General features: G+C 43.9%; 1 protein-coding gene across 1 annotated transcript; it reads left to right on the top strand.

Moving 5' to 3' along the window:
• Nucleotides 1-29,584: 29,584 nt before the first annotated feature.
• Nucleotides 29,585-63,538, top strand: LOC311426365 (activated RNA polymerase II transcriptional coactivator p15-like). Its single transcript, XM_084502824.1, has 5 exons — nucleotides 29,585-29,878; nucleotides 31,792-31,864; nucleotides 33,319-33,438; nucleotides 56,222-56,330; nucleotides 63,206-63,538. The coding sequence occupies exons 2-5, from the start codon at nucleotides 31,793-31,795 to the stop codon at nucleotides 63,283-63,285; spliced, it is 381 nt and encodes a 126-aa protein (XP_084358950.1). The 5' UTR covers nucleotides 29,585-29,878; nucleotide 31,792; the 3' UTR covers nucleotides 63,286-63,538.
• Nucleotides 63,539-72,089: the final 8,551 nt, after the last annotated feature.

Here is a 72,089-nt window from a genome sequence, read left to right as displayed (position 1 = left end):
GAATCAGGACTCCCTCAGCTGCTACCTCACCTTCTGCTGCTTCTTTTGCCTCTCTGTCCGCCAGATCATTTCCTTCCTCCTTTTCTGAGCTCACCTTCTGGTGTGCCTTAATGTGAATGATTGCTACCTTTTCAGGCAGCTGAACTGCTTCCAATAATCTCACTTTTTAGTCCAGGTTCTATTACGTCTTTGGTAGTGGTAACTGCATACCCAGCATGTCATTTTCTGCTGATGACGTAGCTGCTCCCATATTTCCACATCCTCAAAAGGAGTGTCCTTCAGATCTGGACAGCTGGAGTAGGTTGCTTCAATGGTCTCCAGGCAGTCATGGTATACTGGCTCCCCTTGGTTTCTGCTGATTTCAGGAACCTTTGTGGGGAAAGCCAGTGACCGCCTTTCACTTCCAGCACTGTGGACACTTGTGTGAGACACTAGTACAGTTATTTTCTGTCCCAAGGTGAACTTGCATGCTTCCTGGATATTTAGCACCACTGCTGCAATGGCTCTGAGGCATCCCTGCCATCCCTTGGCAGCAGCATCCAGCTGCTTAGAAAAATAAGCAACTGCCCTTTGATATGGGCCCAGGTCCTGTGCTAGTTCCCAGGGAAATCCCCTGTTTCTCATGGGAGAAGGGGAAACATGGTTTATTCACATCTGGAAGTCCCAGAGCTGGGGCTGACATGAGAGCCTTCTTTAGTTGGTCAAAGGCTCCTGTGGCCTCCTTTCTCCATTGGAGGTCCCTGTTCCCATTCACAATGAGTGCATACAGCAGTTTTTCAATCAATCCGTGTCCTGGTTTCAGTTAGAACAGAATTAATTTTCTTCCTAGTAGCTGTTAGAATGCTATGTTTTGGCTTAGAATGAGAAGAGTGCTGATAACACCCCAATGTTTTAATTGTTGCAGAGCAGTGCTTATACCAAGCCAAGGACATCTCAGCTTCTTGCTCTGTCCTGCCAACAGGCAGGCTGGGGGTGCAGTAAGAGCTGGGAGGGGACAGACCCAGGACAGGTGACCCAAACTAGCCAAAGGGGTATTCCATACCATCTGACGTCATGCTAAACAATATATAGGGGTGGCTAGCTGGGGGAGGGGCGCCGGACTGCTCGGGGTTAGGCTGGGCATCCGTCAGCGGGTGGTGAGCAATTGCATTGTGCATCACTTGTTTGTACACATTATTAGTAGTAGTACTATTATCACCATTGTATTATTATTATTATTATTATTATTATTATTATTATTATTATTATTATTATTATTATTTTCCTGTCTTATTAAACTGTCTTTATCTCAACTCACGGGCTTCACTTTCCATTTCTCTCCCCCGTCCCAGAGAGGGAGGGGGGAGGGTGAGCGAACGGCTGCGTGGTGTTTAGCTGCCGGCCGGGTTAAACCACAACAATCCATAATTATAGATCCACAATCTGCACCACCTGTCATTCCCCAAAAGGTTCCCAGTTTCTTTATTGTCTTGGGTTTCAGGGTTTGACATATCGCTTCTTTATGATCTTGCCCCAAGGTCCATTGTCCGGCACTAACCTCATAACCCACGTAGATCACCTTCTGCTTTACTACCTGAGCCTTCTTCTTCGACACCCTGTACCCCTGTAGTCCCAGAAAGTTTAGGAGGCTTATCGTCCAGGCCACACATGCTTCTTCTGTCTGGGTGGCTATTAGGTCATCTAAGTACTGCAACAGCCTTCCTTCTCCTGATGAGGCTTCCCAGGTCTCCAAGTCCTTTGCAAGGTGTTCTCCGAACAAGGTGGGTGAGTTCTTAAAACCCTGAGGCAACCTTGTCCATGTGAGCTGTGTTTTGCGCCCACTCTTAGGGCATTTCCAATCAAATGCAAAGATTTTCTGACTGGCTTCATGGAGAGGGAGGCAAAAGAAGGCATCTTTCAGGTCTAAAATGGTAAACCAAGTTAGCTCTGGTGTTAAGCATGTTAATCAATTATCGGGTAATTCCTTCTCTATCTTCCTTTTTCAAGGGGTACTGTTTAAGTGTATGTTTTGCCTTCCCTGATACATTAGAAGATCATACTCCGGAAAACACTTGACTTAGGATTTCCTCACTAGTTTCCTTTTTGGTCTCAATAGCTGTCAATATCAAACTCAACACTTCCACATATCTTTGATCATTTACCTCCAGAATAATCTCCCCATTTTAAATGAAATGGTTGCTTGAAATCTTTCCAATAAATCTCTCCCTAGGAGTGACTCCAGGGAGTTGGGCATGTGTAGGAACTTGTGAATGCCCCACTGCTTCCCATATTTATATTTCAATGGTTTGCAGAAATATGCTCTTTCAGATTGGCCAGTTGCCCCCTTCACTACAAGGTAATTATTCCCCACTGATAATAATGCTTTATTTAAAACTGAATATGCTGCTTGTGCATCTACCATAAGTTCCACCTCTTTTCCCTCCTTCCCCAGCTTCATTTTTATAACCAGTGGATCTGCTGGGGTAGATTCCCCCAGTCCTCTTTAGTTGTCTTTTGCATGCACGACTATACTGGGTCTGGCTGGAATGTTAACTTTCCTGGCAGCAGCCCATACAGTGCTGTACTCTGTACTTGTAGCTGGAACAGCAGTGTTATCACACCAGTGTTGTGTCTACTGCTGAGCAGCAGTGGCACAGCATTGGGCCTTTCTCTAACCCTCCTAGGGGGTGGGCAAAAAGTGAGGAGAGAAACATCACTAGGGCAGCTGACCTAAACCAACCAAAGGGATATTCCATACCATGTGATGTCACACTCAGCAATAAAAGGTGGAAACAGGAAGAAGAGGGGAGGGGTGGGCTCTAGTTGGGAAACGTCGGTCCTCCTCTCGAACACCGGCTGTGTGTGTTGAGGCCCTGCTTCAAGGACGTGGTCAATCATCGCTCATTTGTGGGAAGTAGAGAGTAATTTCTTTCCTCTGCACTTCCATATAGCTTTCATTTATTTTGTTTGTTTGTTTTCCTCCCTTTTTCCCCTTTCCCTTTTATTTCCCCTTAGTTAAATTGTTTAGTTCATGGTACTCTTTATTTAATTATTATAATTATTTCCCTTTAATTAAATTATCCTTATCTCAACCCGTGAGTTGTTCTTTGCTTTACTTCTCCCCCTCCTCATCTAAAGGAGGGGGAGTGAGAGAGCGGTTGTGGGGTTTAGCTGCCCAGCACGGTAAAACCACCACAGCGACCACCACCTCCCTTCTCCAGTTCCCTTTTCCATTTCTTTTCCATTCTGGGCATTCGTTTTTCCAATGCCCAAATTTCTTACATAGGGCACATTGCTCCTTGCCTAGTCAGGGCTGCTCCTGTCTGGGCCACCTTTTTCCTTCTTCCCTAATAACTGCTATCAGCCTCTTCTGCATGTTTAATTGAGGAAGATAAGAGTCCTCTCTCCTTCCAAATTGCCCCGTTTGCATGCACCACACCAAAGGCATATTTCAAAACTGTCCAAATGTTTGCCAGCTCAAAAGCTCTTATCAAGGAGATGATTTCCACCTTTTGGGCTGATGTTTGTTACCGCATATCCTGTGAGGCAAAATCCCTGGCAGATGAAGCTGCTGCCATCTATATACCAATCCTCTGCATCTTCTAGGGGTGTTTCCTTTAAGTCTGGTCAGCTGGAGTATACCGTGTCCATTGTCTTGATGCAATCATGAATGGGTGATATGGAAACTCTGTTACTAAGGAAAGAGGCTGGGTTCACAGTATTAGTGCCGAAAAAATGTAGTGAACTAACAGTCCATTATACACATTCCTTTTCTTCTTCAGTAGCTATCATTTGCGTATTGCAACAGTGTCCCCTGTTAGAAATGGCTCATTCTTCAAAATAGGATTGAATAAAAAAATAGGATTTATTAAAAGAATAGAGGTAAGCAAACAGCGCTGGGTGCACTGGGAGTCTCCGCTCCACCAGGACGCACACCAGTTACATCAAGGAGCTGATTTTTATGCTCCTAGACTAATACATATTCATTACTACTTCTAAAAAAAATAGGTTATTATAATTAGCTTCCGGGGTCCAGTCCCTCCTACTGGAGCATGCGCATCAGTCTCCGGTGGTCCCTCTGGGGGTCTCTAGGGGTCTTTCATGCTGAAGGCTCGTAGTCTTCCTCTCCAAGTTTTTTTCTTGTCCTTCCCCTTTGTACTCCTTGGCACCGTATCAAGTTTATACATCATCCCCTGCGTATCAAGTTTATACATCATCCCCTGCAGGTCTTGTCTCCCAGCCGTCCTTCAGCTTCTTTTTTCTTCTTCTTAATCTCTTGGCCACCTGGCCAGATATCAGAGGCTTGCATAGTATCCCATAACAGTCACTAGTTGTTATCAGTTGTTCTGAAACCCCCAGACATCAAAGACTTCATACAAACACAAATAGCTTTCTTATTGACACTTCACCAGTAATTAAAACATTCTTCACCAGCCATTCACAGGGACAGTCACACCTATAGAAGTGTTAAGTTAATCTCAAAGAAGACAGAAAAAAGGCTGTAACTGTTAGAAATAGAAGTTCGGAATAACAAAAGCAAACAGGTTCATAAATTTGAGGAGTATTTTCTGAAGACTTGATAAATTGACTAGAATGAGGGGGAGACTGGGACACACTGCATCTGTGGTTCAAGAATTAAATTGTCAGTGCAGGACCCAGAGGCAGACAGGACTGTTCTTTGCTGACACGAATTGTTAAAACATTCCTAACATTCCCTTTTCCCGAAGGGGTCTTTCAAGCTTCAAGATCACAGTTCCCGAATATGGTGGGGCTATTCTTGAACCCCTGTGGTAACACTGTCCATGTAAGCTGAGTTTTCCGTCCTCAATTAGGATTTTCCCACTCAAAGGCAAAGAGTTTCTGGTTTTCAGTTGCCACGGGCAGGCAGAAAAAGGCATCCTTTAAATCTAGTACCATGAACCAAACTTGACTGTTTTTCTCAGTTTGTAATTCCAATCATTTTTCCCAATTTAAATTTCAAGCATTGAAAAAAAAATAATAAAAAAAAACGCCTTTTCTTGTAGGACAGTTGCTCCTCTTACATTTACAGACTAATTAACACAGAGAAAGAAGCTCCCGTAACCAACAAAAAAATTCAAGCTTCACTTCTTCATTCCCTAGCTTTATTTGAACCAGTGGACCTGCTAGGCTAGATGCCCCAGGTCCCCATCATTCCTGACTGTTGTAAGTTTATCCTGACCCTAATACAATTTCTTTCCAGTATCAGGGGCTGATTGCCCTAGAAAGAGGCTAACCAATTGCCTCTGTTTGTTTTCTTAAGCCAGGTTCATTTTTTAAAAAAATATTATTATTATTATTATTATTATTATTATTATTATTATTGTTATTGTTATTGTTATTTTCTCTTTGAAAGTTCCCTGAGATTGCCAATGGGACCGCTGAGCTCACACATGAACTCAGGTTGTTTTAAGAGTTAGCTGCTTTTCTGTTTCCATGACAACTCTCTCGGACCCATCATGGTCCCTCTGCCCCAGAGGACTCACACCAGTGATTTTGAGATCTCAGCCTCTGTTGGAGGCAGAACTATTAACATTCCTACATCCTCTTTCCCTGCTCATTCAACTTCAAACACCTTTGTCAAATACTACATGCCACACCTTTAACACCTTCAGCAACCCTTTTAATACTTCCTTTATCTTTCTCCAGCCTGTACTTTTCTAATGCCAGCACCAAAGGCTCAGTCAGGGGCCAACTTAATTCCATACTGTTATAAGTGAAGTTTCATCTCAATCTGAATTTAGTAATATTTATAAAAGGAATATTTATAAAAGGTATAATAGGCAAGTAAACAGCGCTGGATGTGCGGGGAGTCTACGCTCCACCAACATGCGCACACAAACATCAAACATATAGAACATTGCTTTTACACGCTAAACCCGAGTATGCCTATACATACGTACAATCAGGAAAGGTAACAAACAATCCTTTAAGTTCCATGACATAACAGTCTTCATTTTCCATTCCTTTTCTTGATTACAAACAAGTCTCCATTTTCCATTCCTTTTGAACAATATTTCTCACTTTAAGTTGTCAAGCAACTTGGTCTTCGGGCCTTATGTATCCCATTCTTCCCAGACTGAAGAAAAACATATCCATCTCCTTTTCAAGGCCAATGAGGCCTGGGTCAAAAGGCACATCCAGGTCACCAGGGGGCGGAACAGCAAAAGCCTTCGATGGCTGTAGCAGCAGAGGGGCCCATGGCGTAGCAAAATTATCCGTAGACGAGCCCACAGCTCCCTCACTGTCTGGCAAACCACACGTTTCTGACCGTAGACCCACAGGGCTCTTTAAGGCCTCAGAGATTGCTCGCCAGGTGCCAAGCAATCCCGCCGCAACCTTGTCATTTTTCGTTGCAGAATCCCACACCTTGACCTCAGTTTGGTTCCATGTTTCAGGATCATAAACTGTCTGATTGTTAATAAAGGGAATATGCTGTAAGGTTTCCAGGACAGTCTTTGTTTCTAAGGACATATGATTCCCCATAATGCGCAACTGCTTACCAGCCAGGGGCAGTTGTGTGCGCAGGTCCACTTCTCTCAGCTTGAGCTTCTTCCCAGCTCTGGTGCGCCCATTTCCAGTGACTTTCTGTACGAGCTTCTTTGAACAGTTTGCTGAGTTTGGCTGAACCTATCTTCATGAGGTGATCAATGTGCCTGTTCCCATCCTGGTCTCCATTCTGTCAGCTTGTTCCTTTTCATTCCTTCTTTCTACTTCTTTATTGATGACATAACTTCATCGTGTTGCCTTATTTTGTCTTGAGGGCAGGCTCCCCTCTTATACCCTTCTCCCCACAGCAGTTCTTTTCAAAACAGCTTTTCATAGGTCAAACAACTTTGCCTGGCAACCAGGAAACACCCAGTAACTTCCATGCCTTAATGGCTGGAGAACAAGGAACCCGAGACTGCATGGATTCTCCTGAATCACCCTTCTTTGTTCCCTCTAAACTCTTTTACATTCCTGATGGCCTCATCGTTAAGAGTGATGTTACCATCAACCACTGGGCCTTTCTGACCCCCATGGCCACACTCCCAAATCTCCTCCTTCTTTATTAATATCAACCATTTTCTCGACACGAATTACTAGTCCATATATAACAATACCTTTTCCCTCCCAGATGATATACAGCATTTCATTCCATTTTCCTTCTCTCCTCAAAAACAACAGTAATTGCAAGATAGTGTTATAGTTGATTGATCCATAAGGTGGCCATTTAGTTTATATAGTTGCCACCACTGATTGCAATACTTAGTGAAAGTCCTCTTGCTTTCTGTGCCACCAGTTCTAACAATATCCTTCCAAAGTGCCAATATGCACCCAAGGAGGCTTTCTTTAAAACGTCTTTGTTTTGGATATTACCCATTTCCTTGATTTCCCATTCCCTTTTATTTATTTATTACTATTCCTTACTAGTTACTGTCCCTTGTTTCAATTTCTATACAAACCTTTTTACTGCAGGTTTTTACTATCTTTTCCTAATCTTCTTCCCAAATGTCCCAGTTCTCTGGGATTAAACTCTTCTTCCCACATACAAACTTTACTATTTCAGATTATTAACGAGCCCTGTTCCAATCACAAATCCTCCGGACTTCGGGAAAACATCTGAAGCACTCAGACTTCCTCTTCTAGACAAACATTACCACCTTTTCCACAAAACTTACATTTCAACAGGACCGAATTTCAAGCCCAATGCCAATTTTTCTCATGCACTTTGTTAGGAAGCCCATACAAAACAAGGAATCACCCCTGTGCATCCGTCAATATGGGGGTTTAAAAAGGTATTGACGCCTAAATAAATTCGCTCTCCCTCTTCTTACCAAATTCCCAGGGCTCAAGCCCAAACCACCAAAGAAATGACTCTCTCCGTTCTACCGCTTTGATAATCAGTCAGACCCCTCCCCCCAGTACTTGAGAAACTGACCAAACACCACCGAGAATATACCAAAACTTCCAAACTGTTACTTTAGATAATGATCCCACCTTTTTTCTTGTCATACTCAAACCATTTAAGAGCAAAAACAGGATCACAAGGTAAATATGCTGAAACTTGAGCTAACTTGAGCCAACTCAGAATTCCTGCAGCTTGGAAAACAACTGATTCAGCCAACTTGGCATTCTTTAGCAAAAGGTGAAAAGTACATCATGAGGAAGACCTAAGGTCTTCTTCCCAAAGACCACTGCCCACGTCCTGAAGACCCTGGCCCACAATTCTTGGAAGGCTTTGCACAAGCGCAAGGACTGATAAGCTAATTAGCATACGAAGTGAGTGTAGGCGGGCTTAGGTAATGAATATGTATAGGCATTAATATAATATTAATTGTTTTGCTGTATAAATATGAGATAGTTTGTTACTTCGAACGTGCACGTTAGGTGGAAGGATCCCCCGTGCATCCAGCGCTGACAATAAAGGATACTTCGTCACTTAGAAATTTCGGCTTCGATCTTTGAATCATCGCAGCCAAGCATAGTGTCTCCTGACTGGCTCGCCAAAATGACTCGCAGAAATCTGACTCCACAATCAGTATGATTGTAAAGTAGGTATGTTTATTCAGCACTGGGCAGCATGGGGGGTAGTCCTGCCAAAGTCATGCGCACCTGACGCGGCAACTTGCTGTGGTTATATGCAGTAAAGAGTTACATATGCATGAAGTTTCCCAATACGCCTATACATATGCATAACCTGTCCCCGCTTAGTATTAAAATTAGCTACAAGAAGTCATTTCCATAAATTCCTCTTGTCTGCGCTTGCTCAGTGCCTTGTGGTGGTGGGCGCTGAGGGTCGCGGGGATGAAGTAAGATGTCTTCATCAGGGTTGAACTTTTCACCTCATCTCTTTGCACATGCTCTCTGAGGCCTTGGTCACAATCTGGGCCATAAGGTTGTTTTGATCTGGTTCTTGGGGTCTGAGGGGCTCCTGGTATCTCGAGGCCTTGTATGTTTAACATTCCTTATCTTGTCTGTAATAAACATTGAATAAAAAATTTATATTTGTTAATCAAACCGGTACTGTAATAAACATTGTATAGGAACTTGATAATCGTTAAGCTAACTGGTAGGGCAACTTTCTAAGCAGTTGCTTCTTTTGTAACCTTGCGATTGTAACCAGGATATCCTGCTGAGATCATGTCTGTAGCAACTTCCTGTTAAGCTAACAAAGACAGCAACTGAAATGCCTAACTAAGGACATGTGTAGTGATTGCTTAACAAGGTCGTGACCCGCAACGCAGAGGAAGACTACGACCTTCATCCCCGCGACCACCAGAGAGCCCGTGACAACCCCCTAGTAACAGGCCGCACAGTCGCAGAGGATACCAGGATGTGCTACGTAAAAACGGAACTACTAGACTATAAAACGGGAACTCTAGTGGGGGTGAGGTGTGTGTCTTGGTGGAGCGGATACTCCTGGCGCACCCAGCGCTGTTTGCTTGCCTCTATTCGTTTAATAAATTGTAAACTTTAATTGCAAACCTATTTGGGACTCAGTCATTTATTACATTCTCCCTTTGTAAGCAGTCCTCCTTATCTCTGACCCCTTGGTTAAAATCTGAACCATGAGGGGCTCTTGTTATCTGGAGGCTTAAGTGCAGCACAGGCACAGTAAATTGCAAATATAGCATCTATTCATTCTTAATCAATCTCCCTCTAATTTCTAATGCCAATGATTCATCTGGGTATCTCATGCTGAAAGCATTTGTGTAAGTGTATGTGTTTGAGGCAAAGTATTGTTGTGAATTACTCCACGAGGAACACGGCCGGAGACAATACAAACAAGTTTAGTTATTGTTTGTCCTGGTTTCAGTTAGAACAGAGTTAATTTTCTTCCTAGTAGCTGGTGGAATGCTGTGTTTTGGCTTAGGATGAGAAGAGTGCTGATAACACCCCGATGTTTTAATTGTTGCAGAGCAGTGCTTACACCAAGCCAAGGACATCTCAGCTTCTTGCTCTGTCCTGCCAACAGGCAGGCTGGGGGTGCAGTAAGAGCTGGGAGGGGACAGACCCAGGACAGGTGACCCAAACTAGCCAAAGGGGTATTCCATACCATCTGACGTCATGCTAAACAATATATAGGGGTGGCTAGCCGGGGGGAGGGGGCCGGACTGCTCGGGGTTAGGCTGGGCATCGGTCAGCGGGTGGTGAGCAATTGCATTGTGCATCACTTGTTTGTACACATTATTAGTAGTAGTACTATTATCATCATTGTATTATTATTATTATTATTATTATTATTGTTATTGTTATTTTCCTGTCTTATTAAACTGTCTTTATCTCAACTCACGGGCTTCACTTTCCATTTCTCTCCCCCGTCCCAGAGAGGGAGGGGGGAGGGTGAGCGAACGGCTGTGTGGTGTTTAGCTGCCAGCCGGGTTAAACCACAACATTGTTTTAAGTGATATATTCTGATGGTATGAGCGAGAATTGCAAGGGGCCTCTCTGTGCGATTGTGTGATTGTGCTGTGAGTGATACGCAGCATCGCTGCGAAGCAAGTGCGGAGTTCCGATCTGCGATTCCGTATTCTCTGCGAGGGGAGCGGCTGGAGACGAATGAAGCGCATGACAGACCGAAAAGAAGTGCGGTTTTATCCAGGTGTTGATTGGTGGTGCCTGATATATGGGCCCAGCGGTGCTTCTTGTAATCCTATTTTTGTTCTTAAATGTTTTTTTGTGTGACAAGGGGAAGGCAGGAGCATTATCTAAGTAACAGTTTAGTAGTTTTGGTATATTCTCGGTGGTGTTTGGTCAGTTTCCCAAGTATCAGGGGAGGTGGGCTGACTGATTATCAAAGCAGTAGAACGGAGAGTCACTTCTTTGGTGGCTCTGAGAACAACCTCTGGGTGACTGAACCTGCACCTGTGCAGTTCTGTTCCTCCTGGTGACTGTTTCATCTTTAGGTAAACCTTCCCTCCGAGCAGTGGCTGCTTCTCAAAATTCTGAATACAGCAACACTTAAATCCTTAAATACTTTCATCTCATTTGTGTGTTTTGCACTGTGATGTGCAGTTTTCATAAACTAACCAAGGCTCATAAAACACACACTTCTGGATTAATTCAGAACTGATCACTTCAGAGGTATTTGTTTTCCACAATCTCCACCTATTCAAAACATCCCTACTTGGAATCTCCTACTGTTCTCACAAAATGACAGGTTTCCCTTACCACAAAGTACGGTTTTCTTAGTTTCTAAAACTTTAACATAGATATTTTTGTTCATAAAACAAATGAGAAAAGTAATTTCTCATCTGAAGTTTACATTATTACAGCTATGTAACACAACAACAGCAGTGTATGTAACAGTACAACAGCAGTGGTATCACACCAGTGTTGTGTCTGCTGCTGAGCAGTGCTGGCACAGCATCAGGACTCTCTCCAACCCTCCTAGGGGGTGGGCAAAAAAGTGAGAAAGAAACATCACCAGGGCAGCTGACCTAAACCAACTAAAGGGATATTCCATACCGTATGTCACACTCAGCAATAAAAGGCGGAAAAAGGAAGAAAAGAGGAGGGGTGGGCTCTCGTTACGAAAATGTCTGTCCTCCTGAACACCGGCTACGTGCGTTGAGGCCCTGCTTCAAGGACATGGTCAAGCATCACTCATTTGTGGGAAGTAGAGAGTAATTTCTTTCCTCTGCACTTCCACACCCCCTTTACTTGTTTTGTTTTGTTTTTCCTTTCCCACTCCCTTTTCCCCTTTCCCTTTTATCCCTTTAGTTAAATTATTTAATTAATAATAATCTTTCCTTAATAATTTTTTTTCCTTTAATTAAACTATCCTTATCTCAACCTGTGAGTTGTTCTTCCCTTTACTTCTTCCCCTCCTCATCTAAGGAGGGGGAGTGAGAGAGCGGTTGTGGTGTTCAGCTGCCTAGCATGGTAAAACCACCACAAAGTCTTGTTCTTTCTTATACAAATCAAGCACAGTAGGAAAAGGAACAAATTTCTGACCTTTGTTGTGCACTTTTGGTCAAAGTGCTGTTCTGTGAAGAAAGCAGATATTGGGTAAACATATTTTATTGCTATTGCTTAGAAAAACAAAAGCCCTAATCCTACAATTAAATACCAGAGTACTTCAGGAGAGGGCTCTATACATGTACAAGTCCTTCATAGAAGAACTTACAGGACATGACCTGTCACTAGATCCTCAATGGACTTAGGATACATAAGTGAGATATCTATACTCTGACTTGCAGAAAACAGACTCCACAACCTGTAAGGCGGTAAAGTAGGTATGTTTATTCAGCACTGTGCAGCATGGCGGAAGGAGTCCCACCACAATCGTGTGCACCCACCACAGTAGTTCATCTTGTATTTATACAGAAGGGGTTACCCAGATGTAGGGGCGAAAGAGTGGGCAGTGATGCTGTGCAGGAGCATCCCACTATCGATGACCGTTCCCGACCCCTTCATGGGGTCTGGGAGGGAGAGAGCACAGGCTGAGTAGTTTGTGCCTTATATACACTCCTGCCTCAGGACAGATCTCTGGATGACATTCCTAAGTAGTTGTTTAACTACTAACTAGAGGTGTTTCCACCCCTGGGGCAGCTGATTTCAAGTATATTGGACTCCCCTCCAAGTGAAAGCAAACTGTGGCCTGCACTCTGCTGCTAGAGGGATGGAGAAAAATGCATTAGTGATATCAGTTGTGGCATACCACGTGGCTGCCTTCAATTCCAGTTCGTACTGGAGTTCCAGCATGTCTGGCACTGCAGCACTCAGCGGTGGCGTGACTTTGTTCAGGCCACGATAGTCCCCTGTTAGTCTCCACTCGCCATTAGACTTTCACACTGGCCATATGGGACTATTAAAAGGGGAATGAGTCTTGCTGATCATTCCTTGGCTCTCCAGTTGACGAATTAGCTTATGGATGGGAATCAGGGAGTCTCGGTTGGTGCAATATTGCTGCCGGCGCACAGTTGTGGTAGCGATTGGCACTTGCTATTCTTCGACCCTCAGCAACCCCACAACAAAGGGGTCCTCTGAGAGACCGGGCAAGGTAGATAATTGTTTAATGCCTTCTGTCTCTAAGGCAGCTATGCCAGAAGCCCACTGGAACCCTTTTGGGTCCTTGAATGGGTCCTTCTATGCCAAGGATGAAGCATCTGGGCCAGTCACAATATGGTGCTTTTGCCATTCATTCCCAGTGAGACTCACTTCAGCCTCCAATACAGTTAACTGCTGGGATCCCCCCGTCACTCCATAAATACAGATGGGCTCTGGCCCTTTATAGCTCAATGGCATTAAAGTACATTGTGCACCGGTGTCTACTAAAGCCTTATACTTCTGTGCGTCTGACGTGCCAGGCCATCGAATCCACACAGTCCAATAAACTCGATTGTCCCTTTCCTCCCCCTGGCTGGAGGCAGGGGCCCTCTAATCCTGGTCAGAATCTTCTTCATTTCTGTGTTTGAAGGACTGCCTGCTGGAAGTTGGAGCAGCAAACTTTTCAGAGAATCCCTTTTTCCTGATTGTTTTCTTTTGCAACTCACGTACCCATGCCTCTAGGGTCGAGGTAGATTTTTCCATCCCATTTTCTCATGTCATCTCCATGGTCTCGTAGGTAAAAGCACAGGGTGCGTACCCACCATATTGATCTCCTTGTGTGGATGAACACCTACCCCTGATAGCTGAGACACTGCTTTGTACAGGTGGGGAGAAAAATAATCTCTCTTCAAATTGGTGGACCTTTTCAGAAAGTTTCTCCACAGTGTTCTCTTTTAGTTGGTGGACACTGGTTGGTTCAGGTGGGGAGGACGATAGATTCTCTTCAAGTTGGTGAACCTTTTCAGAGAGTTTCTCCACAGCTGAGACGCAGGCCTGTAAGGAAGAGGAGAGACTTTCTTCGTACTGCTGGAGTTGTTTAGCCACTTCATCCACTGTGGGTTCCTCATCCTCTTTCCAGGCCATTATTGCCAATGAGCTGGCATATGATGATGGTGCACTCCGTACAAACTTCCGCCACATGGGTCGTGTACACCTGACTTCATCTGGATCTGTGGATGTTTGTCCGTTGTCTAGGTCTTCATAAGTCACCTCTCGTACGGCTAATTCCCTCAGGTACTGGATTCCCTTCTCCATAGTGGTCCACTTGCCTGGTAGACATACAAGTTCTTCCTTGAAGGGATACCTTTCCCTCACAGCTGAGAGGAGACGCCTCCAGAGGCTGTAAGGTCGTGCTCCATCTGCAATTGCTTTGTCAATGCCAGCGTCTCGAGCAAGGGATCCCAGCCGCCTGGCTTCCCTGCCCTCTAATTCCACACAACTGGCTCCGGTTTCCCAGCACTGGAGCAGCTAGGTGACAAGCTGCTCACCTATGCAATGACCAAAATCTTTTCACACATCTCATAGCTCACGGTGGTATAGGTTTCGGGTAGTTACTGTTGATTTTTCGGCATCCTCATCTTCCTCCTCCTGAATCCCTGATGGCCCAGCATCGTCTTTTCTATACCTAGACTTAGCAGAAGACTCTCTGCATTCTAAATGACCTGAATCTCTATACCATTTTTTCACCTTCTCTACAGGGGCAACTTGCACTGCTACAGCTTGTTTCTCTGACCTAGCCACAGGGCCTGCCACAGGGGTTGGAATACATGCTGGGCTAGCCACAGGGGTTGGAACAACCGCCGGGTCTGTCACAGGAGCTGGGATGACCGCTGGGGCCATCACAGGAGCTGGAACGACCGCAGGAGCTGGAATGGCCACAGGAGCTGGAGAGGCCGCAGGGTCCATTGTAGGGGTTGGAATGGCCACAGGGTCTGTCACTAGGTTTATAGTAGCATCGATTGCAGCTCAAAAGGCATAGGCCAGTCCCCAGCACACTACAGTGATTTGTGTCTCTTTGGAACTGCCAGAGTCATGACACCCTTTTTTCAAGCATTCCACCATTTTTTTTAGGATTTTGCAGATGTTCAGGGGTGAATTTCCAAAAGACTGGAGGTGCCAACTGCTCTAGAAATCTGCCCATATCCTCCCACACTCCCTGTCACTCACAACTATCCCGCCTCAGTACAGATCTCTGGATGAGATTCCTAAGTAGTTGTTTCACTTTAAACAAAACCTGAAGCACATTCAGGAGACATAACAACAAGAACATGCTGGTCTGAGTATCCCAAGGATATTCAACATTTTGGAGAACTATCATAACTAGCTCAGATGATAAGAGGGTGGTGAAGGAGAAAGGGAGAGTGAACAAGTAGGAAAAAAATATCTTCCTCTGTCCCCTCCACAGATTGGCTCCCTGACAAAAAAAAGTCAATAGGTGTAATTGCTATAGTTTCCGAGATATGGTTTCCAAAGTATAGAGTTGACGACAGTGCTGAGTACAAATACCAGGTTAGTCTCATGACCAGCAATTTCATCATATCATAAGCCATTGTTACACCCCTCCCAGTTCCTGCTGCATCCCTAGCCTGCCCACTGGCAGGACAGAGTGAGAAGCTGAAAACTCCTTGGCTTAGTGTAAGCACTGCTCTGCAACAATTAAAACATCGGCGTGTTATCAGCACTCTTCTCATCCTAAGCCAAAACATAGCACCCTACCAGATATTAGGAGGAAAATTAACTCTATTCTAGCTGAAACCAGGACAAGTTTCAAAAGCTGATGAAAAATAAAGCTTTATTTCATAACAGATTTCTATCTTAGGTTTCATAGCTTTTTTTATCTAAGTATTTTCTATGAGTCTAATCTAAATATTCCATCCCATATGTTGTGATTTCAGCACTGCATATGTCTGTGCAGAAGCTCCTGTTTGGCAGCTCGATTCAGCTGCAATTTCAGCAGAAGTTTCAGGTTACTTTTCCAATTGAATTTTGCACATTGAATCTAGTGCACATATCACTTGAAAAATATTATAATATAACACGTTATGAGAAGCCACACTTATTAAGCATGACAGAAAAAAAGTTCAAGATTTGCCATATTCTTGGAGAAAAAAAAAAAAGTGGAAGAAGTCTTTCTCTCAGCAGTTTCCTAGTAAGAACCTGATGCTTCTTGATGACTTTGTGAACCATTACATAACATCTGTTTATGTTACCGCTAGCTCACAGAATCAGATTTATAGTCTATGCTTAAAAAATCTCAGTGGTTTGTCATACAGAGATGCGATCTTGTTTTATGTATATCAGATTTACTGCAAAATGAAACAGTAATACATTTAGATTAGATCCTTTAGGGCACTCTGAACTATACCTATTTCTATATCCTTGACTGGAAGGACAATAAATGGACCGATAAACTGCAAACCATAAGGCAGAGTGAGAAAGGCAGAAAAGCTTTAGTGAAACATTCAAAAGATTTTTTTCCAAATAGGAAAAAAAAATTCTCAATCTATGTTCCTATTAAAATTACAGAACAACAGACAAGAATTTCCAGAATGAAAACATACAATGGAACACAAAACTTCAAACTGAGATTAAATAGCACTCTATTTGTCCAAAGCTTAGTGCATCTAAAAATATCATAGAGAAAAATGGCAAGCTAGCATTAAGAAAAACAAATCTTTGAACTTAATTTCACGTATATGAAAGGAGATCACCAAAATACAGTGAGAAGTCCATGATTTAACATGCAGTGACATCAGTCCTACTTTAAGATGTACATACCTGCCACTACCACAGGACTCCAAGACTGTAGTTTAAACAACAACAACAAAAAAATCAACTCTAAATCTTTGAATCTTCCTTCTAAAGGACTAAAACTGAACAAGCATGGACTTTTTTTTTTTTCTTTTTTAATAGCAGATGTAGGTAAGATTTCTTAGAGGGAACCTGCAAGTTTATTCAAAAACTAGACTCTCAACTGTCTTGTTTGACCACCAGAGCAGATTAAAGCTTCTTTTTTTTTTAAAAAAAAAAAAAACAAAAAAAAAAACTTTGGAGGAAATGGTTGGAAATGTTGTTTAACTCATTAAGATCCAGCATAAAAATCTCTTTCTTTCAGTCATTTGGATTTATTTCAAGGCTGAGGGACTTGATTAGAAATGCATAAAGAACTGTTGATCTGAACGTGATACTCCGACAACCTTTGCATTATTTGTGTACCAGGTGTTGACCTATAAGAAAGCAAAGCAGATAGAAATTGCAAAGACATGAACTGCCATTACTATTATAATAGTAATGTGGGGTGTGAAAATCCCACTCAATCTCTAGGGCCTGCTTTAACCCTTGTAGTACTTGTGAAATGAAATGACGTCCTTGATCTGAATCAATGTTTTCAACTATCCCATATCTAGGGACTATTTGCTCCATTGATACCTTAGCCACCGTGTTCGCAGTGGCAGATACTGAGGGGAAAGTGTACGTCCATCCAGTCAGGTGGTCAATTAGGACCAACAAGTACTTAAGTCTCCCTACTTTAGGTAACTCAGTAAAGTCTACCTGTACACTTTGGAAAGCTCGAATCCCTGGTTCCCGCCCCCCTCTAGGTGGGTTACGGATGACCTTTTTATTTACCTTTTGACATATGGTACATCCTCTGCATATTTGCTTCACTGAAGTGTATATTCCTACACAGTCATACTTTCTTAGCACAACATCACACATTGCTTGCACCTCCCAATGACTCTCTTGATGTAAAACAGTTAATATTTGCCTCACTGGTGCTTTATTCAGCATTTCTCTCCCATCAGGGAGTATCCATTTTCCTTCAGACTTCGTGGCTCTTGATTCCTTAAGAAAAAAAAATCTTTCTTGTAAAACTTTTTAGTTCTTTTTAGTTTTCCACAATTCCCTGAATCCTCTCTGGATTTATTCTTCGTTTTCCTTCAGACATTAGATGCCTTAAATACCTGACTTCTCTTTCTACATATGGTAATTTATTTTTCAATACTCCCAAGCCCTAAGGTAAAATTGTCCATCTGTATTGTTGCTTCCGCCCCCATTTCAGGGTCTTTCCAGTCAGAGGTGAATATTATCTTTGCTCTCAGGGCCTGAGAGCACTCCATTCATAACACTGTTATTCCAGCCTAACAATTTACTATTTGAATGTCCAATTTAATCATCAAATCCCTTCACAAGTTAGTCCCTACCTTGGGTAGATACAGTAATTGCCCAGTGATCGTTTTATCCCCTAGTCTCAGCTTGGTATCCCCCAAAGGTGGTACTGTTATCCCAGCCTCTTCTACCCCCATCACTTTTTAGGGTTTCATTAGTGAATTTAAGCCCTGATTCTTTACAAGCCAGGAATGACCTAGCTGCCCCAGTGTATTGGGTTTGATGGCAAGGTTCGGGGGGGGGGAACTGCAGTGGCAGCCCCTGTGAGAAAAACCCAGAAGCCTCCCCGTGGCAGATAAGGGACAATTTCATTCGGCCCCAAAGGGGCCCACTGCTGCCCAGAGCCATGCCATGAGCAACACAGCCTGTGCCTCTTTGAGAGCCCATCCAAGAAAACAAACAAACAAACAAAAACCTGCTGCTCAAAAGCAGCTGGGAGAGCAAGGTGCAAGAAACCTCCCCGCAGACACCAAAGTCAGTGCAGAAGGAGGGGGAGGAGGTGCTCCAGGTGCCGGAGCCAAAGCCTCCCTGCAGTCTGTGGAGAGGCTCCCTGCCCCTGGTGGAGTAGGCTGTCGTCGTCCCCCCCATCCCCCCCCCTTCCCGATACTTGGGAAAACTGACCAAACACCACAGCAAATATACCAAAACTTCTAGACTGTTACTTAGATAATGCCTACATCCCCTTTCCCTGCTCATTCAACTTCAAACAGCTCTGTCAAACACTACATACCACACCTTTAACACCTTCAATAACGCTTTTTAACACTTCTTTTTATCGTTCTCCAGCCTGTACTTTCACCAAAGGCTCAGTCATTGGCCAACCTAATTCCATACCTTTCCCCCTCCTGGATGCTGAAACAACATATCAGTATACCATATTTCATCCCATTTTCCTTCTTTCCTCCTTCTTCCACTCCAGATATTCCTATTTGAAGTGGCCAGCCTGGCCACACTTAAAACATCTTATCAAAGCCCGTCCCTGCTAGGATTCAGGCTGCAACACATCCGCTAAAAATTTTATCCAACCAGCTTGTCGTCATATCTTTCTCTTCCTGTTCTGCATCTCATTCTACTTGAGTCAACTGTTCTATATCATGTTCTACATCAATAGTCACATTTGGAATGTGGATGCAGCAATGATCAATACGATCTTTTAAAAATCCTCACGCTCCATGTTCCTTTAATAAGAGTGTATCTAATGCCAATCGGTTCTGTAGAGTCATTTTAGTTATAGCTTGTAGTTGGATATTAAAATCTCTAAAACCCTCTTTTGTGGCTCTCGCGAGCCTACTTACTTGTCCTGTAAGTTTGCAGATCATCTCCCTATTTCGGTAAGTAGCTACCGGTGCTAACAGGAACTCTAGTGCCCAACTAAATTTTACTCCACTCGAGGGTTCATGCCATATAGCTTCATATGCCCCTTCTTCTAAACTTCTTTTTGTTCTACTAATTTGTGGGCTTTCCAATTTTCCTTTAAAAGGAAACTTTAAAGCCTTTCCCTTCCATCCATCTTTCACTCCTGTATTGTCCCTGATTGTATTTATGTATTGTCGTGGTTCCGCTCGAGTGGGCAGCCGAGCTCCACCACAGCCGCTCTCTCACTCCCCCTCCTCAAAGAGGAATGGGGAGAAAATATGTGAAAAGGACTCAAGGATTGAGATAAGGACGAGAAAATCACGCAATAATTATTGTAATGGGCAAAACAGACTCGGCATAAGGAGATAGTAAGATTTATTGCCTACAACTAACAAGCGAGAGAAGTGAGAAAACAAAGGGAAAAAAAAAAACAAAAGCACCTTCCCCCCCCATCCACCCTCTTCCACCTCCTCCCCCCGAGCGGCGCAGGGGAACGGGGAATGGGGGTTATGGTCAGTCTACAGCACTTCTTCTCTGCCGCTCCTTCTCGGTCCCTCTCGTCCCCTGTGCTGTGGGGTCCCACCCACGGGATGCAGTCCTTCCTGAACTGATCCGGCGTGGGCTTCCCACAGGCAGCAGCTCATCCAGAACTGCTCCAGATATGGGTCCGTACCACGGGGTCCATCCCTCAGGAGAAAACTGCTCCAACCTGGCTCCCCTACGGGCAGCAGCTCCTGCCAGGTCACCTGCTCCTGCGTGGGCTCCTCTCCACGGGCTACAGGTCCGGCCCGGAATCTGCTCCGGCAGGGGTATTCCACAGGCGGCAGCCTCCGTCGGTGCAGGGCCACCTGCTCCACCGTGGTCTCTTCCACGGGCTGCAGCGTGGAACCCTGCTCCACCGTGGTACTCCATGGGCTGCAGGGGGACATCCTGCTTCACCATGGTCCTCACCACAGGCCGCAGGGGACTTCTGCTCCGGTGCCTGGAGCACCTCTCCCCCTCCCTCTACACTGACCTTGGTGCAAGGCTGTTCTCTCACTCCCTTGACTCTCCCGGCTGCTGTGTGGCACAGCGTTTTCTTCCTGTCTTAAATATGCTCTCACAGAGGCGCAAACAACATCGCTTATTGGCTCAGATCTGGAAAACAATGGGGCCCTTCCCAAACATGGGGCAGCTTCTAGATCTTTCTCACAGAAACCACCCCTATAGCCCCCTGCTACCAAAACCTTGCCACGTAAACCCACTACATGTATATTTCCTGTCTCTGTCCAAAGTAATTTATTTTCTCCCAAACCACCTGTAGAGAGATAATTGTTATTGGTTTATTGTCTTGCATTCCACATTCCAAAGTAACATTTTCTCCCTCAAATATTTCCTCTTTCTTATACTTTTTTGGTATTTCTAGGAACCCAATTACAAGGTATTTACACAAAACAATTATTGTTACCATTGTTAAGAACCCCGACATTGTATGGTTATACGTGCCTCATCTGTAGTTTTGTATCTCCGATTGCTCGCACCGACCAAAGTTCAGGAACCTTTTTCACCCGAGTATAATGAACCCAAGCATCCACCCCTTCTACCTTTACAGCTGTAAAAGTAGTCAATAATACTTGATAAGGTCCAGCCCACCATTCTTTCAGGGGTTCTTTGTTCCAATTTTTAATATACACTCGGTCTCCTGGCTGAATATTGTGGACAGGGTTCTCCACACCAAAACACTTCGAAGTCGAGCTAAAGTTTTACCAAGAGATAATACATAATTATAAACATCCTGGTTCCCTTTTATGTGCATATTAGGATTTGGTTCTGGGGATTCATAAGGCTTTCCATACATAATTTCGTATGGGCTTACTGACATTCCACTCCTTGGCTTTATCCTTATTCTCAATAAGGCTATAGGCAAAGCTTATGGCCATTGTATTTTGGCTTCCTGGCAGATTTTACTAATCTGTCCCTTCAGTGTTTGGTTCATCTTCTCTACCTGTCCACTAGATTGGGGTCTCCGTGCAGTATGTAAATTCCAATAAATTCCTAATAGCCTGCTTACATCTTTAACCACGGATGCAATAAAGTGCGGTCCCCTATCTGAGGATATGCCTAACGGTACCCCAAACCTTGGAATGATTTCTCTCAATAACCATTTTACTGTCTCTTTAGCTTGATTGGTGTGACAGGGAAGGGCTTCTGGCCATCCAGAAAAGGTGTCAACCCCTACTAAAAGATACCTATATCCCCTAGTCCTAGGTAACTCTACAAAATCAATTTGCCAGTAATCTCCCGGTTCTATTCCTACTCCAACTTTTCCCATTTCAGCATGTTTTCTTGCTACTGGATTATTTTTCAGACAAATCTCACACTTTGACATTACTGGTTTGGCCATTGTTAACATATGTGTAGAGATAATATTACGTTTTAAAAATGTTACCATTGCCTCTGCGCCCCAGTAACACTCATTATGTCTTGTCTGGAGTATTTCCCACATCACCAAGGGGGATAATACCACCTGGCCCGTAGCGGTTACATACCATCCATCAGAGTTCTTTTGGGCCTTTAGGAGATTTGCTAATTTCTCATCCTCTGGCAAATATCTTGGTTCCTTGGGAAGATTAAGATGAGTGGGGCCTACCTTGAGCGGTACCAAAGCCATCACACTCCACACCTTCCGAGCAATTTGTCGAGCTGCTCAATCTGCCAACCAATTCCCTTCTGATATCTTTGAGGTTCCTCCTTGATGGGCCTTTCAGTGAATAACAGCCACTTGTTTGTTTTTTTTTTTTGTACCACATTTATCAAATTTAACACCTCCTCTTGATATCTTATATTAGCCCCTTGTGAGGACAACAACCCTCTTTCCGTAATGCTTCATGAACGTGGACCACTCCAAAGGCATACTTTGAATCTGTCCAAATATTTACCATCTTTTCTTTACTCGGTTCCAGTGCTCGAGTCAGAGCTATCCGTTCCGCTTGCTGTGCCGATGTTCCAGGTGGTAAAGGTTTTGCTTTGATTACTGTTTTCAAGGTTGTCACTGCATACCCTGCATATCGTGTTCCATTTTCCACAAAACTACTACCATCAGTAAAAAGTTCCCAGTCATACCTTTCAAGGGGTATATCCTTCAAATCTTCGCGGCTAGCATGAGTATGTTCGATTATTTCCACACAATTGTGTTCTAACGGTCCTTCTTCTGGAACAGTTCCTAGAAATACTAGGATATAAATACTTCTGGATTTAACAAGTTAGTCATTTTCAAGGTTACATCATCTTGTTCAGTTAGTATTGCCTGATATTTCATCATCCAACTGGGTGATAACCAGTGGCCCCCCTTTTGCTCTGAAACGGTTGTTACCATATGTGGTACAAAAACTTCAATATGTTTTCCCAAGGTAAGTTTCCTTGCTTCCTGGATTAAGAGAACTGTTGCTGCCACTGCCCACAAACGTGAGGGCCACCCTGCACTTACAGCATTCAACTGTTTGGAAAAGTATCCCACAGGTCTTTTCCAGCTTCCCAGTCGCTGAGTTAGTACCCCTAATGCTAGTCATTGTCTTTCATGTACAAATAACTGGAAATCGTTTGATAGATCTGGTAAGCCCAAAGCTGGTGACTTCATTAGAGCGTCTTTAAGTTTCTTAAAAGCTTCTTTCTGTAATTTTCCCCAAATAAAATTATGTGCCTTCTGAGCTTCATAAAGGGACTTAGCTATGAGTCCGTAATCCATTATATATAGTGTTCACCACCCAGCCATTCCTAAGAAAGCCCTTAGCTCATGGAGATTTTGAAGTTCCGGGATAGTGCATATGGCTCTTATCCTGTTGATGCCCAGACTTCTTTGTCCCTGAGAAATCTCACACTCCAAATATGTTACAGTTGAGCAAACTATTTGTGCCTTTTCTTTTGAAACTTTATAGCCACCCATTCCTAACTGATTTAAAATCTCAATGGTTATTTGGGTGCAGAGTGACTCATTCTCTGCGGCAATCAAAATTCATCTACATATTGTAACAACAAATACTAACTTATGAGTACCTGTATTTGTCCTTGCGTTGTCCAGATCTCCAGTTCCTTGGCCAGATGGCTTCCGAAGAGGGTCGGGCTATTTTTGAAGCCTTGCAGAAGTCTTGTCCAAGTTAATTGTGTCTTTCATCCATTCTGCGTGTTTTCCCATTCAAAGGCAAATAATTTTCTACTATCTTTATCAAGAGGTATGCAAAAGAAGACATCCTTTAAATCTATCATGGTAAACCATTTATATTTCTCTCTCACAGATGTTAACAATGTGTAAGGATTAGCTACTACTGGGTGAATGCCTTTTGTTCTTTCATTTATTGCTCTAAGATCTTGTACCAATCTATATTCATCATTCGGCTTCTTTACTGGAAAAATTAGAGTATTATAATCCAATTTACATTCTTCCAAAATCTGATATTTAAGAAATTTGTCAATAATTTTCACTATCCCCTGTCTAGCTTCTATTTCGAGTGAATATTGTTTGATTCAAACAGGTCTGGCTCCTTCCTTTAATTCCACCTTTACCAGTCGTGCCAGTTTTGACTTCCCTGGTACATCTGTTTCCCATACTATTGGTATGACTGCATTTTCTACTTCTCTTGGAATTTTAACAAAGGGTTTATCTTTGATCATCAGGATTTGTCCTATTTTAGACTCAGGTACCTTCATTAATTCTCCATCCTCAAAGGTTATTGTTGCATCTAATTTAGTTAATAAATCCCATCCCAAGAGTGGAATCGAGCATTCTGGTACATACAAAAATTCATGGCTTAGTTCCTTACCTCCAAAACGCAAATCAAGAGGTTGTAAAAATGGCCATTCCTCCTCCTTCCCTGTGGCTCCAACTATTGTAGTCGTCTTATTTCGTAATTGTCCTTTTAAACTATTTAACACTGAATATGTTGCTCCTGTATCTATCAAGAACCTCACTTCCTTATCCCCTAATTGAATCTTTACTAAAGGTTCTTTGGCTGCTTTATGTTCTGTATCTAGTCAGCTACTAAAATCTCCTAACACCATTGCCTTAACGGCTTCCTGATTCTGAAATGAATTTCCCGAGAATTGGTCTCTTCTAAACGGACACTCATTTTTCCAATGCCCTTCCTTTTTACAATAAGCACACTGATTCAATCCTGATCTTCCTCCTGGATTTCCACTAAAGTCTCCACGACCCCTTCCTATACTAACTCCCCGTCCTCTAGCAAATCCTCTTGCTCTCCCTCTGAATCCTTGGTTTCTTCTGCCTTGAATTACTGCTAACAGAATCTGTTGCTGCCTCCTAGTGGATTCCTTTTCTCTATTGTTGTATACTTTCCAGGCTATTTCTAACAATCTATCCATATTTCTCAGGTCTCCTCCTTCCAGTTTCTGTAATTTCTTCTGAATATCTTTCTGTGATTGTACTAAAAAGATAAGAGCTAACTGTGCTTTAGCTTGTTCTGTTTCTACATCTAGGTCAGTATATTTCTTTGCGATTTCCTTAAGCCTTTCCAGAAATGCGGAGGGAGATTCTGTTTTCTCCTGCCTAATATTATACAGTTTGGACCAATTTATAGTTTTGGGCATGGCACTCTGCACCCCTATTTGTACCCAGTCCTGATACCTTTTCAATCTTCTCATACCTTCCCCTGTGTTATAGTCCCATTGTGGGTCTTCCATTGGAAAATTCTGATCTATGTTTCCTGGGACTAACCCATTCTAGATATCCTCTCTTGCTCTTTCTCTAGCTGCTCTTAACACCATATCCTTTTCTGTTGAGTCCATTAATGTATCTAATATTACTTGAAGGTCATCCCAGTCCGGATTCTGGGTTTTAATTATCATTTTCATTACCCTAGCTACTTTATCAGGGTTTTCCCGATACATTCCTGCTACTTGTTTCCAAATTACTCGGTCTCCTGGATTAAACAGTACTTTAACATATACTGGCCCTTCTGTCCCTACTCCTTGTCTGAAAGGAGCAATTATGTTTTTCTTTTGTCTTCTTGTTCCGTCTTTCTCTCTTATCATACATTTGGCAGCACCTTTCTGGTCTCATCATCGGGTTCTATATGATACCAGGGTAGCTGAAGCTACCGCTCCTTTTTCTACTTCCTTCTCCCCCTCACTATCCTCGCTTTCTTCCCTGACAGCCTGCCCTTGTTCTAATGGGGCTGATGGTACTACTTCCAAATATATATTTCCATCGTCCTGTCTATAATACATACCATTCTCTAACGCTTGATGCCCTATACAGCGCTTTTCTCCTGTACATGTTTTGCATTGCTCATCAACAATTATTTCAGCCATCATTATCCCGCAAGCATGTTGCCACTCGGGCTTATCTCGCAAATAGAAAAATAATTCTACATATGGAATCTCATCCCACTTGCCTTCTTGCTTACAAAATAACATTAATTGTAAGATAGTATTGTATTACAAAGTTCCATTTTCTGGCCAACTCTCTTGATCTTCTAGTTCATACTGTGGCCACCAAACATTACAGTAATCAACTAGTTTACCTTTTTGTAACTCCTGTCCAAAGCCTCCCTCCTTCCAGTGTGCTAGTAAACAGCCCAAAGGGGAAGATCGTGGTATGGGAGTATTGCCACCCAAAATACATTTGAGTTTTTTTATTTGGAACCACAGCATATAGCTATAACCTTTTACCAAACCAGACCACTGTTGCCGAACCTGAAGCGCTTTTGCGACTGTCTTACATATGACACCTAGGCTTACCCCAGGAATTCCCTAGCCCAACCGTGCGTGGCTTGCGCCGCATCTGACTGGCAGGCTCCCAGGTCAGATCAGTACTGATTACCAGAAAGCACCTTTTCTCTTACCCTTCCAGAGGTACGTTGTGAGCAGCGGGGTTGGTCACGGCCGATGGCTCCCCAAGACACTCCTTGGTGCCGGCTGGAGCGTGATCGGTTCGCGAGCAGCCTCAGCAATGCCCACAAGGTCCTATCTGGGTCGTCAAAATATTCACGAAGACACATAACAAGAAAGTGATTATTTGAAGGTCCTTTATTTGCCACCGGAAGTTAGGGGCATGTCTTCCCAAATCTAACTTTGTTCAATTTGCTCACACAACAAACATTTATACAATTCAGAAAAATACATTTGCATAATACACTCGTAATCATCACTTATCTTCATATTCATTTGATAAATGTATATTCCATCTTCACAGAATCGTCTAGATTAGAAGAGACCTCCAAGATCACCTAGTCCAACCTCTGACCTAACACTAACAAGTCCTCCACTAAACCATATTGCTAAGCTCTACATCTAAACGTCTTTTAAAGACTTCCAGGGATGGTGATTCCACCACTTCCCTGGGCAGCCTGTTCCAATGCCTCATAATCCTTTCGGTAAAGAAGTTCTTCCTAACATCCAGCCTAAAACTCCCCTGGAGCAACTTTAGCCCATTCCCCCTCGTCCTTTCACCAGGCACGTGGGAGAACAGACCAACCCCCACCTCACTACAGCCTCCTTTGAGGTATCTGTAGAGAGCAATAAGGTCACCCCTGAGCCTCCTCTTCTCCAGGCTGAACAAGTCCAGCTCCCTCAGCCGCTCCTCATAAGACTTGTTCTCCAGACCCCTCACCAGCTTCGTTGCCCTTCTCTGGACTCGCTTGAGCACCTTCATGTCCTTCTTGTAGCAAGGGGCCCAAAACTGAACACAGTACTCGAGGTGTGGTCTCACCAGAGCTGAGTACAGGAGGACAATCACTTCCCTAGACCTGCTGGTCACACTGTTTCTTATACAAACCAGGATGCTGTTGGCCTTCTTGGCCACCTGAGCACACTGCTGGCTCATATTCAGCCAACTATTGACCAATACTCCCAGGTCCTTCTCCGCCAGGCAGCTTTCTAACCACTCATGTTCCAGCCTGTAGCTCTGCTTTGGGGTTATTGCGTCCCAGGTGCAGGACCCGGCACTTGGCCTTGGTGAACTTCATGCAGTTGGCCTCAGCCCATCGGTCCAGCCTATCCAGATCCTCCTGCAGAGCCTTCCTACCATCAAGCAGATCGACACACGCACCCAACTTGGTGTCATCTGCAAACTTACTGAGGGTGCACTCAATGCCCTCGTCCAGATCATCGATAAAGATATTAAAGAGGACTGGCCGCAGTACTGAGCCCTGAGGAACGCCACTAGTGACCGGCCTCCAACTGGATTTGACTCCATTCACCACAACACTTTGGGCCCAGCTATCCAGCCAGTTTTTAACCCAACGAAGCATGCACCAGTCCAAGCCACGAGCAGCCAGTATCTTGAGGAGAATGTTGTGGGGAATGGTGTCAAAAGCCTTACTGAAGTTGAGGTAGACTACATCTACAGCCTTTCCCTCATCCACCAAACACATCACTTTGTCATAGAAGGAGATCAGGTTCGTCAAGCAGGACCTGCCTTTCATAAACCCATGCTGACTGGGCCTGATCACCTGGTTGCCCTGCAAGTGCCGCGTGATGACACTCAAGATAATCTGCTCCATGTGCTCCCCTGGCACTGAGGTCAAACTAACAGGCCTATAGTTTCCTGGGTCTACCCTCCGGCCCTTCTTGTAGATGGGAGTCACGTTTGCTAGCTGCCAGTCAACTGGGACCTCCCCCGATAGCCAGGTCTGTTGATAAATGATGGTAAGCAGCTTGGCCAGCTCCTCCACCAGTTCTCTCAGTACCCTCGGGTGGATCCCATCCGGCCCCATCGACTTGTGTACATCCAAGTGCCGTAGCAGGTCGCCAACCATTTCCTCGTGGATTATGAGGGCCACATTCTGCTCCCCATCCCCTTCCACCAGCTCAGGGTATTGGGTATCCAGAGAGCAACCGGTATTGCCCCTAAAGACTGAGGCAAAGAAGGCATTAAGCACGTCAGCCTTTTCCTCATCTCTTGTCACTAAGTTCCCCCCCGCATCCAGTAAAGGATGGAGATTCTCCTTAGGCCTCCTTTTTGTGTTGATGTATTTATAAAAACATTTTTTGTTTTCTTTAACGGCAGTAGACAGATTGAGCTCCAGACGAGCTTTGGCCGTTCTAATTTTGTCCCTGCACAGTTTCGCAACATCCTCGTAGTCCTCCTGAGTGGCCCGCCCTCTTTTCGAAAGATTGTAAACCCTCTTTTTTCTCCTAAGCTCAAGCCACAATTCTCTGTTCAGCCAGGCCGGTCTTCTTCAGCGCCCACTCGTCTTTGGGCACGTGGGGACAGACCACTCCTGAGCCATTAAGATTTCCTTCTTGAAGAGCACCCAGCCTTCCTGGACTCCTCTGCCCTTCAGAACCATCTCCCAAGGGACTCTACCAACCAGTGTCCTGAACAGCTCAAAGTCAGCCCTACAGAAGTCCAAGACTGCAGTTTTACTGATCCCCCTGTGGAGGAATGGTTAAGTGAAATAGGACATGTGGATGTTGGGCAGTTAGGAGGCAATGGGCTAGTGAAGTACCGTACTCAACTCACATGAGTCTGGCACGTACGCAGCTGGCTGAGAGCCAATCAGGCTCAAGGACACGATGCCCTTGAGCGATTGGGAAAGTCCCTAAGGCGGGATGGTGGCTAAAAGAAGGAGGAACTACCTGAAAAGAGCGGGAAATGTTAGCCAATCCTGAGCTTAGTTTTTGCAATATGTATGAGTTGATTATGTTCGAACTAGATAAAAGGCGACTGAGCTATCCATTAAAGTTGAAGTTCACTGTTCACTCATATTGAGCGTCTGTGTCTTCCTTCCGTCGACAACATCCCCCTCCTGACTTCGCGAAGAAAAGAGAACTCTACCGTTTTTGTGGTCGCTCTGCCCAAGACAGCTCCCAACCACCACATCTCCCACCAGTCCTTCTCTTTGAACACAAGGTCTAGCGGGGCACCTCCCCAGGTATAATCACACCCCCTTTATTAACCTGATTGGTCCCTTTATTTATCTCTATTTACCTTTTTCAGTTACTTAGATACTTTACTGATTACATTGGATTTCAATGGTATTTACTTTAGTTTCCAAACTATTCACCTAGCAATAATCTCCCAGATACTCATAATATTTATCCTAACTATCTGTTGTTTAGATTAAATAAGCACTTATGGTATACATTGCTAGCAACAATACTGGTTTCACTACCGAGGCACCTGTTGCTATGTTAACATTTACCAACACCTTCACTTGGGGGGAGGAAAACGAAGCACACACTGCTGCGAAAAAGGGGAAGCGACACTTTCCTAGACAGCGCCTCAGGTGACGCCTGGGGCTGCAGTCTCAGCATGCAAAGCACGCACGGTGGCGTCCCCTCAGGCGCGAGTGCTGGAGAACTCGAATAACAGCCACGACAAACAGCTGTTTGCACAACCAATGGGCCCCTCACAGCCGAATTCCTTTTTACACACCTAACGTAAGGCTCCCACCACAGAAGAAAAGGCGAGAGACAAGCGGTCGCGTCCCCTTTAAACACCTCCTCCTCTTCCCCTTTTCACGTGGTACACGGCAAGGGTGTGGATTTCACAGTGCGTCACTTCCGTTCTTCTAGTGGTACAGTGGACCTCCGCGTGGAGAAGGATGTGAGTTTTAGGCTTTCCTCTTTTGCGTTGCTGGGTCTGTTGTCGTTTTATCTGTTTTGTCTTCTGATATCTGTCTGCTAAGAGTTCGATGCCTCCTGGGCGGCGCGCTGAGGTAGCCCTGTGTTGGGGCTTTCTTCTTCTTTCCTCAAGTGTCTGCTGCACCCCGTGGGAGGGATGCCCCACTGGGGAGTGGGCTGGGGGTGGGAGGAGGAACCGCTATTGAGGAGAAGTCCCTGCGTTGGGGGGGGGAGGGGGGAGGAGGGGCAATGAGGTCTTGAGCGAGGGAAAAAATGGTGGCAAGGAGCTACTCGACTCCGTTCCTACTGTGCCGGAGTCGCAGTCTGCCTATAGACGGTTCCCAACTGTCCCCTCCCCACACTTTTTTTTTTTTTTTTTTTTTTTTTTTTTTTTTTTTTTGGGGTGGGGGGGAACGGGGGTCGACGATGATATGGAACTCTTTCTCCTGTTTTTCGCTGCTGCCCTCTTTCTGCTGTCTTGCCATAAGAGGACCTGGGCGGCCTTGCCCGCGACTCCTATCCGGGCCCTCGTCACTTGCCCTGGTGGGGGGGGGGGGAGGGAAGAAAGAGGAAGGGAGGAAAATGGCGGCTGGGATCCGCCTACTGGTGTTCCCAGCTCCTCTTTCTCTTCTCTTCGTCCTCGTGTGGTCTGTCTTTCACTCTCTCAGGTGGTTCTGTCTCCTTGCTCTCTGACTGCCAATCTCTCCTCAGGGAGTACCGCTACCCCCCCCCCCCCCCTATTTAACTTCAATTTTTACCCCCCGCCTTCCTCCTCGTTGGTGCTTACTCATCCTAATGCAGGCTTCAGGGTTATTGTTTGTGGCTCCTGGCCCTGCGTTATCGGTCTCCTTCAGCCCCTCGATTTCGTGTGATTACTGCTTGATTTTGCCTTGTCCCCTTCCAGCTCTCCTTTGCTCTCCATCCTGCAGCATGGCTTGTTTGCTCCAGCATATGGTGTTTCGTTTTCAGTGTTACAGCTTCCATCGTTGTTTTCCAAGCTATTATGACAGAATTTGCCCCACTTTAGAACCATATTGAGCCATTAGCATTGTTCAAACTCTGTTTTTACCTGTGCATGTGGTTTATTTCACCACTAGTTTGTTTAAAAACGCACATTTTCCTTTACTGAGATATGCTTCTCTAATACTTTCTTAGCCTTTCATAGCTTAAGTTTTATATTCAGTTTTTTGTTATGATTGTTTTTACTCTGAAAGAAAAATAAGCTGTTTTACTTACTTGTCACAAAGAGTTTCTAGTAGCAGGCAAGATGTTCAACTGCTATATCTTACCACACGTTTGCATAGTAAAGAAATGTAGAAACACCTGTCAGCATGCATTCAAGGAAAGCTGAATATCCACTTGTTTGGCAATTTAATAGACCCTAGCAACTGATTTGTTAAAGCTGCAGTAGAAATATTAATTGTAATGCTGTAGCTCATTGTAACTAAGGTTTTTTTTTAGACTTGTATTATTGGTGGGAAGTTTAGCTTAGTGCACGATTATATAGCTGTTGCTTGCATATTCAACTAGGCAAAATCTTTGTGTAAGAATATAGATAATGCTTTGGCCTTAATAGCTTGTTTATGAATGTAGCATTGAGAAATCAAGTGAAGGATAGTAGTGTACCGTGTTCTTGGAAAGAAGTCCCTTTCTAAACAGTTTTGAAACTAAAACACTGCATTTAAGACAGTTGCAGCAAAAAAAAAAAAAAAGGGAATAGGAAATGGTGCTTGAGATCACATGAACAGTGTGTATTAAGGCTTATATGAAAAGACAGGAAAGCTTAGGAGGGTTTTGAATAAAGTGATGATTTACAAACAGGTTTGAAGATTACTTTCTGGATGTAATGGGATGTACCTATTGTACAGTGTTCTCATGTTAGCTTTCTCTTTGTAGAATGCCTAAGTCAAAGGAACTTGTGTCTTCAAGCTCATCTGCCAGTGATTCAGATAGTGAAGCTGACAAAAAGGTGAAAATTACATGTGGTTTGTTACTATTGTAATAACTATTATGTGGCAAAGTACGTGTTGTTCAATGTGATTTATCAGACACGTGAAAAAAGATTAGGGCTTGAGTAGGTAAGGTTTTTGTCTTATGGTAAACTTTTTTTAAGTTGCATTTTGCTTTATGCGATATTTTCCGCGTGGCATATCTAGCCATAAGCTTCGTAGACAGAAGGCTTTGGTATAAGCAGAAAATCTCCACCTGCCTACTTATCCCTGTACCACTTGCTCATAGGGTTTGTGTTATTTTTCTTTTACTGTAATACTATCTGCTAGTTTCTTACTTAAAAGCTGGGCCAACCTGAGTGTCTTTGAGTCGATTAGTGTTTACATGTTAACTGTTTTTAAATGTGTAAATCAAGTGTTCCCACTTATTTTTAAGTTAATCTGTAAGTTTTGGTTGGTGTACCAGTCATTATGAACAAAAACTGAGTATAATAATGAATTACCTTTTTTAGAAATGCTAGGTGGTAATGGATACATTAGATCTTTTAATGTATATGAGAAGACAGTCTGCTTTACTGAATTGATTCAAATGAGATGTAGTTGCCATAAGCAAATTAGGTATTCTGTCAAATGCTAATAATATAAGAGAAAATAGGTGATGTTTTTTTTTTTGTTTTTTGTTTTTTTTTTTTTTGGTAGGGAAATGTATTCTTGAGAAGCTATACTCGAACTTTTTGCTTCAGTGGGTAATGAGGGTTCTTTTTCTTTGACAACCTCCTGTATGTGTTGCAACCATTCCTCTTTGAAAGAGGCTACCCATGATATGGTTCTAGCAGGTGAAACTAACTTTTGGTATTTCTGTATCACTGTTTTCTTGGTGTGAGGGAGGTGGACTGGGGGCGTATGTTTATCATGAATATTGATAGAAATGGTAACTTCATAGCATCTGCAAGTAATCTGATTTACAGTTGATACCATCTGAATATTTTGAAAACATTCATTATGCTATAGACAGAGATGGGACTCTGATAATAAAGGAAAAAAGTTACCTAAATAGAGGTGACTTCCAGATCCCTTTCTTTGTTATCTCATTGTTATTTTTTAGAAGTTGTTAGCTGTCCTGCATTTTTGTTGTTTTCAGAAGAAAAATGTGAAACTTCCATCAGATTATTTTTTTGATTTAAAAACTACTGAACTAATAATATTGCTGTGCAGAAAGAGTAGGCTTTTTTGAAATATGCTTTGATCTGACTCTCTTTAAAGCCAGAGTATTACAGATTTCACTGGGAGCAGAATTAGGCTCATTTGGAGATTTTTTTTTTTGGAATTCCAGTCTAAATTGTACAGTATTGGAGGCCTGCTATCACAAAAGGAATGTGGTAGTGTGTAATAGTAGTTTGTAGCTTCTAATGGAAGCTTTTTTGTAACTAGTGGTTGAAAGCTATGGTTCATGCATTTCTATTCTTGCTTCAAGGCCAAGCGGAAAAAGCAAGCAGCTCCAGAAAAGCCTGTAAAGAAACAAAAGACGGGTGAAAGCTCGAAAGGTGCCGCTTCTTCTAAGCAAAGCAGTAACAAAGATGAGAATATGTTTCAGGTAAAATTGATGACTCTTAAATCCTGGTTAAAGTAGCATGTTACATCATATTCATACTGCTTCAAAGTTCATATTGACTATCTTGATAGCGTAGTGCCTAGTCTTCAGAAGCCTTGGTCAAAGGGGTATTATGGTGCTACTGTACAGATGAGGTACTCGGAAAAAGCTTTGTCAGGTTTCAGTAGAGAAAAAGAATCTGAGTTGTGGCAATTGATCTAGCTATCCCTCCTGGCTTTTGACCATGGTAACTCTCTAGGTAGTCATTTTGTCTGTAAATACAGTGCTCATCATGAATATATTGTAAATATTAAATCAGGGTAGTTTCTGGGTAGAAATATTTTCTGATCGGGGCTCTTGAAAGATAGGTTCTTGGAAACTGAAGCATGGATTCTTTATTTAAGTAGGTCAAGGACATCTTGATTCCGGTCTTATAATATGATGCCTTGGATTAGGGTTTGCTTGTTTATTTTGTGATGCAGATTTTTCTCATTGAACGTTGAAAGAGATTATAAGGTCATCTGAATGTAGATTTTTTTTCAGTAGCAAGATGCATTTATGAGCTCAGGGCATGGTTCTTGGGGTTAGCAGTAGCTGTGCAAGAACTTATGTAGCTTTGAATCCCCTATTTTAGGGGAGTGGGTCAAGAGTTAAATGTTTGTACCTAGGTGGCTTGATAAAGGCAGGGGATAGGAAAAACTTAATCAGTGTATCTAAGAACTTTTAGGTTTGTGGAAGGATGTCTAATAAGATGATTCCGATATTTGGTAAGGCAAAAGAAATGGCTTTGGGCTGTAGCTGTGCAAAGAAATATGGCAAAACATATTTTCAAGAGATAAGGCCTGCATGATTATATAATACAGGGCAGTTACTCTTAATGTTATCGGTCCTTACTTCTTGTTTAGTTAGTGTCTTCAATCAAAGCCCTCCCTCTGTTAATGGCTGTACTAGACTGCTAGTTGGACCTAAGCCATCAGTGTTCTTTGGTCTCTGCCTGCCTTTTAGTTACTCAGCAGCAAATATATATTAGATTGCTTTTTCTGTTATGTGAGCCATTGTGTTTTTTTATGCTACATCAGCTTAATGTACCTTAACTGAGGTGCAACTGTTTTGTGTGTAGGAGTGGCAGCTAATAATGTGAAACTGAGTGACTTAATGTTCTAAACCTCAGACTGTTCTAGAAGTATACAGTTTCCCTTAACGTAGAGCTCTGCTGTATTCAGAAGATTCAGCATTTTTGTCGATATTTAGTCTTATTTTTTTTAAAGTTGGTGTAACTATTCTTGAAACTCATTAAGAACAGAATTAATCTAAGTAATAGGGAATTATTTCAGTATGAGACCAAGTGTATTTTATTTACACATCTTGGCCTTTTAAAGCTTTATAGGTAGTCTAGTATACTTTGAAATTTGTTAAAGAGGTTTGGGCAGAAGTGGAGTGCAGAAATTCATTTTGCTTCAGTTTCTGATATTGCTAGAGGTCCTAAAGAGAAGTGTTATTCATGTTAATGTGGAAGGGTTTAGTGTTCGTGCATTAGATTCCCATCTGTGGCTTCAAGCCCATGTAAGCTCTGCATTGCGTGCTTTGGTTAGTTTGACAAATCCTGTCATCTACCTATGTCTGATTTGGGTAAGGTTTGTTAATGCTGTCTAGATACAGTATGACTGTTCAGAACGGAGCCGCATAACGCAAGGCATTTCACAGAATTTATTTGCATTTGTGTGAAAAGAACTCTGCCCACACTGTACCTCTTTTTATAAAGTTATATCTGCTTTTTGACTTGTGAGAAATAAGTTCGTCAGCTTCATGGTGTAATGTCTTTACCTACCATAAGTTCCTGAAAATAAATAATAAGCTTGTGATGCTCTCTAGAGGTGATTGATCATAGAAATTATGAATAGTGTTGCATCGGTAACCACTTCAGTTCCAGAATTCATGTTCTAAACCAATTTGTCCTGCAGAGCTCAGCTGTTTACAGAACTTTGCGTTCTAGGGATTTATTATCTTCCTGTACTTATGCTATACATGTGGTTATCAGCTAAGATAGACTGACTTTTTATTTTGCAATTTCTACTTTTACAGTGTATATGCAGTTTTAAAAGAAACTGGCAATTAGAGGGGAAAATGTAGGTAAAAAATACTTGCTGAAACTCATGTAGGAAGTCAGTTGTATATCTTTGAAAGTAACCTAGGCACAGTTCAGTGCATTTTATTTTAGGGAATGGAAACCTGAAAATAGTTTTTTGGACTTAATTCAGTAGAATAGTGTATCTGAAGAGCTGTGATATCTAATAAAAACATGCGAGCTTGTGTATTAAGGTTGAACAGCATTAACTTCCCTGCTTTAAAGCAATACAACCCTTGGAATGCTACTGTGATTATAGTGATAGAAAGGTGTCTTAGTCCAGTGAAGTTATTCTAGCACTATCAGCTGCTGTGTGGGGGAAAAACATTGTTCAGAAATGACTCAGTACCAGAATTACAGGTATCTGGACCTTAAGAAAAATCAATTTACTTGGGTATATCTAATCTTGATTTTTTTTTTAAATATTTGTTGTTAATTAGAACTGTATGTTAGATACCAGTGTTAAAGCTTTTATCAGTGACAACTGTTTTGTATAGAGTTCAACTAAACATTCTGAATTTAATGTGAGCATTCAGATGAAATGTAGACAGGCGTAAAATCTAAGAATTTCAGCACTTTCATTTGGAACTGTTTCCAGTTAAGGTAAACTTACTGACTAAATAATATGTATTTTATGTTCTTGCACCCGTGTCTTACTGTAGTTGAATTACGATATGTAGTCTCTATATTTAAAATCCTAAATCATGTGACTGTGATTGCATCTCTAATTTGCTATATTGTATTTTATTTCTTAGAGCAAATCTTGAATTACTTGGCAATGCACTGATAGCATTTGATTAAAGGCTTAAAAAGATGTTCTTGAGTAATACTTGAAGGGAAGGAGGTGTAGAAGTCACTTGAAGTTGGTGAAGCATTATACTATAAAACCAAGAAACTTTTTTCTTTTTTTTTTAATGCAGGCTATTTAGGATATCCTTTGCCAGCAGAGCTGACAAATGTGGCCACGTTACTAAGTTTAAGTCTGAAAGTACTCAGCTGCTCTGACAGCATAGCTTATTTTTGTGTTGTATTTGTTAGTGCTGTGGAAATAATAGTATTTTATGAGTGATTTATTAATTACAAATTGTAACCTCTCCTTCATTTTGAAGGATACCTTGAAGTAAGAAAAAATGCTTCATGCTTACAGTATCTAAAGATACTTCAATTGTTTTAAAAATTTTGGAGTTAATTTAACATGGTCTGCAAAAAAAGAAAAATGTCTTCAACTGAACATAAAGCACACTTGTTTACACCTATTTTATGAAGTAACAGCTTAGACTTAAACATCTGTGGATGATTTTAATTAGTTTAAGAGTTCGTGTTTTCTGGTCTTACTTAAAGCTAGTAAGATGTTTTTGATCCCATGTTAAATTGTCAGTGCAAAATGCATCTATTAAGGAAAATTAATATTCTTAATAAAGCTTTTTTACCACCTTGTTTTTAAAATTGCTTGCTTTAGGATGTGGTGGTGGTTTTACTCAGGTGGGCAGCTGAGTTCCACCATGGCTGTGCTCTCACTCCCCCTCCTCAAAGGGGAAGGGGGAGAAGATATGATGCAAAGGGCTCGAGGGTTGAAATAAAGACAGGGAGATCACTCAACAATTATTGTGATGGGCAAAACGGACTCAGAGTAGGGAGATAGTAATAGGCAATAAATCTTACTAACAAGTTAGAGAAGGGAGAAACAAAGGAAAGAAACCAAAAATGCCTTCCTCTTCTACCTCCTCCCCCTTGAGTGGCACAGGGGAATGGGGGCTGTTTTCAGCACTTTGTCTCTGCTGCTCCTTCTCGATCACTCTCGTCCCCTAGGCCATGGGGTCCCACCCACAGGGTGCAATCCTTCCTGAACTGATCCTGCGTGGGCTTCCCACAGGCAGTAGCTCTTCCAGAACTGTTCCAGGTATGGGTCTGTACCACGGGGTCCGTCCATCAGGAGCAAACTGCTCCAACCTGGGTCCCCCATGGGCAGCAGCTGCTGACAGGTCACCTGCTACTGCATGGGCTCCTCTCCATGGGCTACAGGTCTGGCATGGAATATGCTTGGGCAGGGGTCCTCCACAGGCTGCAGCCTCTTTCAGGGCAGGTCCACCTGCTCCACTGTGGTCTCCTCCACAGGCTGCAGTGTGGAACCCTGCTCCACCGTGGTACTCCATGGGCTGCAGGGGGACAGCCTGCTTCACCATGGTCCACAGAAGTACACAGGGGACTTCTGCTCTGGTGCCTGGAGCACCTCTCCCTCTCCTTCTTCACTGACCTTGGCGCCTGCAAGGCTGTTTCTCACTTTCCCAGCTGTGGAGTCGCAGAAGTTTTTTTCCCCTTTCTTAAATATGCTCTCACAGAGGTGCAAAAAACATTGCTTATTGGCTCTGCTCTGGCCAGCAGTGGGGTCCTTATTTAACATTGGGCAGCTTCTGGATTCTTCTCACAGAAGCCACCCCTATGGTCCCCCTCGCTACCAAAACCTTGCCACGTAAACCCACTACAGATGTGTTCATTCTTTAGGAACTGTATACAGAAAGTACATACAGAACTCTAAGCATTTTTAAATTAATTGTGTTGTTTTTATTACATAACTTCTGCTTCTCAAATTCACATCAATGTCTGATGTGAGTATATGTATTTTCAAATGTGGGGAAAATTTAATAATCCTAAATATGTAGTGTGGTAAAAACATGCTATACTTCCACTTCTGCTCTCCACCCTCAAAAAAAAACAGGCCTCATTCAGTTAAGTTGTGGTACAGAAATTCCCAAAGTATCATTTTTAACAATTTCATGCCATGGCATGTGCTGGTAAACTGAAAGTTTTGGTTTTGGAACATCTGGTTACAGTGAGAAATTTTTAACCACTTTCCATTGAAGTATCAAGATGATTTGAGAACAGGTGTGGGGCCACTTGGTGGTTTCCTTTCATTTTCCATCTGTATTTTCTTTTTTTAAACAAACCAACCAAACACCATTAAGACCCCTCTAGGAATTGTGCTTTTCTTGTGTGAATATCTAATTTTTTTTTTTTTTTTTTTTTGTAGATAGGAAATGTACTAATAGACAATAGAACTCAATCTTTCTTTATGGCTGTCTTTGGTAGTTATAATACAGGCAACAAAAGTAAATTGCAGGGTGTGGTAGTCTGGGTGTGATGCTGCCACTGCTGTTTTCCAGTGGTGGTTGTAACCTGCCTGTGAAGAGCCCAGCCATGGTATCCACTAGGCAGAAAGCCGTGGCCTCTGCATCCCTTGCAGCCTCTCCAGCCATGGCTACTCATGTGGCTACCCAGGCGGAGGTCTTGGGGAAACATGCGGCCCTCCAGGTCTTGGGCTGTAGAGTGTGCCCGAGTATTGTCAGTGTCTGACAGCAGCAGTGGGTATGCCTGTGGGAGATGTGCCCAGGTTGAAGAATTGCTCAGCCTGGTGGCGGAGGTTCGGGAGGAGGTGAGTAGGATGAGGAGCATCAGGGAATCGGAGAGGGAAATTGACTGGTGGAAGCATACTCTACCCTCTCTGAGACAGATGCATGAGCCAGCCACCACACAAGAAACAGAAGTTCCCCCTTCCCACCAGGCAATAGGAGGGGACCTAGGACAAGGGGGGGAATGGAAGCAGCTTTCTGCTTGGGATGGTAGGCGAGCCTTCTCCCTGCCTACTTCACCTTTCCATCTACCCTTACATAACAGGTATGAGGCTCTAGAGCTTGACAGTCAAAACAATGATGTAGATGAAAGCCCATCCCGGTTGGAAGGGGTGTCTAAGGCAAGGCAACCTACCCCCTGCATTGCTACATCTTCTATCAAGAAAGAAAACAGAGTTACTGTCATAGGGGGCTTGCTTCTGAAAGGGATAGAGGGCCCGATATGTTGTCTGAACTCTTGCCACAGGGAAGTCTGCTGTTTCCCTGGGGCTCAGGTAAGAGACATTGCTAGGAAAGTCACTTGCCTGGTATGGCCCTCTGACTACTACCCACTACTGTTTTTTCAGGCTGGTAATGATGAGGTAGCAAGGGGAAGTCCAAGGGCAATCAAGAGGGACTTCAGGGCTGTGGGGTGACTGGTTAAAGGATCAAGGGTACCGGTTGCATTTGCCTCTGTCCTTCCGGTAGCAGGGATCAGTGTTGACAGGTAGACTCAGCTCATCAGTATGTGGCTCTGAGACTGGTGTCACCAGCAGGGTTTGTTGATCACAGGAGGGTCTATGCGACACCAGGTCTGCTGCTGGCGTCAGATGGGATGCACCTCTCGGGGGGGGGGGGGGGGGGGGGGGGAAGGATTTTTGCTCAGGAGTTAGCAGGGCTGATAGATAAGGCTTTAAACTAGAGTCTAAGGGGGAAAGGGATAAAACCAGGCCTACCAGTGATAAGTTAGGGGATGACATGCCAGAATAAGAGGGACTGTGTGCTAGTGAGATCCTTCAATCTGCTCCACTTGGTGCTGCGTACAATGAGGTGCATTTGGAGTGCTTCTACGCCAAGGCACGCAGCATCAGGAGATAAACTGGATGAGCTAGAAGTCTTGGCCCAGTCCCAGAGCAATGACATCATCGGCATAAACGAAACCTGGTGGGATGAGTCCTATGACTGGTGTGTTACAATAGATGGTTACAGGCTCCTCAGGAGGGATAGGCAGGGCAGGCGAGGTGAGGGAAGGTAGTGATGTACATGAAGGAGGGGCTGAACTGTGTGGAGCTTGCAGTTGGTGATAGCAAAGCTGAGAGACTCTGGATTAAGGGATAAACAAATAAAGGAGATGTCATTCTTGTCCGAGTGATCTGTAATAGACTCCCATGACACTGATGAATTATTCTTTGAGGAACTAAGAGAGACCTAGAGATCAACTGCCCTTGTCCTTATGGGGGACTTCAACTTGCCAGACATTAACTGGGAATATCACATGGCTGACACAAGCAGGTCCAGGAGGTTCCTAAGCACCTTGATGATAACTTCTTGGTGCAGGTGCTAAGGGAGTCAACTAGGAAAGGTGCCCTCCTTGATCTGTTGCTGGAGAACAGGGAGGGTCTTGTGGGGGACATGGCAATTGGCAGCCGTCTTGGTCTTAGTGACCATGAAGTGGTTGAGTTTAAAATTTTTGGTGACAGGAGGAAAACTGCCACCAAAACTTCAGCCTTGGATATGGGGAGAGCAGACTTCAGGCTACTAAGGGAAATAGTTAGCAAGGTCCCCTGGCTTTTGAAGGTGTTAGCATCCATCAGTGCTGGTCAGTCTTTAAGCACTTCCTCCTAAAAGCACAGGATCAGGCAATTCCAAAATATCAGAAGTCAAGCAGGTTGGGCAGAAGGCCAGCTTGGCTGACCAGGGATGATCTTCAAGAGCTTAGGCAGAAAAAAAAAAATATTATATGGCTGCTGGAAACAGGGTCAGGCAACATGGTAGGACCACAGGGACACTGTTCGCCTTAGTAGGGAGAAAATTTGTGTAGCCAAAGCCCTGTTAAAGTTGATGCTGGCCAGGTCTGTTGGAGACAATAAAGGGCTTTTTAAGATATGTAAACAGAAAAAGGAGGACCGGAGAAAATGTAGCTCTGCTACTTGATAGGGATGATCACCTCACAAACAAGGACATAGGCAAAGCAGAGACATTTAATGCCTTCTTTGCCTCTGTCTTCAATGCTGATGATGGGCTTTGGGACCCAGGGTGCCCTGAGCTGGAGGACCATGATGGTGGGAATGATAAACTCCCAACCGACCCTGAACGTGTATGGGATTTACTGCTCCACCTGGATCCATACAAGTCCATGGGTCTGGATGGGATTCATCCCAGGGTGCTTAAAGAGCTGGCTGATGTCATCGCGGGACCTCTCTCAATTATTTTTCAACAGTCTTGGGAATCTGAAGAGGTCCCAGTAGACTGGAAGCTGGCAAATGTGTTGTACCAATTTTCAAGAAGGGCAAGAAAGAAGACCCTAGCAATTACAGGCCTGTCAGTCTCACGTCAGTGCCTGGTAAAATTATGAAGAAGATGATTCTTGAAGTTATTGAAGCACACCTGGGGGACAATACAGTCATTGGTCCCAGCCAACAAGGGTTCATGAGGGGTAGGTCCTGTTTGACTAACTTGATTTCTTTTTATAAGATCACCCATCTAGTCAACCAAGGGAAGCCAGTTGATGTAATCTTTTTGGATTTCAGTAAAGCTTTCAATGTGGTTTCCCATAGGATCCTACTGGACAAAATGTCTAGTATACAGCTAGACAAAAACATATGATGGGTGAGCAATTGGCTGATGGGTAGGACTCAAAGGGTTGTGGTAAATGGGGCTACATCAGGCTGGCAGCCAGTCACCAGTGGGGCCACCTAGGGCTCCATTTTAGGGCCAGTCCTCTTCAGTGTTTTTATATATGATTTGGATGTAGGACTGGAAGGGTGTGTTCAGTAAATTTGATGATACTAAACTGGGAGGAGCTGTTGACTCTGAGGGTGGAAAGGCCTTGCAGAGAGAGCTGGGTGATCACCAACCACATGAAGTTTAACAAGAGCAAGTACCAGATCCTCCACCTGAGATGGGGCAACCCTGTCTATACATACAGACTGGGTGATGAGATGCTGGAGAGCAGCCCTGCAGAGAAGGATCTGGGGGTTGTGGTTGATAGCAAGCTGAATATGAGCCAGCAGTGTGCCCTAGCAGCCAGGAGGGCCAACTGTATCCTGGGCTGCATCAAGCACAGCATTGCTAGTTGGTCGAGGGAAGTGATTGTTCCACTTCTACTCTGCGCTGGTATGGCCTCACCTCGAGTACTGTCTGCAGTTCTGGGCACCACAGTACAAAAAGGACATTAAACTGTTGGAGAGTGTCCGGAGGAGGGCTACAAAGATGGTGAAGGGCCTGGAGGGGAAAACACTTGAGGAGCAGCTGAGGGCACTAGGCCTCAGCTTTTCTTCTCCACAGCCTGGAAAAGAAAAGGCTGAGGGGAGACCTCTGGTCTACAGCTTCCTCACGAGGGGGAGTGGAGGGGCATCCTATCTCTTCTCTGTGGTGACCAGAGATAGGATGAGAGGGAATGGAGTCAAGCTGTAAACAGGGGAGGTTCAGGTTGGATATAAGGAAAAGCTCTTTACTGAGAGGGTTGTCGCACACTGGAACAGGCTTCGCAGGGATGTAGTCATGGCACCAAGCCTGTTGGAGTTCAAGAAGCGTTTGGACTGTGGGAATAGAAATGTTGTTTTAGCAGAGTTAGATTGTTCAGAGGAAAGGAATGTGGTATTGAGATATGCTTGCAGTGATAAGAAAGCTTGGCAGACCACCTTGTAAAACGTAGACAACCAGAATCCTTAGAGCAATTAGGCGGAAATCACTGTGTAAGAAACATTACCACCTCAAAGAGTATAAAAGTCAAAATAAACTTGAAATTTAACAGGCTGGCAACTGAAAGCCATGTCTTGTCTGTGGAGCATTGGATAGGTTGTGAACCTGGATTACCCACTGAGTGGGGATACGGGGGAGGGTTCTGTCATCAAAAAGTATATAAACCATGTTTTGGAACTAGTAGGCAGGCTCTCCTGCTCGTGGGGCACCTGCCATTGCAATCACAAATAAATTACTACTTCACTGAGATCTTTGCCTGAGCCTAAGTTATTGGCTACAGAGTGTTTCTCACAATTTGGGGGCTCGTCCGGGATCCAGTCACCTACTGGGGAGCTCCACCGCCGCAGCAGCAGGAAGGCATGCCCCACTGATCTCAGCGGTCCTGTGCATCGACGGTGGCGGTTCTGCGGAAAACTGACAGAGGGCCCGAGACTGGTTAAAGAGGCAGGATCTGTGAAGTAGTGGGGAAAGGAAGAAGGTAGGCACTCTGGGTTTTAAGAATTGATCCATTAACTCTGTGTACAGACCAAGGTAAGAAGTATTAAGTATTGCCTTGGGGGTTGGGTGAGACTATGTGTGATGTGTGATTGAGATGTACTTTTGTATGAAGTGAGCGTGGAGTCCTGATCCGCAGTTCTGTAGCTCCATGAGGGGCGTGGCTGGAGACAGACGAAGCATGAGGTACGGGAGAGAAAGGAAGTGTCTCAGGAAATTTGGTGTACAGCAAATCCTTGCACAGGGAAGTGCTTGGCAGTACACCAGGGAATCTGGTAAACTCATAGGTGTGCGGTATCCCTTGCATGGTAAAGTGCCTGGCAGTACACCCACATTTTCCGGAATCGGAACATTAGTGTGTGGTACCCTGCAGGAGGGAAAATTCTGTAGCAGCACCCTGACAAGAGCTAGGAAAAAGGGGAAATATGAGTTTCAGGGGACAGGGAGATATCCCTGGGGGAATGCCTACTGACTGTCCTTTAGAAAGAATGCTGAGAAACTGGAAGAATAACCCCAAAACTAAGGAAAAACATAGGAAGAACATGGTTAAATATTGTGTATCGGTCTGGACAAAAGAAACAGTTAAATGAACTGCAGTATTTTGGCCAAAATACAGGTCTGAGAGAGATTGGATATGTCAGGCCTTAAATTTGTATGTTAATGTGGTGGTTTTACTCAGGTGGGCAGCCGAGCTCCACCACAACCGCTCTCTCACTCCCCCTCTCCTCAAAGAGGAAGGGGGAGAAAATACAACACAGAGAACTCGAGGTTTGAGATGAGAAAGGTTTAATTAAAGAGAAAGGGAATGGGGAGGAAAAAAAGAAACAATCAGTCCGCGCGGAAGTACAGAGAGGGAAAAAGAAATTATTCTCTACTTCCCATCAATGAGCAGTGTTCGGCCACGTCCTGGGAAGCAGGGCCTCAAACGCGTAGTGGTTGTTCAGGAGGATCAGCCCTCTCCCCCACGAGAGCCCCCCTTTTTATTGCTGAGTGTGACATCAGGTGTTATGGGATATCCCTTTGGTTGGTTTAGGTCAGCTGCCCTGGCGATGTCCCCTCCCCATCACTTGCCCACCCCCAGCCTGCTGGCTCTTGGGGGCTTGGAAGGAGTCCTGATGCTGTGCCAGCACTAAGCAGCAATAGCCACAACACTGGAGTGATATCAGTGCTGTTCCAGCTACGAGTGCAGAGCACAGCACTGTGTGGGCTGCTGCAGGGAAAAGGTGACTCCAGCTCAGACAGACCCAACACAACTTCCACCCCTTATTCCATAACATTTGTGTCACAATCAGGTACAGTTTAGTATATAGATGTTCTCATCACCATTGTTTTCTGTCCATTGAAGCATTTATATGTCTGTACTTCCCTTTATTCCATAGGTCTTTTCCCAATGTTTTCATAAAAACTGTTGATGGTTTCAGCTTCATCTGTCAATGTGGTCACTCAGGGCAGGCGAAGTTGGTTTTCTTGACACCAGCACCAGCTTAGCTCACATCACTGTTGCACTTGCCCAGTTCCTTGCAAAGTTGACCTGTCATTGGTTCTGCAGTGTCCTCCTACAACACATAACTTGGATGGCAGATTAATTTTCTCCCACTGTTAAATCTCCTTGAGGCACACACTTGATATCCCCATCTTTCTGCATTACCCACCAGGTATACCCTGGTCCTTGGGCGAAGACAATCCCATGAGTGGGTTTGCCTTTTCCCTTGGCAGGGGCAACCCACGCCGTCTTCCCCATCCACTTTCCCACATGCACTACAGGGACTTTAGCTTCTCCCACAGTGTGTAGGGCTTTTGTTTCAGCAGGACCAGGACGGCTGTCAGACCCCCTGTTGTTAACTAGCCAAGTGGCCTCTGGTAGATTTATATCCCAATGTTTCCACGTCCCAGCACCTAATGCTCGCAGCATAGTTTTTAACAGTCCATTGTACCTCTCAACCTTCCCAGAGGCTTGTGGGTGATAAGGGATGTGATACACCCATTCAATGCCATGTCTCTTGGCCCAGGAAGTGGCCAAATTGTTTTGGAAGTTACTCCCATTGTCGGACTCGTTTACTGGATATGTTTCCAGCCACCCAGTAGTTGCTTCTACCATGGTGAGTATGTAACGTTTACCTTGGTGGGTTTGTGGCAGTGGTTGGATGCAGTCAATGTGCCAGGCCTTGCTGTATCGAAATCCAAGCCATCTCCCCCTATTCCAGGGAGACTTTACCCTCATGGCTCGTTTGATTGCAGCACAGGTCTCACACTGATGGGTAACCTAACCTGTGTAATGGCCTCAATGGTTAGGTCGACCCCTCGATCACGAGCCCATCTGTATGTGGCATCCCTCCCCAGATGTCCTGATGTTTCATGGGCCCATTGAGCTACAAACAGCTCACCCCTCACATCCCCAGTCCGGGTCCACCTGAGCTATTTCAATTTTCGAAGCTCGATCTACTTCTTCATTGTTCTGATGTTCTTCGGTAGCACGACTCTTAGGCATGTGGGCATCTACATGACGTACCTTTACAGCCAGGTTTTCTACCCGGGCAGCAATATCTTGCCACAGGGTAGCAGCCCAGATAGGTTTACCTCTGCGCTGCCAGTTGTTCTGTTTCCATTGTCACAGCCACCCCCATAGAGCATTTGCCACCATCCATGAGTCAGTGTAGAGATACAGTACCGGCCACTTTTCTCTTTCAGGAATTTCTAGGGCTAGTTGTATAGCTTTCACTTCTGCATACTGACTCTACTCACCTTCCCCTTCCATGGCCTCCACAACTTGTCGTGTGGGACTCCACACAGCAGCTTTCCACTTCCGATGGCTCCCTATCACATGGCAGGATCCGTCAGTGAACAGCACATACTGCTTTCTGTCTTCTGGCAACTCATTGTATGGTGGTGCCTCTTCAGCATGGGTTACTTCTTCTGTTGGTGCTCTGAAATCCCTGCCCTCTGGCCAGTCCATAATCTCTTCCAGGATTCCCAGGCGGTTGGGTTTCCCCATTTGAGCCTGCTGTGTAATTAATGCTACCCATTTACTCCACGTAGCGTCGGTTGCGTGATGTGTAGTGGGGATTTTCTCTTTGTACATCCAATGTAACAGAGGTAGCTGTGGGGCCAAGAGGAGTTGTGCTTCTGTACCAACAACTTCTGAAGCGGCTTGAATCCCCTCATATGCTGTATTTCCTTTTCAGTTGGGGTGTAATTGGCTTCTGATACTCGATAGCCCCGGCTCCAGAAGCCCAGAGGTCAGCCTCGAGTTTCTCCTGGGGTCTTCTGCCAGAGGCTCCAGGTGAGCCCATGCTCCCCAGCTGCAGTGTACAGTATGTTTTGCACAGCTGGCCCAGTACGGACAGGCCCAAGGGCTACTGCACGAGCTATTTCTTGTTTGAGTTGTTCAAAGGCCTGTTGTTGCTTGGGGCCCCACTCGAAAGAGTTCCTCTTTTGAGTCACTCGATATAGAGGACTCACAAGCTGACTATAGCCTGGCACATGCATTCTCCACAATCCCACAAGGCCTAGGAAAGCTTGTGTTTCTTTTTTGCTAGTTGGCAGAGACATAACTGTTATTTTGTTGATCACATCCGTCGGAATGTGGCGACGTCCATCCTGCCATTTTACCCCCAAGAACTGGATTTCCTGTGCAGGTCCCTTGACCTTATTCTGTTTAATGGCAAAGCCAGCTTTCAGGAGAATTTGAATTATTTTCTTCCTTTTCCCAAAAACTTCTTCTGCTGTGTTACCCCACACGATGATATCATCGATGTACTGCAGGTATTCAGGAGCGTTCCCCTGTTCCAGTGTCGTCTGGATCAGTCCATGGCAAATGGTAGGGCTGTGTTTCCACCCCTGGGGCAGTCGATTCCAAGTATACTGAATGCCCCTCCAAGTGAAAGTAAATTGTGACCTGCACTCTGCTGCTAGAGGGATGGAGAAAAATGCATTAGCAATATCGATTGCAGCATACCACTTGGCTGCCTTTGACTCTAGTTCGTACTGGAGTTCTAGCATGTCTGGCACTGCAGCATTTAGTGGTGGCGTGACTTCATTCAGGCCTCGATAGTCCACTGTTAGCCTCCACTCACCATTAGACTTTCACACTGCCATATAGGACTGTTAAAAAGTGAATGAGTCTTGCTGATCACTCCTTGGCTCTCCAGATGGTGAACTAACTCATGGATAGGAATCAGGGAGTCTCGGTTGGTGCGATATTGCCGCCGGTGCACAGTTGTAGTCGCAATTGGCACTTGCTGTTCTTCAATCCTCAGCAATCCTACAGCAGAAGGGTCTTGTGAGAGACCAGGCAGGGTAGACAGCTGCTTAATCTTCTCTGTGCTCAAGGCAGCTATGCCAAAAGCCCACCGGTACCCTTTTGGATCCTTGAAGTACCCTTTCCTGAGGTAGTCTATGCCGAGGATGCACGGAGCCTCTGGGCCAGTCACGATGGGGTGCTTTTGCCACTCATTCCCAGTTAGACTCACTTCAGCTTCCAATACAGTTCGCTCTTGGGATCCCCCTGTCACTCCGGAGATAGAGATGAGTTCTGCCCCTTGGTAGCCTGATGGCATTAGGGTACACTGTGCGCCTGTGTCCACTAAAGCTTTATATTTCTGCAGTTCCAGTGTGCCAGGCCATTGAATCCACACAGTCCAGTAAATCTGGTTGTCCCTCTCTTCCTGGCCAGAGGCAGGGCCCCACTAGTTCTGGTTGGAGCATCTATCAATTAATTCTTCCAAATGTGAAGCAGAAGCCTCTTCGTCAGGGTCAGGAGTAATACTATCCCTTCTACTGCCTCTGGGGGACTGCCCAACAGAAACTGGGGCAGCAATCCTCCTAGGGGCCCCCTTTGCTGCTGCTGTATCTTTCCGCAGCTCACATACCCGTGCAGCTAGGGCCGAGGTCGGTTCACCGTCCCACTTCCTCATATCTTCCCCCGGTCACGTAAATAAAACCACAAGGTACCCCGTGGTGTGCGTCCCAGATTCTCCCTTGTTTGAGCCGGAGACTGCTGGCGCTTGATGGCCGAAAGATTCTTCCGTCTAGGTGAGGAGGAAGCTATGTGTTCTAACCATTGGGACAGTCTCTCCACAGCTGAAATGCAGGCCCGTACTGGGGCAGAGAGATTTTCTTCATATTTATGAAGCTGGTTGGACACGTTATCCACAGTTGGCCCCATCCCCTCCTCCCAACCCATTGCTGCCAGTGTGCTGCCATGTGATGAGGGTGCAGCCCGTACAAACTTCCGCCACGTGGATGCTGTGCGTTGGACTTCATCAGGGTCTTTAGGTGTCTGGGCATTGCTTAAATCACTATAAAGCATCTCCAGCACAACTAATTCCCACAGGTGCTGGAGGCCCTTATCCATAGTGGTCCATTTGCCTACTTGGTATACAATATCTTCCTTGTGGGGATACCTTTCTTTCACAGCTGTTAGGAGTCACCTCCAGAGGCTGAGAACTTGTGCCTCCCAATTACTCTATCAATGAGCCTTTCTTTAGAGAGGGATCCCAGCTGCTTGGCTTCATTGCCTTCTAACTGTTGGCTATTGGCCCCAGTGTCCCTGCATCGAAGCAACCAGGTGAGGATGTGCTCACCTGGGTGACGACTGAAATCTTTTCGTATTTCTCGCGGCTCACTCAAGGATAGAGACCAAGTAGTTTCTGATTCATCTATGATTTCAGTCTCTTCTCCGTGATGTTGCCGTGATGACACTGCTTTAGAGCTGCCTGCCTTTTCCTCTTCTCCATCATCCTTAGGAGGAGCTTCTTCCCTTATTAAACGACCTGATCTGTTTCCACTGTTTTGTCTTTACTATAGGGGCGACTGATACCATAGATGGTCGGTCCTCTGGGGTGGTCACAGTGTGTGCTGTCTCATCATCAAATTCAGGAACCTCCCTATCCCCTTGAGGGTGCTGGGCAATGTTAATTGACATTTGATAGGCGTAAGCCAGACCCCAGCAGAGTGCAGCAAGCTGGTGGAGTTCTCTAGTATTGTCAGGGTCAGGGCATACATCTTTCAAACATTCTACCAGTTTTCTTGGATTTTGTACTTGTTCAGGGGTGAAATTTAGAACCATTGGAGGAGAAAGCCATGACAGGTACCTGCCCAAATCCCCCCACACACCTTGCCACCCACAAATACTTTGTCTGGGGACAGGTCCTTGGATAATATTCTTAATAAATTTCTTTACCTTGGGGAAGAAGACAAACACTAGACCTAGTAATAAGAGGATAATATCTGACCAAGGGTATCCAAGATACTGAAAGGCTGCTGTAATTAGCCCACAGGGAGAAAAGTGGAAGGCACCACCCCCGATATTATTCACAGATTGACTGCTGGGGCAAAAAAGTAGGTGTTGTAATTTTTAATATTTCCAAAAAGATAATCTCCATGAGACCAGGAGGATAACAATGCCGGGCCTGAGTACCAGACAAAACTGAAGGCCAGTATGTTACAGCACATCATGATAAAGAAACCAAGCACAGACTTCAACACTTTCTCAGATCAGATGTAAAGGAAAAAAGAGAACAGGGAATGGATTACATACAACACAGTCACATAGAAAAATATTAATTGAAAACCAAACGTTGTGACTACCAGTATGTTAGTTGTAAATACTTCAACCAATGCTATTGTTATCTCAACCCTTGAGCCCCACATTGGGCGCCAAAAAGGACTGTGGTGGTTTTACTCAGGTGGGCAGCCGAGCTCCACCACAACCGCTCTCTCACTCCCCCTCTCCTCAAAGAGGAAGGGGGAGAAAATACAACACAGAGAACTCGAGGTTTGAGATGAGAAAGGTTTAATTAAAGGGAAAGGGAATGGGGAGGAAAAAAGAAACCACAGAAACAATAAGTCCACGCGGAAGCACAGAGAGAGGGGAAAAAAAAAATATTCTCTACTTCCCATCAACGAGCAATGTTTGGCACGTCCTGGGAAGCAGGGCCTTAAAACGTGCAGTAGTTGTTCAGGAGGATCAGCCCCCTCCCCCACGAGAGCCCCCCTTTTTATTGCTGAGTGTGACATCAGGTGTTATGGGATATCCCTTTGGTTGGTTTAGGTCAGCTGCCCTGGCGATGTCCCCTCCCCATCACTTGCCCACCCCCAGCCTGCTGGCTCTTGGGGGCTTGGAAGGAGTCCTGATGCTGTGCCAGCACTAAGCAGCAATAGCCACAACACTGGAGTGATATCAGTGCTGTTCCAGCTACGAGTGCAGAGCACAGCACTGTGTGGGCTGCTGCAGGGAAAAGGTGACTCCAGCTCAGACAGACCCAACACAGTTAATAACAAATTCCCATTTTTGGAAGAAGAATCGGAGTATGCAGCTTGTTGGATATAAAGAACAAATTTGGATTTGAGCAAAAATCAAAATAAAGAGGGAAAGAAAGAGGAAGAGACAAATGATAAATGGGACCTTCTGGATAACTTACCTCTTCCTTATAACCCCCAAGCTGCAGCAGTGGCTGCTGTAGCAGTTTCTCTGAGGGAAGAGACAGGAACTGTAAGTAACATTAGCCCTGGGAACAGGAGGTACTGCAGACTTGTAAAAGAATTGGAACCATGTAAAAAAGACCTTGAGAATTTTCCACTCCCTGGTACTAATACTACTAACACTACTGAAGCTGCTATGTATCCTCTCTGTGAAGTGCCGCTGGGATCTGGACAGATAGGATATGTATTTGCCCCCCTTTCTAGCGGAGAAGTGCAAAATTTTAAAAAGGAAATGAAATCTCTGATTGAGGACCCCATTGGATTAGCAGAACAGTTAGATCAGTTTTTGGGACCCAACCTATATTGCTGGGGAGAAATTATGGCAATTCTGAATCTGCTATTCTCAGGGGAAGAACGAGGAATGATTAGAAGAGCAGCAATGCAGGAATGGGAAAAGGATCATCCTCCAGGAGATGGAGTGATTCCAGCAGAGCAAAAATTTCCAAATGTGGACCCTAATTGGGACAACAATAATGTGCAGGATAGGGTTAACATGAGAAACTTGAGAGAAATGGTAATTAGAGGAATTAGAGAGGCAGTACCTAAGTTTCAGAATTTTATTAAAGCCTTTGAGGTTCAGCAGAGTAAAGATGAAACTCAGAGTGGTTTCTTGGAAAGGCTCAGGGACAGGATGCGAAGGTATTCAGGAATGAATCCTGACGACCCCATAGCGCAGGGGCTCTTGAAGATTAATTTTGTGATGAAAGTGTGGCTGGACATACAAAGTGAACTTCAGAAATTGGAGGGGTGGAATTAACTGAACAGCCGTTAGAAAAAAATTTTGAGGGAAGCCCAGAAAGTGTATGTTAGAAGGGAAGATGAGAAACAGAAACAAAAGGCGAAAATGATGATCTCCACAGTGAATCAAGTGGTAGGATAGAAGGGGGAACCAATGGGAAAAGAATTTTTAAGAAAGACAAGGGTTAGGATGGAATGAAGAAGAAAAAGGGAATGGGAATGTAAAATCAGTGGCCACTTCCTCCACAGCCAGGACAGAGACAGGTAGTCCTGGCTATCGGGGGAGGTCCCAATCGACTGGCGGCTAGCAAATGTGACGCCCATCTACAAGAAGGGCCGGAGGGCAGACCCAGGAAACTACAGGCCTGTCAGTTTGACCTCAGTGCCAGGAAAGCTCATGGAGCAGATCCTCCTGAGTCATCATGCAGCACTTGAAGGGGAAGCAGGCGATCAGGCCCAGTCAGCATGGCTTTATGAAAGGCAGGTCATGCCTGACGAACCTGATCTCCTTCTATGACAGAGTGACGCGCTGGGTGGATGAGGGAAAGGCTGTGGATGTGGTCTACCTTGACTTCAGCAAGGCTTTTGACACCGTCTCCCACAGCATTCTCCTCAAGAAACTGGCTGCTCTTGGCTTGGACTGGCGCACGCTTCGTTGGGTTAGAAACTGGCTGGATAGCCGGGCCCAAAGAGTCGTGGTGAATGGAGCCAAGTCCAGTTGGAGGCCAGTCACTAGTGGCGTCCCCCAGGGCTCGGTGCTGGGGCCGGTCCTCTTTAATATCTTCATCGATGATCTGGACGAGGGCATCGAGTGCACCCTCAGTAAGTTCGCAGATGACACCAAGTTAGGTGCGTGTGTCGATCTGCTTGAGGGTAGGAAAGCTCTGCAGGAGGATCTGGATAGGCTGGACCGATGGGCTGAGGTCAACTGCATGAAGTTTAACAAGGCCAAGTGCCGGGTCCTGCACCTGGGGCGCAATAACCCCAAGCAGAGCTACAGGCTGGGAGAGGAATGGTTGGAAAGCTGCCAGGCAGAGAAGGACCTGGGAGTGATGGTGGACAGTCGGCTGAATATGAGCCAGCAGTGTGCTCAGGTGGCCAAGAAGGCCAACGGCATCCTGGCTTGTATTAGGAACAGCGTGACCAGCAGGGCTAGGGAGGTGATCGTCCCCCTGTACTCAGCTCTGGTGAGGCCGCACCTCGAGTACTGTGTTCAGTTTTGGGCCCCTCGCTACAAGAAGGACATCGAGGTGCTTGAGCGGGTGCAGAGAAGGGCGACGAAGCTGGTGAGGGGCCTGGAGAACAAGTCCTACGAGGAGCGGCTGAGGGAGCTGGGCTTGTTCAGCCTGGAGAAGAGGAGGCTCAGGGGCGACCTTATCGCTCTTTTTAGGTACCTCAAGGGAGGCTGTAGCGAGGTGGGGGTTGGCCTGTTCTCCCACGTGCCTGGTGACAGGACGAGGGGGAATGGGTTTAAGTTGAGCCAGGGGAGTTTTAGGCTAGATGTTAGGAAGAACTTCTTCACTGAAAGGGTTGTGAGGCACTGGAACAGGCTGCCCAGGGAAGTGGTTGAGTCACCATCCTTGGAAGTCTTCAAAAGACGTTTAGATGTAGAGCTTAGGGATATGGTTTAGTGGAGGGCTGTTAGCGTTAGGTTGGAGGTTGGACTCGATGACCTTGAGGTCTCTTCCAACCTAGAAAATTCTGTGATTCTGTACAGAAAGGATGTTTTAAATGTGGGCAAATAGGTAATTTTAAATGAGAATGCCCTGAATTGAAAAGGGAAGGGAGATTGTTTACTATCATAAACTCTTAATAGGGGGGTCAGGGGTTCTCTGAACAGTGGTCCCACTGAGAGCCCTTGATAAATTTAGAGATGGGACCTAATAAAGAAGAGGCTGTATTCTTAGTAGATACAGGAGCAGCCAGATCGTCTTTAGCTTATAAAATATCAGGACTCAATTTGACTAGTAATACTTTAAGAGTACAGGGGTAGAAGGATTTGGTATGGTGGTGTCACTTTTTGAAACTACTCAATTATACTGGGGAGCTAAAACTGTCACTGGTCAATTGTTATATGTACCTGAAGCGGGGACCAGTTTATTAGGGAGAGATTTAATAGTCAAATTAGGATTACAATTGAAGACCTGCGAAAAAGGAATAACAGTCTCAATGAAATTATTAACAGAAAATAAATCCCGTGGTATGGGTAATGGAAGGAAATTGAGGAGGGCTTAATATAACTCCCTTAAAGATAACTGTTCAAGAAGGGAGCTGAATAGTTAGAAAACGGCAGTATCCTATCTCTTGTGAAGGAAAAATGGGCCTGAAACCTATAGTGCAACCTTTAGTTAGAGATGGTCTTTTGGAGCCTTGTATGTCACCATATAACACTCCAATTTTACCAGTACGAAAGCCAGGTGGTTCGTACCGATTAGTACAAGACTGGAGAAAATTTAAGGAGATAACACGAAAGCGCCACCCTGTGGTTCCTAACCCTTATACCCTGATGAGTAAAATCTCTTATGAGCACAAATGGTTCAGTGTTATAGATTTAAAGGATGCCTTTTGGGCATGCCCACTGGATCCTGAAAGTCAGGATATTTTTTAATTTGAATGGGAAGACCCAGAAATAGGCTGTAAACAACAATATAAATGGACTGTTTTGCCTCAAGGATTCACTGAATCCTCCAGTTTGCTTGGACAAGAATTGTAAAAGATTTTAGAAACGTTTCAGATTCCAGAAGGGATGACATTGTTACAGTATGTAGATGATTTATTGATATCTGGGGTAGAAAGATCGGAGGTAAAAGAAGCCACAAACTCCTGATTTTTTTTTTAGGAGAACATGGGCTAAGGGTATCTAAAGATAAATTACAGTATGTAAAAAAAGAGGTTAGGTATTTGGGACATTTAATCTCTGAAGGCAGACAGAGAGTAAACCCTGAAAGGACTCAGGGAATTGTGCAACTTCCTCTCCCTAGAACAAAGAAGGAGTTGAGAAAATTTTGGGGTTTAATTGGATATTGCAGACTGTGGATAGAGGCATATGTGCAGAAAACAAATTATATCTCAAATTATTGTAGGAAGAACCCAATATACTGAACTGGACTAAAGAGGAAAAAAGTAATGGAAAAATTAAAAAAGACCTCATCACGGCACCAGTCTTAGCTTTTCCTGCCCTAAAGAAATCATTTTATCTTTTTATAACTGTAAGTGAGGGTGCTGCTTTGGGGGTGTTAACCCAAGAATGGGGAGATAAGAAGAAACCTGTAGCGTATTTGTCTAAATTATTAGACCCCGTGTCCTGGGGATGGCCAGAATGCATTCAGGCAGTAGCAGCAACTGCCTTATTAGTAGAAGAGAGCAGGAAATTGACCTTTGGAGGACAACTGATTGTTGTTACCCCTCACCAAGTGAAAACTATTGTCACTCAGAAAGCAGGAAGGTGGCTGACAGACTCCAGAATACTAAAATCTGAAGCTATACTAATTGAAAAGGATGATTTAACTATAACTACAGAACCTGTTTTGAATCCCGCCTCCTTCTTGTCAAAGGGAATTGAAGATCCAATAAATCACCAGACAAAGATAAGATCAGATTTACAAGAGGTGCCCTTAGAAGAAGGGTAAATATTGTTTATAGATGGATCTTCTAGGGTGGTACAAGGAAGGAGATGTAATGGTTATGCCATTATTGAAGGAACAAATGGGAATGTCGAAGAAATGGGAAAACTGCCTAGTAATTGGTCAGCTCAAACTTGTGAATTATATGCATTAAATCAAGCATTAAAGTTGTTGCAAGGGAAACAGGGAACTATATATACAGATTCACGATATGCATGTGGGGTGGTACATACATTTGGAAAAATTTGAGAAGAAAGGGGCTTAGTAAACAGCAAGGGAAAGGAATTGGTCCATGAAGAATTAATTTGACAGATTTTGGAAAATCTGTTACTACCAGAAGAGATTGCTGTGGTGCATGTGAAAGGACATCAAAAAGGAAACTCCCTAGTTGAATGGGGAAACAGAATTGCAGATGAAAAGGCTAAAGAATCAGCTTTGCAATTAGAAGTAGAAGCAAAGCTGCTTCTTGTACCTGAAATAAAACCTCCACCTGAAAAGCAAATATTCAGTGAAAAAGAGATAGAAGCCTTTAGGGAATTAGGAGCAAAGGAGTCCAAAAGACGGTGGATTCTCCGTGATGGGAGAGAAATGGTAAATAAATAATGAGGGAAATTTTAGCTGTTCTACATTAAGGAAGCGACTGGGGAGTAAGAAAATATATATGTGTAGGCATGTATACCGTAGCTAAACAGGTGTGTAATAGTTGCATAACATGCCAACGAGTGGTCCTTTATGGGTCCCTTCCAACTCGGGGTATTCTATGAAATTAGTGGCTTTTGTAGGAATTCAACTTGGTAAGAACATAGGTATTTTTATTCTAGAAGGAGCCCCATTTGCAGAAATGTATTGAATGTTCAACTGTTTTTTAAGTCCTTCATTTATATTGTCATTAACTATTAGTCTAAAATAAGCTGCAGTGGGTAATGTCATATGTCTGAGTCTAATACTGTTTGGAAAAGTGAATGCTCTAATATGTGAAAAACCTAATAGATCCTTCTATGTGTTTTTGACAGATTGGTAAAATGAGGTATGTCAGTGTTCGTGACTTTAAAGGGAAAGTCTTAATTGATATTAGAGAGTACTGGATGGATCAAGAAGGTGAAATGAAGCCGGGCAGAAAAGGTATTTTTCTGTATCTGTACATTATAAACAAAAGAGAAGTGGTTTTGTTGGCCTGAGTCTGTTTTTTCTAAATGGATCCTGCATAATTTAGAGAAACAAGGCATCAGATACAAGCAAATGTATTGTGGGAGCTATGAATGTAACCATACTTTTTCTCCTCTTAATTAACTCAATTTCTTGCCTCTAACAGAGGTCAGATTTTCTTATTTCTAATTTGTCTGAAAAGGTTTGGGTTTAGTTGAAATAAGATGTTAAATAATTTAAAACAATTGTGTTCTTCATTTTTATCAAATTTCAGATTAAAATAATAGAAACATTCCATATGACTAATTTTTTTGGGTGGGGGGATCAAGATTTTAGCTGACGTGAAAACACTTGAAGTGCTTGAGCTTTGGTACTTTGTGTCTGTCTAATCTGGAACACAGCATAAGCCTTTACACCTTTAATTTCTACTCCCATGCTTAATTTTTATGTCATCCTTTCACTGAACTGTTTGTGGAACTTTGGCCACCTGCAAGATGAGGATGCGTTGATAGTTGCAGTAGTGCTTTCCTTAATGTCATGTTGCTTCTTTAGAAAAGCTTACTTCACTCATTTTTCATATTATGTAAAGGAAAGAGGTAAGTGTGAAACATTCTGTTCTGAAGATTAAAGGTATTTATATTTTTGTGATGTATCTGGGAGCAGCGCAGTGAATAGACGTTTGGAAAGCTTCAGAATTTTCAACATCTCATAGATAACAACTGATAATAGGTTTGCATGAGCAGGATATTATGGGTACCTTACAGGAAAAATTCTTTCTTGGATGTGTTGCTGCTGTCTAACAAAAATCATGACTCTGGTGTTTAAAGACTAGTGTATCACATCAATCAAAAGCTTGAGTGGGAAGCAACAACAAAACTTGATGGGCAGGCAAAGTGATGATCTACATGATGTAGATAGAAATGTTTATCATTGTGGGAAACAGGACTGGATTTTATTAGGATAAAGTTAATAATCTGATAGCATGAGAGTTTAATGTTCCAGTGATGCGCTTACAAGCTGCTTACGTAGCTATCCTACAAACAGTATAAACAGTTGAAATTTTATAATAAACAAGGGAAAAAATCCAACAGTTATGTTATAAATGGCTCAGGATTCAAATTAGGATTAAATAAAAAAATAGGATTTATTGAAAGAATATAAAGGAATAGAGGTAAGCAAACAGCGCTGGGTGCACCGGGAGTCCCTCATATCGGGGGTTCAGTGATTCTTTCCTCTCGTGGCTGCTTGTTGAAACACTCTTTTTTATCTTCTGACAAGGCCCTTTCCAGGTTTCTGTAGCAGGATTCATCTGATAGCCACGGCTACATTCACATTTGTAGCCACCTTTCAGGTTGATACAGATTTGACTACAGTTACCAGGGTTTTGGCATTCATCAATACCTCCACAGTTTCTCTTGTTTACAAACTCAAACTCAGCTGGACAGTCACATTCATTTATGTTGCATTCCTTCAGGGGCTCATCACCCCAGTCCTTGCAGTCTCTCTGCTGGTTACACACTTTATTGATATCTATGCATTCTCCACTTCTGCACTTGAATTTGCCAGGTTCAGAGCACTGAATAACATTGTTATAGTTTGCTTCATCAGTGCCATCCAGACAGTCTCTCACACCACTGCACTGCCTACTCCCATGGACACAATTCCCATCTTCACATCTGAACTGGTCTGGTCCACAGGTCCAAGAAGGGCAGTTAATTTCATCACTTCCATCCTTGCAATAAGGATCTCTGTCACATCACCACTTCTTGTAGATACATTCACCTGAGCCGCACTGCACCTCACTCACAGAACACTTCACCGGAGGTGCAGGCTGGCAGCCACACTGCTCCAAAGATTCATCCGAGTGGTCAGAGCAGTCACCTTGACCATTGCAGACAAAGCTTTTGGAAATACATTGTCCACTACTGCATGTGAACTCTGCTGCACTACAAGTCACATTGCCACAATTCTCTTCATCTTCTCCACTGTCACAGTCTTTTTCACCATCACATTTCCATGACACTGTTCTCATATGACACAGCTCAGCACTTTCGTCAGACCCATCTTCACAATCCGGATCCCCATCACACTGCCATCTGTTTGGCACACACTGACCACTGTTGCACACAAAGTCAGATTCAGCACACATCTTCTTCACACAAGCACTCTCATCACTGCCATCTGAGCAGTCTTCACATTTTACTCTAGCACTGTCGGCAGCAGTGCACAGTCAGGCGAAGGCGAGCAGCAGGCAGAGCGCCCCGAACTGTCACCTGTGTCACTTATACTACTCCTATTACCCATGCTGTTAGTGTCAGTGGCATCCTCCTTTTCTTTTTGCCACTGACCATTCACCACAACTGGATGAGACACATGATTACTAGTTAGGAAAGAGAGTGTAACGTCTGCTATACGGCTGCAGGCAGTGCCAGCTGCAACCTTAGGTTTGTGAAAGAGCCTGCCCGTGGTCATTTGGCAGTGTAATCTGCGTCTCTGCACTCCTGCCCCGCAATAGAGCTAAGTCGTCATTAGTAATAGTTATAACACCGATCTGGGGACGAATAGTCTTTTTTGCATTGCAAGATAAACCTTTTATAAAAAGAATGCTAGAGTGAAGCAGCACAGCCGCTGCTGCCGCTGCCTCCATGGTTACGTCAGACAGGCTGCAGGGTCCTGATGTCCGCCCCTCTGCTCTGTGCCGACTCGCCTCACAGTGAGAGTCGACTGCCGGTGTCCACTGACGCCTCTGGTCTCCCGTAGCAACTCGATCTCGGATGTTCCGCAATTACTTCAATTTCCCCGCATTTTGCAGCTTCTGTCAGGTCTATTCTGTGTCTCTCAGAGCCGTCCGTGGCTCTGCAGCGTCTCTCAGGGCTCTCTCCGTCCAGCGGTAGTCCCTCCGTAGTTTCTCTGGTCTCCCAGCGCCGGTCCAGGTCTCGGCCTGTGCGGGCCTCATATGTTGCAGGAAGCACAGGCGAAAGCACCAGTAGAGTCAGATCATGCTCCTGCCTTTTTCTTGTCACAGTCAAAACATTTAAGAGCAAAAATAGGATACACAAGATACACCGGGCCCATATATTAGGCACCACCACTCAAAACTTGGATAAAACAGCACTTCTTTTCAGTCTGTCAAGCACTTCGTTCATCTCTGCCCACTCCCCTTGCGGAGAGTATGGAACCATGGATCGGAACTCTGCACTCGCTTTGCAACAACGCTACGTCTCACTCACACAGCACAATCGCACACGGAGGCCTCCAGCACATCTCATTCATACCACAAGAATATAATTTAGAATGATAACCAACCAAATAAGTATTGTCTCTGACTGTGTTCTTTGTGAAGTGACTTGTAACACTTTGTTTCAAACCCTTACATTTACACAAATACTTTCAACACAAAATACATACAATATGCAAATATTACAATATACAAAATGTCAACACAAAATACATACATAAAAACACATACAATTATTAACACTCCAGTTAGTATCCCTCCAGCAGCTGAAAACATACCATTTGTCTGCAGTTTCAGGAGATCTTTGCTCCTGTGGTGAGCAGCTGAGAGTGGAGTCCCCTCCGAGCAAAACACTCAGGGTGCACCTAGGGGTGTCCACGCTACAGCCGATCCCACAGCCGAGCAGAGTGTCTCCTGCCTGGCTCACCAAAATGACTCACAGAAAGCTGACTCCACAATCAGTAAGATTGTAAAGTAGGTATGTTTACTCAGTTCCATGCAGCACGGGGTGGGTAGTCCCACCAGAGTCGTGCACGCCTAACGTGGCAAATTGCTCTAGTAAAGAGTTACATATACATGAACATTCCTATACATATACATATTCCTAACCTGTCCCTTTGTGAACAGTCGTCCTTATCTCAGACCCATTGATTAAAGTCCGAACTGTGAGGTTGTTTTTGATCTGGTTCTCGGGGTCTGAGAGGCTCCTGTTATCTGGTGGTATAAGTGCAGCACAGGCACAAATGTAGCACATATTCATTCTTAATCAATTGCTCTCTAATTTCTAATTCCAATGTTTCAGCTTGCTCTTTTCCCGATCCACGGGTATTCTACTATTAATGTTCAAAGCCTGACAGACCCCGTCCTCCGTGGATCAAAATACATGGGGTCTTAAGGGTTCTTTTGGTCATTCTATCATAAAATACTGGATCATTTTCAATTTACTCTTTAATTTTCTGGGGCCCCTATTGTTCCAATTTCTAATCATTATTCATAATGGACTTTTTGGTCATATATCTGGTAATTTGCTCCCTTTCTGGTCCTTGGTCTTTGATTTTATCTGACCCATCCGGGAATTTTACTAGTGGCAATTCCCACAGCCCTTGGTTGCCCCCAGTGAGAGTGTCTTGCAGGGGGTTTAGGACCTATCACCCACCCACGTATCACTCCATTCACCAGCCCCCCCCCGACAGGAGATTAGAACCAGTGAGAAAACAAAAAGACTTCTACGCAGACTTTAGAAGCCTCAGTTACACTCTCACACACAAACACGGGCAACCGTACCTTTACCCAACCGGACAGTATTTTACAAATCAGTCGTCTTCGTCCAGAGTCCAACCGGACGGTATCCACAAGCGTCTTCGTCTGGGATCGAACCAGACGGTATCCAAACGACTGTCGTCTTCGTCCGGTCTGATCCCGGACACCGGAATCCAACCAGACGGTATCCAAACGACCCTGTCGTCTTCGTCCGGATCTTCGCGTGCAGAATTACGGGCAAAAAACAGCCGGCAAGGGAGCTCAAAAAAAAATCAAATTCTTTGCTTACCTTTATTCAGGTTCAGGATGGCATTAGTCCTGATCTGACTCAAACAGGAGCCACCAAATGGTGGGGCGCCTCTCCTAGAGTAAATCAGAATTCAGGAACTATAGCCATCCCGGACGAGCCCACAAATTGTTATAAATGGCTCAGGATTCAAATTAGGATTAAATAAAAAAATAGGATTTATTGAAAGAATATAAAGGAATAGAGGTAAGCAAACAGCGCTGGGTGCACCGGGAGTCTCCGCTCCACCAGGACGCACACCAGTTACATCAAGCAGCTGATTTTTATGCTCCTAGACTAATACGTATTCATTACTACTTCTAAAAAAAATAGATTATTAAAATTAGCTTCCGGGGTGCAGTCCCTCCTACTGGAGCATGCGCAGTCTCCTCTGGGGTCTCTTCTGGGGGTCTCTAGGGGTCTTTCATGCTGAAGGCTCGTAGTCTTCCTCTCCCCCTTTGTACTTACTGGGCACCATGCCAAGTTTATAGAACATCCTCTTCAAGTCTTGTCTCCCAGCCGTCCTTCAGCTTCTTTCTCCTTCCTCTTTATCTCTCGCCCCCCCCTAACCAGATACCAAAGATCCACATAGTATCCCATAACAGTCACTAGTTGTTATCAATTGTTCTGAAACTCCCAGACACACGGGTAATTAAAACATTCTTCCCCAGCCATTCACAGACACATCTATAGCAGTGTTAGAAATAGAAGTCCGGAATAACAAAAGCAAACAGGTTCATAAATTTAAGAAGTGATAAATTGACTAGAATGAGGGGGAGACTGGGACACACTGCAGCTGTGGTTCAAGAATTGAATTGCCAGTGCAGGGCCCAGAGGCAGACAGGATTCAAACAGAATTGTTCTTTATGGACACGAATTGTTAAAACATTCCTCACAAGTTAGGAATTGCTTTGTCATATACCATGACAATATACCTTTATGTATGACAATATACCTTTATTTCATATAGCAGTTCTAAACTTCATGCCTGCATACAGTTCATATTGTATGTTGTTCAGGGGCAACTTGATGACATTTGGTCCCCCAATAATGGTTAGCATGCCTGACCAAACTGTTTTCAAAACACATCTTCCACCTAAAGACTAGTGGGAGAACTCGTTAGAAAAAGTAACAGTGCAGACTTCTTGCTGCTCAAAATAACAGTACTCTGATAAAGCACTAGTAGTAGAAGGGGGGGGGGGGTGATGAGCCCCAAAAGTGGAATTCATAGTTTTACCTGTTTTCAGGTCCTGCTCCACCTACAGGGAGAAAGCAATGAAAGAAGCCTGATCACTGAGGGGGGGAGAAAGGGGGTAAATAGTAGAAGAGCCTGGCTGGAGAGGGTGAGAGGTAGGCCTATGAGCCTCTACTTACATAGAGTTGGCATAGAGATTAGTAGGGGAAGAAGGAGGAGGCTAATACACAATGGAAATGTGTGCCTGGACTGGAGCTTGAGGAAGTAAAAATTCAGAACTGAGGAGATGAGTTGTGGGGTACTGAGTGGTTGATTGAATGTCACAAGAATCTGTAGTGATATTCCATGTTGGTTTGAGTGCTAGGGAATAGAATAAAGCTTCTCTAAAATATTACTTATAGCATACGATATTCACAGTGCTTTAAGAAAGAATTCCACAGGTTTTCACAAGAAAAGAAAACAACACAGAATTATAGTATATCGAAAATACTTAGTTCAGTCCACAGAGGTATTTGGCTTTTAGCAGCCAACTGAAATAGAATTGGTTTCCTACATCTCACCTCATTTTGTGCTGCCCCCTATCAGGGCAAGAGCTCTTTCACTTCCTGCATTTAGCAAAACACTTGTGAATGAATGTTGTATTGTACCCATTTTCTTTGTAAGGTAAACTTGTCCAGAGATGGGCTAAAGGTCTAAACTGAAGTGTTCTGAGTAGTTTAACTCTGCAGCTGAGACTTATTACACTTGATGTAGCTCAAACATTAATAGTTGTGACAGTCTTTGTGTATGAAATCAGTCTTGGTTGTAAATATGCAAGATGCTGAATTACAATTTTCTTATTGTACTAAGTGTTTGTTTCTAATACATTTCAGGTATTTCTTTAAATCCAGAACAGTGGAACCAGCTGAAGGAACAGATTTCTGATATTGATGATGCAGTAAGAAAACTTTAAAGATAGCCATACAGAAATCTTTATCATTTCAGTTGTTTTAAGCAGTCTTTTTACATTGGATTTTGTTTTCTAAAATAGTGTTTTCAAAGCTATTGTATATTTGGTTTGTAAAACAATTTGTAAGATGAATACTTTTTTTTTATGTGCATTTAAAGTGTATTCTGAGTGAGGCTATTTGTGTATACTTTACTAAAAGGAAATGTGTTGCTTTTACCTCATGGTGTAAAATAAATCAAGTAATGGTTAAAACGTAGCTGTTACGGCCTTTTGATTGAAGATGTTTGCTGGTAAGGCCACCTATTGGCTTTAGGCTTTGTTTCAGTTCAGTTGTTTGTTTTCTAAGGAGAATTTTAAAACATCTTTATTTAAATAGTTTTTCTTTCATACGCTTTGGTATTGTCCTCAACTTTCTGCATTAAAACTTGATACAAACAGTGAATACCTGGTAAAACACATTTTTGTAGATAATTTTAAATACTGTATTTGCTAATTTTCCCTATTTATTCATATGTAAACAGTCCTGAGTATATAGACTTTTTTGCGTTATTTGCATAGAGTGTTATATTAAACAGTAACACTTGAACACCATCCACACGCTGTTCCCACTTCTCTATAGCTTGTTTGACTTAGAAAATACAATTAGCCTTTATTCATGGACCCTAGATTTTAGGATGCGATGCATAAACTTTTACATTAATAGGTAACATATGGAGTAATAATTTGTGTCAAGAAGATGGTTGATATTAATAAAGAAGGGGGAGATGTGGGAGTGGGGCCATGGGGGTCGACAAGCCCCATGGTTGGTGATAACATTAGACTCTTAACGATGAGGCCATCAGGAATGTAAAAGAGTTTAGAGGGAACAAAGAAGGGTGATTCATGAGACTCCATGCAGTCTTGGGTTGCTTGTTCTACAGCCCTTAAGGCATGGAAGTTGCTGGGTGTTTGCTGGTTGCCAGGCAAAGTTGTTTGACCAATGAAAAGTTGTTTTTGAAAAGAACTGCTGTGGGGAGAAGGGTATAAGAGGGGAGCCTGCTCTCAAGAAAGAAGAAGAAAAAAAAAAGGCAACACGATATAATGAAGTTATGTCATCAATAAAGAAGTAGAAAAAAAAAGAAATGAATAGGGACAGGCTAGCAGAACACGGACCAGGACAGGAACAGGGACATTGATCGCCTCATGAAGATAGGATCGGCCTGTGGGAATAGAAATGTTGTTTTTGCAGAGTTACATTGTTTAGAAGGAGGGAATGTGGTACTGAGATATGCTTACAGTGATAAGAAAGTTTAGCAGGCGACCTTGTAAAATGCAGACAATCAGACTCCTTAGGACAATTAGGTGAAAATCACAGTGTCAAGTCAAGTCAGATAAGTGAAGAAACATTACCACTTCAAGCAGTAAAAATGTCAAAAGAAATTTGAAATTTAACAGGCCGGCGACTGAAGGCCATGCATTGTTTGTGAAGCATCAGATAGATTGTGAATCTGGATTACCCACTCAGTGGGGAAACAGGGGAGGGTCCTGCCATCAAAAGGTATATAAACTGTGTTTTGGAACTAGTAGATGTGCTCTCTCCTGCTTGTGGGGCGCCCGCCATTGCAATTGCGAATAAATTACTACTTCACTGAGATCCTCGCCTGAGCCTAAGTTATTGGCTACGGAGTGTTTCTCACAATTTGGGGGCTCGTCCGGGATCCAGTCACCTACTGAGGAGCCCCACCGCCGCAGCAGCAGGAAGGCATGCCCCGCTGATTTCAGCGGTCCTGTGCATCGACGGTGGCGGTTCTGCGGAAAGCTGACAGAGGGCCCGAGACTGGTTAAAGAGGCAGGATCCGTGAAGTAGTGGGGAAAGGAAGAAGGTAGGCACTCCAGGTTTTTAAGAATCGATCCGGTAACTCTGTGCACAGACCAAGGTAAGAAATATTAAGTATTGCCTTGGGGGTCGGGTGATCTGGTGTATGGTAAGCCCTTGCACGGGGAAGTGCTGGCACTACACCAGGGGAATCTGGTGTACGGTAATCCTTGCACGGGGAAGTGCTTGGAAGTACACCAGGGAATCTGGTAAACTCAGGTGTGCGGTAACGCTGGCACGGGGAAGTGCTTGGCGGTACACCCCCATCTTTCAGTACGTTGGTGTGTGGTACACTGCAGAAGGGAAAATTCTGTAGCACATACTGGCGAGGGTTAGGAAAGATGGGAAGTACGAGTTCCAGGGAATCTGGTAAACTCATAGGTGTGCGGTAACGCTTGCACGGGGAAGTGCTTGGCGGTACACCCCCATTTTTCAGTACGTTAGTGTGTGGTACACTGCAGAAGGGAAATTTCTGTAGCACATACTGGCGAGGGTTAGGAAAAATGGGAAAATATGAGTTCCAGGGGACAGGGAGATATCCCTGGGGGAGTGCCTACTAATAGTTCTTCCTGAAGAATGATAAGAAATTGGAAACATAATCCCAAAATTAGAGGGATTGTAAAAGAAAAATAATTTTTTTTTTTAAAAAAAAAAAAAAAAGGTTAAATATTTTGTATCAGTCTGGACAAAAGAACCAATTAAGGAAACAGCAGTATTTTGGCCAAAACACGGGTCTGATGAAAATTCAGGCTTTAAATTTATGTGTAAACAATAAGATTCCTTTTTCAGAGAAGGAGCCAAGTTATGCTCCCTATAATCTTAATATTGAACTGGTGGCAGCAGCAGTCACTCCAGGAAGGGAGACAGGGACTGTAATTAACACTGTCCCTAAAGAAGGATCGTACTCTAGGCTCTGGCAAGAATTAGAACAAGGTAGAAGATATGTTGAGAATTTTGCCTTCCCTGATACTAACAGTACTAACACTAACTGTGTATCCTCTTAGGTGAACTACCCCCTCCTCCTTACCAGCAGAGAGGTTAGGACTTTTTAAGAAGGAGAGGAAGTCTTTATTCAAGGACCCCAACAGCCTAGCTGAACAATTAGACCAGTTCCTACGACCTGATTTATACTCTTGGGGGAGGGAATTATGTCTATAAGTATGTTGTTTACAGGGAAAGAAATGGGAATGATCAGGAGGAGAGCTGCTATACAAGAATGGGAAAGAGCTCATCCTCCAGGACCAGGGGTAATACCGGCAGGGCAGAAATACCCACTTGCCAATCCTGGCTGGAATAATAATAGTGTGCAACACAGAAATTATATGAGAGACTTAGTGTCAGAATGAGAAAGTACTCAGGGATGAGACCTGAGGACCCAGTATCCCAAGGGCTCTTGAAAGTGCATTGTGTGATTAAAGCCTGGCAAAATACGCAGAAAATGCTTCAGAAGGTGGGGGGAATGTAGTGAACAGTCACTGGGGGACCCTCCTGCGGGAGGCCCTGGAGGGGTGTGTCTGGAGGGGAGATAAGAAGGGAAAAAAAAAAAAAAAAAAAAAAAGATCGAAACTAATGGTATTGACAGTGCAGCGGGTAGTGAGGCAGAGGGTTGGAGAAAGATGAAGAAAATCTTCAGGGGGAGTCAGGGCCAGGATGGAAAGGAGAAGAAGAGAGATGAAGGAATGGCAGGCAAAGAAGGCTGCCTGTGTTGTGGCCCGAGTCCTAGCAGAGACAGGCTTTCATAAGATGTTTTAAGTGTGGCCAGGCTGGCCACTTCGAATGGGAATATCTGGAGTGGAAGAAGGAGGAAAGAAGGAAAATGGGATGAAATATGCTATATTGATATGTTGTTTCAGTATCTTGGAGGGAAAAGGTATGGAATTAAGTTGGACCCTGACTGAGCCTTTGGTGCTGGTATTAGAAAAGTACAGGCTGGAAAAAGATAAAGGAAGTGTTAAAAGAGTTGCTGAAGGTGTTAAAGGTGTGGCATGTAATATTTAACAGAGCTGTTTGAAGTTGAATGAGCAGGGAAAGAGGATGTAGGCATTATCTAAGTAACAGTCTAGAAGTTATGGTATATTTGCATATTTGCTGTGGTGTTTGTTCAGTTTCCCAAGCATCGGGGAGGGGGGAACAGCCTGCTCCACCAGGGGCCTCTCCAGCGGCCGCAGGGGGGGCTTCGGCTCCAGCGCCTGGAGCGCCTCCTCCCCCTCCTTCTGCACTGACTTTGGTGTCTGCGGGGGGGTTTCTCGCTCTCCCAACTGCTGTTGAGCAGCAAGCTTTTGTTTGTTTCTTTGTTTGTTTGTTTTTGTGGATGTGTTCTCACAGAGGCACGGACTGTGTTGCTCATGGCTTGGCTCTGGGCAGCAGTGGGCCCCTTAGGGCCAGATGAAATTGTCCCTTATCTGCCACGGGGAGGCTTCCGGGTTTTTTTTCTCACGGGGGCTGCCACTGCAGTTTCCCACCCCCCTACTCACAGCCCCCGAACCTTGCCATCAAACCCAATACACTGGGGAACAGCTAGGTCATTATTGACCTGTAAAGTATCAAGGATTAAATTAACTAATGAAACCCTAAAAAGTGGGGCTGGGATAACAGTGCCACTTTGGGGGGGATACCAAGCTGAGACTAGGGGATAAAATGATCACTGGGTAATTATTGTATGTACCCAAGGCAAGGACTAATCTGTTGGGAAGGGATTTGATGATTAAATTGGGCATTCAAATAGTAAATTGTTAGACTGGAATAACAGTGTTATTAATGGAGTGCTCTCTGGCCCTGAGAGCAAACATACATGTACATTCACCTCTGACTGGAAAGACCCTGAAATGGGGGCGGAAGCAACAATATAGGTGGACAATTTTACCTCAGGGGTTTACAGGGCCACCTATCTATTTGGGTCAGTTTAAATAACAAAAGATTTTGGAGCAATTACAACCTCCCAAGGAGGTATTAATGTTAACAAATATGTGGATCGTTTTCTATTGTCAGGACAGGAGAAAAGAGTTGTGAAGAAAGCTACTAACAAGCTATTCAACTTTCTGGGAAAGCAGGGCTTGGGAGTATTAATAAATAAATAAATAAATAAATTACAATATGGAGAAAGAGAAGTCAGGTATTTAAGGCATCTAATGTCTGAAGGAAAACAGAATAAATGCAGAGAGGATTCAGGGAATTGTTGAAAATTAAGAAAGAACTAAAAAGTTTTAAAATTAGTATTATTTTTTAAGGAATCAGGAGCCATGAAGTCTGAAGGAAAATGGATACTCCCTGATGGGAGAGAAATGCTGAATAAAGTGATAATGAGGCAAATATTAACTGTTTTACATCAGAAGAGTCATTGGGAGGTGCAAGCAATGTGTGATGTTGTTCTAAGAAAGTATGTCTGTGTAGGAATATACATTTTAGGGAAGCACATATGCAGAGGATGTACCATATGTCAAAAGGTAAATAAAAAGGTCTTATGTAACCCATCTAGAGGGGGACGGGAGCCAGGGGTTTGACCTTTCCAAAGTATACAGGTAAACTTTACTGAGTTACTTGTTTGTCCTAATTGACCACGTGACTAGATGGGTGTAAGCTTTACTGCAAGGGTTAAAGCAGGCCTTAGAGATTGAGTGGGATTTTCACAGCCCCTGGCACCCCTCCTCTTCTGGGAAGGTGGAGCGAATGAACCAGACATTAAAGAAGCAATTAACTAAATTAGTGTTAGAAACCCAACTTCCTTGGGTAAAATGCTTACTCCTACAGGTTTAAACAGCACCAAGAAAGGATATAGGAATTTCACCATATGAGATGCTGTTCAGATTGCCCTATCTGGGCAGAAGGGATGAGATACCACAATTCAAAATAAGAGAGTTTCCTTAAGAACTGTATTCTGGGGTTGTCTTCTTCTTTGTCATCTCTCAGGACCTGTGGGTTGTTGGCTCAAACCCCACCTATGGAATTCCCCATTCACCACCATCATCCAGGAAACTGGGTCCTGATTCGGACCTGGAAAGAGTCAACTCCGGCCTGAATGGGAAGGACAATTACTGACCACTGAAACAGCCGTAAGAACTGCGGAAAAAGGTTGGACTCACTATACTCGAGTGAAGGCATCTGTCGACGCTAGTACCTGGGAAGCTGTTCCTACAAAAGACTTGTTGGAAGTTGAAATTGAAGAGAAAAATCTCGTAGTGGACTCTGAGCAGGATAAGAGCTTGCAATTGTAAACTAACCTTTTATTTTCACAGGTAACTAATGAGTGTGACTTGTGATTGAGAGAAAGGACAGACCTATAGCGAACTGCAGTGCTCCCAAGGGGGGGGTTGTTATAGTAGTAGTGTACATCTTATTTTTGTATCGATAATTATTTGGAAACCTAAGGGTTAAAAATAATGACAGGGAAAAATTGATTACTAATTTTGTTTTTAGTGATTCTAGGCCTCAGAGAAGGCCTTGGTCAATTGGTAACTTGGAAAAGGCATGACCAGATAATAGCAAAAACGGGATACCCCATCAAAATATGGGTGACTGTGACAGAGGGTTATGTACCACAAGCCGTCACGTTTGATGCTTGTGAGGTGTTAGCTTGTGGAGATTTAAATGCCCAATGACAATTGAGCAGAAAGAACAAATAACTGGGAGAGACCCAACAGCCAGATTGAGAATAGCTGTATGGAAACAATCCTCTATTGCCATCAGAGAAAGGGAGAAACTCAAGGAGAAAACAAGAGAGTAAACAGGAGGCCCTCTGAAATGTGGCAGTTCAAACATTTGAGATTCAAACAGGGTATGGGGACGTGAATGCCTGGATAGAATGGGTCAAATATACTGTCCAGAGTCTCAATCGTAGCTACTGCTATGCTTGTGCCTCGGGATGACCGATTGCCCAGATAGTGCCCTTCCCATGGGGGTGGACCAAAGACTCCCAAGGGATGCGATGTATGATTGCATTGTACCAAGAAAAGACTGCCTGGGGAAATGAGGCCTGTAAGTCTCTCTTTGCTGTTTCTTGCATGATAACAATATCACAGTTCCCCCTGCATTCTCTATAGCTATAGGTAACCATACAGCTTGCCTCTCACGGCAGGGTGTGAGTGCTACCTGGCATCTGGGAGAATTTGCCTTGTGCTACCAAAGACTTGATGGGAAACTGCTCAAGACTAGAGATCCCCAGGGCAGATCTCTGGTGGTACAGTGGAGGGAAGATCTTACGGTCCACCCTACCATCTAATTGGGAAGGCACTTGTGCACTTGTTCAATCAGCTATACCCTTCACCCTGGCATTTGAAAGAGAAGCATCACAAATACCCAGAAGAAGTAAAGGAGGCTTAGGAATATCATTTGATGATAGAGTATACATAGATTCTGTTGGGGTACCTAGAGGAGTTCGGGATGAATATAAAGCCAGAAATTAAATTGCTGCAGGGTTTGAGTTACTGTTCTGGTGGGTAACAATCAATAAAAATGTGGATTGGATTAATTATTTCTATTATAATCAGCAGAGATTCATCAATTATACCAAGGATGCGATGAGAGGAATCGCTGAACAACTAGATGCCATCAGCAAAATGGCTTGTTGTACGGAGTGTTTCTCACAGGCCAAACTCAGCAAACCGCTCAAAGAAGAAAGTCTCTGGAAATAGACGCACTGGAGCTGGAAAGAAGCTCAAGCTGAGAGAAGCTGACCTACACGCACAATTGCCCCTCGCTGGCCGAAGTTGCGCATTATGGGGAGTCATATGTCCTTAGAAACACAGACTGTCCTGGTAACCTTACAGCTTATTCTCCTTATTAACAATCAGACAGTTTATGATCCTGAAACATGGGCCCAAACTGAGGTCAAGGTGTGGGACTCTGCAACTAAAAACGACAAGGTGGCAGTGTGTGAGAAACGCTCCGTAGCCAATAACTTAGGCTCAGGCGAGGATCTCAGTGAAGTAGTAATTTATTCACAATTGCAATGGCGGGCGCTCCACAAGCAGGAGAGAGCACATCTACTAGTTCCAAAACACAGTTTATATACTTTTTGAGGACAGGACCCTCCCCTGTTTCCCCACTGAGTGGGTAATCCAGGTTCACAATCTATCTGATGCTTCACAAACAATGCATGGCTTTCAGTAGCCGGCCTGTTAAATTTTAATTTCCATTTGCCATTTTTACTGCTTGAAATGGTAATGTTTCTTCACTTATCTGACTTGACTTAACACCGTGATTTTCACCTAATTGTCCTAAGGAGTCTGATTGTCTGCATTTTACAAGGTCACCTGCTTAAGCTTTCATATCACTGTAAGCATATCTCAGTACCACATTCCTTCTTTCTAAACAATGTAACTTTGCAAAAACAACATTTCTATTCCCACAATTCCCCCTTTTCTTTTTTTTTTTTTATAAACTGTTGATTTTTGCAAAACCTTTCTCTAAGGTGTAATTTGGTAGATTTCTTCTTTGCTTTCTTTGCTTTCCATCTCCTCATTATCGCCTTATCTGAGTAAGGTGGTGGCTCCATGGTCATTTGTTTCAATAGTGCGGTTTCAGTTAACCACTGTACTAGTCCTCTTATACAGGGGATAATGCAGCAACCAATGGCTGTCAAAACTCCTACAACTACGATCAAGGATGTAAATATGCCTACTTTTTCTGCCAATTCACTGGCAAGGGTGGTAAGCCCTTGCAATGCTCTAGTTACTGAGCCATCTGGGACAGTATTGTTGTGTATAAGAGTGCAACAATGGTTGCTCAGTATCACACACACACACCTCCTTCCTCCACGAGCATCATATCTAATGATGTTCTGTTTTCCCAAGCCATTTTGCTGGTGGCATCTAGTTGTTCAGCGATTCCTCTCATCTCATCCCTGGTATAACTGATGAATCTCTGACGATTATAATAGATATAATTAATCCAATCCACATTTTTATTGATTGTTACCCACCAGAACAGTGACTCAAACCCTGCAGCAATTTGATTT

This window comes from Aythya ferina, assembly GCF_964211825.1.
Source record: "Aythya ferina genome assembly, chromosome: W".
NCBI lineage: Eukaryota > Metazoa > Chordata > Aves > Anseriformes > Anatidae > Aythya > Aythya ferina.
The sequence above is the reverse complement of the archived record's forward strand: the minus strand, read 5'-3'. Positions and strand labels throughout refer to the sequence as shown.

What these genes read in the sequence shown, in the direction of transcription:
- LOC311426365 (XM_084502824.1), top strand. Translation starts at nt 31,793, where the DNA reads ATGCCTAAGTCAAAGGAACTTGTGTCTTCAAGCTCATCTGCCAGTGAT. An exon ending in AAGATGAGAATATGTTTCAG is followed by an intron (nt 33,439 to 56,221) that starts GTAAAATTGATG and finishes TGTTTTTGACAG; the next exon opens with ATTGGTAAAATGAGGTATGT. An exon ending in AATGAAGCCGGGCAGAAAAG is followed by an intron (nt 56,331 to 63,205) that starts GTATTTTTCTGT and finishes AATACATTTCAG; the next exon opens with GTATTTCTTTAAATCCAGAA.